This window comes from Xyrauchen texanus, chromosome 46 (genome assembly GCF_025860055.1).
Source record: "Xyrauchen texanus isolate HMW12.3.18 chromosome 46, RBS_HiC_50CHRs, whole genome shotgun sequence".
Lineage (NCBI taxonomy): Eukaryota > Metazoa > Chordata > Actinopteri > Cypriniformes > Catostomidae > Xyrauchen > Xyrauchen texanus.
In genome coordinates, this window is record NC_068321.1 from 8,683,234 (window position 1) to 8,739,770 (window position 56,537).

Genomic DNA, 56,537 nt, shown 5'->3' on the forward strand with positions numbered 1-56,537 from the left:
TTTTAGCGCATAGCAATACGGTTGCTAAAGTGTTTTGAGTGGTTTCAAGTCCTCCTAATAAGTTCGTACTTATGAGGTCGGAAATAGTGAATACGATGTGATGTGCATTCAAGTGATATTAGTTGGAAAGTACAGATCCATTTTGCAATTTCATATTTCTTTCTCTTTTTTATGTACTAGTGGAGACAGAAACTTTTTTTAACAACAATACAACAAAATTAATTAGGTGTGTAACTAATGCATTATCTATCTATTTTAGCATTCTTGTGTGGACACATATAATGATGGGAAATGTCATTTTTATGTAATTTTCGGGCAGGTTTTACTGTTATTATTCATTAACAGTACAAAACATGCATAAAAACTAAACTGCACATTCTAAATCTTCAAGTAAAATGAATTATTGTCATTACAAATTTGTTTCCGCCAAGATTCCAAATTCAGGTTTCCCACCTAGTAATTACAACTTTGTGGTGGCCTTCATGTGCTCTCAATTCATAAATACGATACTTCCCGACAAGACTTGAACACATCATAAGGTGTTTGGAGTGTTTTCAGCACGTGACTATGCCATTGCTTATGCACTCCGAGTATTTTTAGGGAGTAGCTATGTTGTTTCTAAGTTGTATTATTAGCTCATTGCTATACAGTTGCTATAGGTGTCCTGGTTGTTTTTTAGCACATCGCTATATGGTTGCTAAAGTGTTTGGGGGGGGTTAGTGCGTTAATATGCAGTTGCTAAGATGTTCTGAGTATTTTAGCACATTGCTATACGTTTGCTAAGGTGTTTTGAGTGGTTTTAGGGAGTTGCTATGCGGTTTATTTGATTATTCAGACTGTCAAATGCACAAAATATCTTATAAATAATCTTCGTCTCTTGATGTCTTGAACAAGGATGCAAATTATGTTTGTTTCTTACCTCACGCGAGTGGGTGCTCGAGCTTGGCCTGTGCATGAGCTGTAACGTCAACAGAATGTGATGGTGGAAAACAAGTCAATTTTGTGCTTTTAGCAGCCCTAAAAAAAAAGTTCAACGAAAAAAGATATAGTAAGATGTGATAAAATGTTTGTAATCGAAAAAATGTTATTTTGTCAGAATACATGGTTGATTTTGAATGGTTGTCAATAGGGAAGCATGCTCTTAAGCACCAGAGGGTGTAGTTCCGTCATCTACCAGCAGGGGCTAATAGGGACACGCTAACCAGCTAATTCCTGACCCCCAAACTTTACCTTACAAAAATCAAGAGTTTGTGGCAAATTTGTTGCACTGATTCACATGCATCACCGATTATCTTCACATGCAAATGAGCTTGCACAAACTTGTACCAAATTGTCCATTGTGGCCAAAGGTTTGCTGCCGGTTCACCACTACAAGTGAAGAGCTGCAAACTTCTGTCAAACATTTGTGGTGAATCACAAGCTCATTTTCATTTGAAAATAATAAGTGGGACATTTGCGTCCAATTTGTGGCAAGTTTGTGGCTAGTTTGGCAGAACTCTAGATAATTTGTAAGTGTAAGCATGTTGCTATACAGTTGCTAAGGTGTTGTTCCGAGTGGTTTTTAGCCAGTTTCAGTGCTGTTGCTAAGGATTCTTGAGTGTTTTTGGCACATTGCAGTACAGTTGCTAAATTGTTCAGAATGTTTTAGGGAGCTGGTATGCGGTTAGGTGTCTTGAGTGTTTTAGCACATTACTTTACAGTTGCAAACATTTGCGATGAATCACAAGCTCATTTGCGTGCAAAAATAATTAGTGGTAAATTTGCCATACATTTGTGTCTAATTTGCTGCTAGTTGCCAGGACTCTTGATTTTTTTGTAAGGGTTAGCATGTACAGTTGCTATGTAGTTGCTAAAGTGTTCCGAGTGTTTCTAGCCAGTTTATATCCAGTAAAGGTGTCCTGCATTCAAGAGCATGTTTCTTTACTGTTGTAAAACACTAATGTGTTCCGGGTGTTTATAGGGAGTTTCTATGTGGTTCCTAAGTTGTCCTGAGGGTTTTTTAGCACGTTGCTATACAGTTGCTTAAGTGTTCAGAGTAGTTTTTTAGCATGTTTCTATGCTGTTGCTAAAGAGTTCAGAGTTGCTACCAGAATATCATCCACCAGGTGGAAATTGTCTAATGAAAACGTATAACTGCTTTTGAAATTAATAGCAGACCCTCTCATGAATTAACCACACAATTTCATATATCATTCATGACCCTAGCACATCAGGTGTGGAGCGAGTAATGCGTAAAAGTATAAAACTTGAAAATTAGCAATATTATTAGTGATGATTTCCTTAGCGAGTACCATTATTTAAACAATACAGAAAAATACTACAGTTGACTACTTTATTAAAATTCAGAAAATATAAGATCCAAATGTATTGTTATTCTACTAAATGACAGGTAGACTAACCAAGGTATGCCCTTTCTTTGAGACTATACACTGGTTTGTGGAGTGATAAAGTATCTGTGTAGTGCGACACTGTTTTTAATTAAATTCGGCTTGTACCTGTCATAGTGTCATCATGGTCTGTTTCCTGCCAGTAAGTCTTGGCACTACAGACAGCAAAATGTGTCACACACAGCTCACCAATGCATTACACATTGGAGCTGTGCTTCTGCAGGGGGCCGAGAGCACAGCCAAAAACAAAGAGTAATTAAACTGAACGCCAATTTCAATGTTCTTCAGGCTCTCCTTGTTAAGTTCCCCTTCTCTCGCACTTTGACCTCTACGGGTTATCGCAAATAAATTGGAAATTGAAGAAAAACAGAATAAACAGGAATGTTTTCAGAGCACCAATGGCATCAATATAGTAAAAGCCTTTAAAAAGGCACTTGTTTTAAATAATTTTGTTCCTGCGAGGCTTGCTAAGGCAAGCAGCACTATGATTATTCCTCATAAAAATGTATCATCTTACAAGTCATGTCATGCACTATAATAAAAGAGTTTTGGTGTTGTAAGATAGCATTTTGTGAGGAACAGGGTGAAAAGTAAGTTTGGTAATCTGCCGTTTTACTCGTGATTTGTGTGAAAGTGAATACAAATCTTTGTTGTTGTATCACATCTAGTGTTCATTTTACCAGCAAACTGCAGCGGTATGTACAACAAGCCACAGTATAATAATTTTGCAAAAATTTAGGTATAGTAACGTGTTTCTACGAGACCAGGTATTTTGCAAATTAAGCTGTTATTCTTATTCAGACAGCAGCATCTGTACTCTGTTAGCTGTCAGACTCTGACAGTGTGAATATGACATGAGGAGCATTGCTGTAACATGTCTGAGTGAGTGGCAATTCTGTGTGCATGTGTCGCTGTGAATTCAGACTGCTGCTGTTTTAATAACCAGAAGAGTGATTTGTATATGTCAAAGAGAGGTTAGTTTATAGATCCTGATCTAGCTCAGGCTTCATTATACAGCAGTGCAATAAATCTGCACTCGCGCCCACCGTAACAATGCTAAATCACAGAACAAATCATGCCCACTGACTGAAATTGATTTTCCCTCTTTATGTCCAGTGAGCAGTTTGAAAATCTAATCAAGCTTGGATGTCAAGGCAGCTATATAATGTCTGATAGCCGACTATCTCTCTATTCTCTGCTAGAGTGAGTCAGTTTAAAGAAAAAAACAACCAAATTGATTTACAGTAACAACATACAGTATGTATCAATGTTAAGACATCAACATGAGCAATACATTAATATACTTCACTCACATCAAACATAATTGGCACAAATTTATATATATATATATATATATATATATATATATATATATATATATATATATATATATATATATATATATATAGGGGCCAAACAGGAAATAATTATATAACTATAAATATAAATAAATATAAAACTGAATATATAGTTGTAATTCCGAATACATTGTTGAAATTCTGAATATATAAATATAATCAGAATATATAGTTGTAAATCCTGAATATATAAATATTCACAGCTGTTATCATGATCAGCTTTAAATTTATGTTACTTTTTCAACAAAGATGCATTAAATATTTGATAGGGTAAAAGTCTCGCCTCCATTCAGTAAGCACAATTCAAAGATCTCCAGATCTACACACATTTCTAATGCATGACTTTCTGATGTGTGGTCCAAACCAGGAAAATTCCATTAGACATTTCATGGCTCAAACCATTGCTCTACTCAGCCACTGCTATAACAGCCACCAAGAGGAACATACTATGCTAAGAATTTGTTTTACATCCAAGCACTACAGTCAATATCATTACCATTGAAAGACAAAGAGATTTCCTGAGGTAAGAGTCAGCACACAAGTGTGGGTTATCTTTTGGACTATAGGTGGTGCTTTCTCGAAACTGCTTAAGTGTCATCAGGGCATGAGAGACATATCCAGCTGCAGACCCGCAGCACCACCAGTTTCAGAACCCCAGCGCCAGAACCTGAAGTGAGGGGCGGAGTTATTGACAATGAGACAAGCATGGCGGAGAGCATGGTGAGTTGTGTAACGTTTTTGACATCATGTTGTGAAAAATTATCGCATATATTAAGTTCAGCGTTTATCTGCTAAATATTTAATTTGTGCATAACTTTATCATCTTAATGAAGCTTGAATATGTTGTCATACTTTACTGTATTAAAAAAAAAAATTCTACAGATGGTTCGATACATTTTTGCGTGTTGTAAATGAGCCTTGCGGTGACGTTTTGAAGACATCTTGTGAAGGTGTTAAAGTGTTTGTTCAACGTTCCTCTGTTATATGCATTGTTTGTGAGTTAATGTTACCTTATAGTTGAGTTTTTTTTTTTACGTTGAGATTATTGTGTGGTGCTTTCATCTCTTGTAGAGACATTTCGAATGAATGAAGACCACAAGGAAAAGGACCGCAACAATCTCCTGGAACAGTCAGAAGCTTCCAGAGAGCCCTTTCTATTTCAGTTTGTGTTCAGGGATGACATGGAGTTATTTTAGCAAGAATGTAAGGACAAAATGGGCCTGAGAGTGAATTCCTCATTTGATACATTTTAAGTTTAATTTATACAGGATTGTCATGATAAAATGGGCCTAGGGGTGAATTGGTCATTTGTTGTATATATTTTTATTGTTTCTTTTAAAATTATGCTGAATTTTCTCTCTTTTTAGTTTTTTGACATGTTTTATTTTACATAAAGAAAAATGCATGCTGCACATGTTCTTGTGAGATAAAGTATATTTTATATAAAATGCCCATAAGTTTCAAGCATTTTTTTCACCATCATGATCAGGAAGTAACTCTCATAATACAATGAAACGGATAACTATATACAATTATATTACACAAGATCAATGTTTTAAAATGCTTATTGTACTGTACCTTAAAGAATCATTATAACATACGTATAAAGTATGATGTTTCGTTTGTAATAAAAGCAAAGTACTCTCCAAAACGTTAGGTGATGCTACTCGGTTTCGAACGTAAGCTCCGCCCCTCACTTCAGGTTCTGGCTGGGGTTCTGAAACTGGTGGTGTAGCCTACTCTCCAAAACGTTAGGTGGCGCTACTCGGTTTAGAACGTAAGCTCCGCCCCTCACTTCAGGTTCTGGCGCTGGGGTTCTGAAACTGGGGTTCTGAAACTGGTGGTGCTGCGGGTCTGCAGCTGGATACTATTGGGGCATGATGTCAATGATGCATGCTGATTTTCTTTGAAATCCGACAATGTTTTTAAAAGATACATCACTTTTTTATAAAATTAAATATGGCGGAGAGACAATAGAACTCATATGAGGAAACTTGGTATAGTTGAAATTCTCATGATTCACAGAATCCAATGATTTTAGGACATATGGTTCAATTTAAAAAAATTGTACCCATAGGTGACGATGTCTCCAGACTTTGCATGTACCCTCGGATCATGATCCTGATTATCCAGAAAATTGAAGGCTGGCCACAACATGGAGTTGTTAAGAGATCAAGCACATTTCCATTTACAGCTGGCAATCCATTAAGACTTCTCATGAAAGCCATAATTATATTGATATGGTCTTCAAGGTGTCTCGAGATTCTTTTTAAAATACACAGATCCTTGTGAAAAGCGATAAAGGAAAATTTGTAATGAGTGACGAAGGACACCTTGGGCTTCCAAACCCTGGCCACAAAATATTGATGAAGCAGAAAGAAAAAAAATACATAAACACTTGTTGAACGTGGAATGATGGCTGATTATGACAATCATATTGTAAAACAAATAATTATATTACGCATTTTAACTAAGTCAGATATGGAAAATTAGAGCTTTTCTATCAATTAGCCTGATCAAAAAGTGATTTTATAAAAATATGCTACAAATATTTGTGGAACAGAAATTTCACAGAAACACATCTCAGCTTAATGGAATACTCATTTTCTTTTCTTTTTCTTAAAAACAAACAAAAAGAAAACTGGAGTTTACGGTTAGGCACACTTACAATGGAAGTGAATGGGGCCAATTTTTGGAGGGTTAAAAGCAGAAATGTGAAGCTTATAATTTTATAAAAGCTCTTACATGAATTCTTCTGTTACAACTCATGTATTATTTGAGCTGTAATGTTGATTGTATCATAATTTTTACTGTCGTTTTAGGGTTTAAGGATTTACAGTGTTACGTCGTCATGGCAACAAAGTTGCCATGTCAAAATTGGATAGAATATTACACATAAAAGGATAATAAGCAATTTTCTCACAATAAATCATGTTAACAAACATATTATTTACATCTTGTGGCTATACTTCTGAAACAGTGAGTATTTTAATGTTTATTGATTGGCCCCGTTCACTTCCTTTTGCAAGTGCCTCACAGGAACTCAGATTTGTGCTTTTTTTTTTAAAGAAAAGGAGGGCAAGTCAAAATAAATTTTTGTGGTAATCAACATTGTGCCATGAAATGCTGTTGATTGACTTTACTTGTATTGAACCCAGAATATTTCTTTAAAATGTTTAATAATAATCAACTCTAATCAATTATTTCACCAAGTAGTCCTTTAGCCTAAGGTCACATCAACATTAACATGTTTTCATTTGAAAACACATTGATTTCAGTATGTTTACTGAACATCTCTCATGCATACTAGGACAACGTTTTCCTCCATCAATAAATTAAGTATTTAGAAAACACTCTGACAAACACAGCCTATCACACCAAAAATGTATTTATTGGTTAAATTTGTCAATCTGTCCGAGTTAAACTTATTATAAGGGCTTTTCTAAGGCACAAAGCTCTGTGAAATATGCTTGTCGACGGTAATAATCAGCACTGTCTCCTCAATTGAACACAGGACTGACAATTTCAGCAGGAACACACACAAATCCAATTAAGCCCTAATTGAGTGTTGCAAGCTTCATTGATTATGACTGCTGCAGAATAATGGAAAAAGCAAGCAATGAAATGACCTCAGAAATTAGGCATGTGACCCTGGAGGTTTCAGGGTGTCAGGCTGTAATGTTGGGGGCAATGAGGGTGAATCTGCTTTCGGCACCCTAATTGCTTCCTCCTGTCGAGACTGCACAATCATTTAATGTCACATACATAGATACAATGCATCAAAACATTTTCTTATTGTTGTTTGAAGCAAATAATGTGATGTAAACCATGTATGGGGGACTTTAGAGAAAAAGATTACTTACATGTGTGTGCAACAGCAGTTTTCGTCTAGGTGATGGCATGTCCTCTAGTGGAAAGATGGGCTGGCCATTGAGAAAGGGATCGGGAACGGTACTGTGTGGTTCCTTAAGCAACAGAATGTCACTTTGAGGAGAAGGAATACTTTTATTGGAAGTCTCTAATTTAGCCTCAAGATATGGATCTGGATTTACCAGGTTCACATTGTCCTTGAAGGCTTGATCTGGATCATCCTGGTCTACAATGTCCTACGAGACAAAACACTATGGCTGAGTATCGCTAACCACCACGCGATATGATGCATCTTGCAATGTATTTGCACGATTCAATCTATTGCAAAACATTTAAAGTGGATCATGATAGAAATCACGCAATATGAACAAAAGAGAACCAACTTGTCGGCAAGATAAAAAATTAATCTGCGGGTTCCGTTTCAATTGCTCTTAAGCCTCAATGAAGCAGTTCTGGCCGCATTGAGAAACGGCAGTCTTTTTTTTTCTCCCCAATATTGAATGCCCAATTCCCACTACTAAGTATGTCCTCGTGGTGGTGGTGTGGTTACTCACCTCAATCCGGGTGGCAGAAGACAAGTCTCAGTTGCCTCCACTTCTGAGACATCAATCCACATATCTTATCACGTGGCTCGTTGTGCATGATGCCGTAGAGACTCCCAGCATGTGGAGGCTCATGCTACTCTCTGCGAACCACGCACAACTTACCATGCGCCCGAATGAGAACCACTAATTGCGACCACAAGGAGGTTATCCTATGTGACTACCCTCCCTAACAACAGGGCCAATTTGGTTTATTAGGAGACACTCAGCACACTCTGAATTTGAACTAACGACACTAGTGGTGGAAGTCAGCGTCAATACTCCTTGAACTACCCAGGCCTCCGCAAGAAATCGGTCTTAGTTTGCGCTTGTTTAGACAACATGCTTCTTCATTACTGAAATTCTGGACATGATAGTAATACACAAATAGAAGAATAAAAATACTGATTCAGGATCTAAGGTATCAATACAATATCATGAGAAGTATTCCGAAATAGAGCATGTTTACATTCGCTCAGGAACATTTCTAGCTATAAGCTGCGGCTTAGGGACCCCAAGCCACCAGGGGATTGAATTTAGCTTAGGGCCCCCATATGCTTAGAAACGGTCCTCCATTCACTGATCATTTCTAAAAATCAATTTACTCAAAAATTCCGATAATGCAAGAAAAACATTAAAAAGAAACTTGAAATCATCTGATTATCTTTGACATCAAAACGTAAACTGGCATGCGCACAACACTTGCTTTTGGATAAAGTGTTTGCTTAATGCATAAAGATAAATTTAAGACATGCATTTTATGCATTCACTGGGAATCAAACCCATGACCTTGGCATTCAAGCCAAGAAAGCATACAGAATACGTTTACTGATAATTTTTGGAGCAACACAGCAAGTCAAATTCCTTGTAGGTGTGACTATAGTTCTGAATCCTGAATTCTTATTCTGATATAAAGGGCTATATTTGAATAAAATCAGCCTTACAATTTGATGCTGGACATATGTGGACGTTTCAATTCCAGGGTTAGTATCTTGTGGGCAAATTCTGACACACAATCTCTCCAATATCTTCTTTAGAAGACTCCTCAGCTACAGCGGCCACAGGAAGGTCATAGATCCTAGATGTGAGCAGTTCAGCAGGCTTTTCCTCTCCTTTCACCGAATAAACTTGGATTCAACACAACAGGCTTAGCTTGATGGAAAGCCACAGAGTAAATCAGACGTCCACAGTGCATGGCCAAATAATCTTTCTGGACCCGAAGCAGGGCCATAACGCCACTGTAGCAGTAGAGTTCCTCATCCGGCCCAGCAAAAAGGTTTATACGGGGAGCATTGGTACGTGGGTAAATGGCAAAGAATCCCTCTCCTGCTTTAACTTTGGAATCTGACAGGTACTTAAAGTCCTCAACTTCTTTCAGCACAGTCTTGTCTTGAATAGCATTTAGTTAGGGTTAGGACAAAGCCCAGCAAAACCGTGATGTGCTACATGTAATTGGTAGCTGTTTGGAGGTAGTATAAGGGGCAGGGACATTCTCATACCAGAGAAAATTTGATTGGAGAGAAGTTTGGTTACACTGCTGAAAAAAAGATGAGTCATCAATAATTTGACCTGTTTTCATGTAAAAGAAAGGCTGTAAATTGAACTGCCTACAGTAGATACGACACTAGTAGAACTAGACTGAGCATTATTATCTCCTAAAAGTTAGTTTTGTCGATTTTAAAGAGTACACTGGCATATCAATGGCCTCAAAGCTAATAGATATGGACCAAAAGCAGCAAAACTCCCATGTTGATTTAATGGGGTCTTTAAGATGTTGTTTACTTGACTCCTAGATCTCTAAAAACCAGCCTACCTTTGGGTAAAGTGAAGACAAACTTGTTGCGTGTCAAGGTATATACCTCATCCAAACTGGCCTGCTCGATGGTATCGGTGCAGATGGAACTTTCCTCAAAAATTTCTCCATCTTCAAGTCTCTAGAGCCAGACTCTGCTAGTAAAGGATTCTCCACTGTCAATACCAGCTGATACCGACCTACATGATTAAACTGCAAATTCACAACCTCAAAAACAAAATCTAGTTTCTTGTCTTCAATCTTGATCCATTCTCGCTGCATTATGACAAGGACAATCAAGGCTGTGCTATGACAAAAGCTTCAAAAATATTCACACACAGTCCAATAAAAGTAATGCAACTAGTTTGTGCTGCATATAGAGCATATATAAGTTCTGTTCTGTTGCTATAGCTACAGAAACAAGGCCTAACTTAAAGAGTAAACAAATGTTGCAAGGTTATTGGCTCCCAAGGACAATTAAAGGCACTGTAAAGCTTAATCTTTTGGTGTCCTATGTATGTGTGCATTGGTGTGTGCATTAAATAAAGCATATATCAAATGTTGATGTAGTTTGGATTGCTTCACAGAACACCTTGCTACACCTCTCCAACACTATGTGAATTCAGGGCAAAGTGTGTATCAATTTACCTTAGAGATGTTTTGTATCAGTGATCAAAGGCCACTGCTTTGAACTTCAGCCAAGAGGTGTCCTATCTTACAACAGCACTTTCCCTGTGTCAATTTTCTCTCTGAAGTTCATTACCAAGATATTGTGGTCACTGCAAGAGAGGGTCAAAGTCTGCCGAGACTGAATGCAGTGCTCTGATAAACCTGGTTCCTTTTCAAAACATCATGTTATAGTGAAGCTGTAAAATAGGTAACCTAAGTCTGTTATATCTAGAAACATATTTCATACCTTTGCTGAAGAATCTTGTAAAATATAAAAGGTACTTCTGCATGGCAAAGGGTCTCAAGGTGGGACAGAACTTTGGGATCAATTGGAATCAAGGTAAGGAGTCATTCACTGTAGTTCATGTTTGATGGTCTGATAGTTTTAGCTCTTTTTTTTTTTTCTTTTTCTTATTTAAATAATAATAAAAAAAATTACTTTTATTTGCATTTACTATACAAGCATAAAGCCAAGTCAAATAAAAAAAGTGCTAGGGGAATACAATACTTTGACTGTAATAGTTGTCACACTGCAGGACATAGTGAACTAGTCAACACAAAGTACGATTAAAAGAAGAAAAAATAATGACCAGTCACATATACAATTTCCCTAATACATATATTTATATTTTTAACCAAATATCTTGATGAAGTTAGAAAGTTCATGGTTATACGTCAACTACCTACATATATACAATGCAATGGAATATAAATTCAAGCAATGTGCAAATAAATCATTATAAACATCCATTGTGCATAATCATTGATTCGTTCGTGTATGCATGTGGTGACACTATCAAATACGCACAGCGTGATGGATCAGCTCAGAGCCATTATCGTTTGAAAAGATCAGGTAGGTGTGTGTGTGTGGCCCACGTCTCCTCCTGATGTTTTGAGAGGGTGAGTTGCTTATGAATTGCATTTCATACGCGTTTTTTTTAAGATATTGCTAGTAATAATAATGCGCAAAATAGTGCTCGGTTACTTACCTTTACAAATTCATTAATCAACAGTGCTACTAAACATTAGCTAGCACATCACACGTGACCAAACTTGATCTCCTCACACACAGGCGTGTAATAAAACAATCCTTCCTAGCATCTCATGCAGATGAAGCATGCACATTTATTATTGCTCTTATTTTTATTCAGGGTTTCTTTTTTTTTTTCCCTCAAACACTGTAGGCCTATCACTCGCGCTGGGAACTCCGATTCGTTTTAGCGCATCGGTTCGTTTCATTATACTGGTTCAAAAAACGATTCGCAAACGAGGAATCATTTAAAGGTGCATTCAGTAATTTTTTCCTCCTTTAAAAAGTTCAACACCTAAAGACATGAATTGTAATTTGGCAGTATGTTGGAAATCATGACCACTTTCATTAAAATGAAGACTCCAGTCATATCAGTACCCTGTCTTATTCTACATGGAGAGGGTCCACACATGGGGGCTGCCATGTTAGAGTCACATGACCAGACAAATACTACTGGCTTAATCTCCGTAACCTGTTATTTGACACTTTCACTCATTCATTAAAGTAATCATGGCTGACTGTAATACTACATTTCTACAATGGCATATAAAAATGTTTTTTTTAAATGATGCTGCTGCATCCAAGCCGCTAGGTGTCAGTGTCTTTTGTCTGACACAAAGACAAAAGTTACTGAGTGCACTTTTAAAACAGTAGTGTAATCTAGGGCATACACAGGCATACAACTTATGCCCACCTATCTTTCTTAGGATTTTGCATATGCCCACCTGAAATAAGTGAAGATGCATATGGCTGCCTGAACAATGAGTTGGCTTTTGACCCAGAAATATTTCAATCTACTAACGTAATGCCGCATTACAGTTGAGTGAATTGTGATTTTATTTACATTTTAAAAAGTGTACAGAGATTTTCTCGAAATGTGCGTGGCGTAGTGGGAGTGCAACTGAAGGCATTAGCAAGACCGACTGTCCGACTAAGCTGATCCACCAATCAGAAATGTAATTTCAGATGTGATTGGATATTTGACATTTCCTGCATCCAATACTGATGCACAAGGATCCCTGGAGTAACCATAATTTGTGCTGTAAATGTAGTGTGTGTGTGTGTGTGTGTGTGTGTGTGTGTGTGTGTGTGTGTGTGTGTGAAAACCGATAATACTTTAGAATTACTTTTAATAAGTTAAATTAATAATCTTTTACATACATAATATGCAATAAACTGGTAAGCATTGGATGGCTAATATGGGGCGGTTGGGCTTCATGAATTCTCAGTATGCCCACCTCTGCTACACCACTGCTTTAATAGTGTTATCAGTAACCACTTAACTTTGTTGTAAAATTGCTGTTTATCATAGTATTTCTTTCCACTATTACAGATATAAATGTCCAAATGTTGTTCACATTTTTTACATTACACTGTTAACAGCATTAAGAAAATCACTAACAAAAGTGTTCCCAATTAATAATGATGTTATTTATATTAAACATATTATAATTTTTTTTAATTTGTTTTATTTTTTTTTTTGTTGCATACATTGTCCCATTTCACAAATTTACTTCATAACAAAGTCATCCCGTACAGTTGGTCTCCCAGAGCTTTGTGAATTTGTTCGGTCGAGTCCTTAAGAATCTGTTCAAAAAACAATTTGTTTGCGAATCTGACATCACAATGATTAAGTTTGGAATTGTATACTTGCCATATCTGTCAATAGCAGAAAAGAGTAGGAGTAATATACAGTGGTATGCAATTCCAAACTCTAGGAATGTTCCACTAGCGATGGAAATTATGATTCACCCCAAAGACTCGAGTCTTTTATATTAGTTTACCTAAAAGATTTATTCAATGACCATATCTGCAGACAGATTCTGATTCGGCTGATTACTTAAACAGCACAGAGTCGTCCCAAGACCTAACAAGTCTTATAATGATGATAATTTATTACAATTTTCATCACTCCAAATCTACTTCTGATTTCACTCATCCTTTTTGAGGATGATTTGATAATTAAAAGGATTCGTTCACAAATGAAACACCACTTTCTCCCACTCGTCCTGGACCGGTTGTGCTACAGACATTATATGATACCTCATGTGTTTTTACTTTTTAAAGATTTCACCTGTCTGATGATTAAATGGATAAAAAACTTCCCGTTGACTGCAGGAGTGAGCCATATGTGTTCACCAGCATATATATGTAGATATATTTGGATGGCTTATTTGGTTTTTGCCTGTAAGCATCCACCTAGCAATGTCCAAGAAACCACCCAAAACCCTATAGTTACTGCATAGCAACATGCTAAACACTTCTCAAAACACCTTAGCAACCACATAGAACTATCAACCACTCACAAAACCTTAGTGTTGTTCAAAACTCCAAAATTAATTTTAGCCTATTTTTGTAAAAAAAAAACTTTTGTGATCATTTATGTTAAAAAAGGTTATTACACTTTAGAATAAATATTATTATTCAAGCGCTTCCTGGCCAAGATAGGCAACAGCAAGTAATTTCACCGTTACAAACATAAAAAGTCAGAATACAATCGAAAACCTAACTACACTAGTTAAAAACACTGATAGGACAAAGAATCAATCTCAAAAGCCTTCATCTTGCTTCATTTTGCCATAGTCCAGCATAGGCAAAAAGGTGGCTAACACCAGCCTCCTTTTAGCCTCAAAAGAATTATTTCTGAAATCAAATCCAAGTTTCAGATTCAGTTCTTTTGTAAATTGCTGAATATGGGGCTGAAAAGAAAGACTACCATCAACTAAAATCCCAAGATATTTATGTTAAGTAATAGAATCAATTGCATCACTTTGAAAAGTAGTAATTGGTGGAAGCTTCTGGGGCCTTTTCTTTGCTGTAGAAAATACCATTTGATACCGTTTGGTTTTGTCAGGGTTAAGTACAAGCTTCAACTGAGACCGAGAAGTCTGAACAGAATTACAAGCAGTTTGCAATTCCTCAAATGCTTTTACCAGAGATGAAGCACAGCAGTAAATTTGAGCGATTTGCGTGTCCCTGTGGCACATGGACGGTTCATTTCACCAAGCGAAGGGTGAGCGCTTCGCTAGTGAGTTGCAGAGCAACAGTGTAAAACTGGATTTTATATAGCTCCCAAAGACAGACATGAATAGCCTAGATGCCTTTATATCGGAAAATATGTCAGATGCCCCCTTTACAAGCTCTGGAGCGGTGTCGCGGTTGAGTTCAGAGGTTGGATTCAAGCACAACCTAAATCTTGCGATTTGTGAAACAGGATCAGTTTTAACTTTAAAACTGCAAATCAGTGAAGGATTTGGTGGGACAATGATGCCAAACCAAAAGGATTGTTGGGTGGCTATTTACATATTCGTAGTGTTATGGCAAAGTGTGATGAAATTAAATTAAACATATTGTCACAAATTCAAATATGGATGTTTTAAATATGCTTGTCTGAAACATGTTTGAGTATCACCTCACCATCAGCAATGTTACATGTCCCTGGTTATAATATTTTCAGAAGATGTAGGGGGTGGGGTAATGTTTTATGTTAAGGACAGTATCAGGTGTATGGAGATGCATTTAGCTTATAATTTTGATATTATAGCTTTAGATATTTTCATCGCCACAAATGTCTTTTTATAATAATTGCTATCTATCGACCACCTTCATCAGATAATGAGTTTTATGATAAATTACATATGTTTCTTAAAGTATTGTATTTACTAAAGAAGTTAGTTTGGTTGGTGATCTAAATATAAATTGGTCTGCTAAAATTCATAGGAAATAAAAAATAAATAAAATGGTAGTTTTGATCTGAAACAACTTGTAAAAGGACCTACAAGAATAACTAGATCCTCTGAAACTCAAATTGACTAGATTTTTAGCTATAAACCTGATCATATATTGAAGTCTTTTAATATGATCACAGGGATGTCTGATAATAATTTAACACTTATAGTAAGAAAATTGACTAAGAAAAGGTTTGGTTATCAGGCTATAAATGGAACATGTCATTTTGTAGTACCAAAATGTGAATTCAGTCATCTAAGAAAGGCAATTGAAGATATAAACTGGATAGAACATCTCTCTTATAATTGTACTGAAATGGATGCAAATGTTTTAATGGATATTTTTCAAAATGCTACAAATAGTTTTATGAGACATATTAAAAGTAGACCTAGAAAGCAAAATTGTTTACCTTGGTTAAATTTAAATATTTGGTCACTTATGAAGCAAAGAGACAATACATTGAAATCTAGAATAGAATACGAGAAAGGAAATTTCAGTAAGTTTAATAAGTGAAATTAGAAAAGGAAAAAGCGAAATTGAATATTTCTATAATAGAGGGAAAAGGAAATACAAAATTGATATGGGAAAATCTGAGAACTTTAACAGGAAATTATAAAAAGCCAGCGAGAAATATAGAACTTGAGTTGGAAGGAAAACGTATCTATGATCGTGGCACGATAGCAAACACTTAATAATTACTTTGTGGATAAAATAAGTGTTCTTACTTAGTCTATTTGTGTAGAGACTCAATGTATCAAACTAGCGAATACTGCTTTATCCATATTTACTCTTTAAGCAGATGTCTGTTATAAAAATGGATAAAATAATTAGTTCTCTCAAATTCTAGAGCTAAATCTGGATTAAATTATATTTTTTTAAACATATAGGGAATCAACCATAGGTCCTTTAACTCGGGTTATTAATTTATCTATAACACAAGTAATTTCATGGGTAATTGAGTAATTACACCAATTTATTAATCTGGAAATTATGTAGAAATTGGCAATTATAGACCAACAATATTCTTCCAGTAATGTCTAAAGTTGCTGAGATATAGGTGGCAGAACAATTAATTACATATCTTAATAATGGTGTATTTCCTCTACATCCTATGCAGTAAAATACTCTACAGAAACTGTTATATGCTGGAAAATATAAAATCAAAGATGGATAGAGGAGTTATGGTTGGTGCTGTATTTTTGGATTTTAAGAAAGCTTTTGATACTGTATATCATTATATTTGCTTTCGAGGTTATTGGATTTAAATTTATCAGCTGATGCCATTTATGTGGTTCAAATCTTATTTGGAAAATGGGAAACAATGTGTAAGAGTTATAAATGCAACATCAAAATATTTAGATTCTAATACTGGAGTTCCACAAGGATCTGTATTAGGTCCGTTGTTGTTCAGTATGTATGTAAATGATTTACCTAATGTCTGTCCCTCAGATGTTTGTCAAATGTATGCTGATGATGTTGTTTTGTATGTGCATGTCAGTCAGCAACAGGCTGCACAGAAATTTACTTCTGTGATGGATCAGGTTTCACAATGGCTTACTAAATCATGCTTGCATCTTAATGTCAAGAAAACAGTTTGTATTGTTTTTTGTTTTTACCAAAAGGGCATATCATGATTTAAAAGCTGAAGTGTTTGTCCAAGGACAGAAGCTTGAGGTAGTAAATTAATTGAAATACTTAGGAATAATAATAGATTCTTAACTGTCTTTTAAAAAAAAACTGTAAAGTTGTTTAGACAGTGAAAATTAATTGAGCCAATTTTAGGTTTATCAGAAACAGTTTGAGCATTTGATTAAATTCGCTGACTTGGTACTTGCTTTTAAGATTTAAATGGTTATGCTCCACCAGTTTAATTATTTTATATATATATATATCAAATAACATGACTGTACACAAGAGCGGGTATAAGGGTTGATTGTAATATACCATTGAGAAAGAGGTACCTTATCATTTGTTTTTAGAGGAACCCATGAATGGAATAGACTTCCAACAGAACTTAAAGAAGTTGTGGTTTCTCTAGAAATTTGAAAATGTGGTTTATGTCAAATAAAAATTGTGTGAGCATTTGTAGAGATTCTGGTATGATAGATTTGCATTTGTGTAATGACAATTTTGTTTGTTTTCTATTTGGTTATTATAGCATCAACCTGCCTAGGGACTACAGATGACAATTTGTCTAAATCTGGCACATTTTAAATTTCTTTTGTATTATTAATGTGTATTGTCCCTGATTAAATTAATAAAAAAATGGTGTCACCAGCAAAAAAATAAAAATAAAGAATATTTGCATTTTGAATATTTTTATCAAGATTGTTTATATAAATTGTAAATAAAAGGGAAATAGAATAAAATAGACAATCATCTGAAATAAATAGTTTGGAATATGGGAGTAATGATTGCGTTTAGGTGTGTCAGTTATTTGTCATCACTAACAGCTCATCAACTATTTTCATTGACTCAATCTGCATCTCTCCTCCATGAAAAATCAGAAGTGCATTGTCAGTAAAGCAAAAGTAATCAGAGTTGTCACCAAACCCTATTTATCCCCCTTTAAAAGATGTCAGTGGCACAGTTCTATTAGAAGTATAGGGACTGTTTTCACTTTAAATTGTGACTGGAAGTCCTCCCCAAGGCACTTGAGTGATAATGGTTGATATGAAGTCATTACGAGTAGCATCCATCTTTGTCTGTGTTCTCCGTGGTATTGCCTCTTTAATCAGATTCTTCCTTAAAATGAGCTTCAATCCTGCCAGAATGGATCATGTAAGCACACAACATTGCTTCAAAGGCCACCCACAATGGAAGTCCTTGATATATAGATGAAGCTTTGCAGTGTAATTCTCTATGGTCATTTTGTTTCTCTAGCATCGGTCCAGTATGGTGTGAATGTAGCTGTTGAAGGTAATTGCCTAGAGCATGTTCCAATTATGCAAGCCTGATATGGGATTTTTATTTATGGGATGACCGGATGAAGACTTTTGTATTGCAAAAAAATGTTTTATAGATTAAAGGTAGTGTATATTGTTTTCAACATGAAAGCACTTTCTCCTATCCCAACTTTAAAAAAAAAAGTAACTAAAGTAAGCCATTCTTAGGTTGATTTTCCTGAAAAGTTTAAACACTGGGTCTGTGGCACTATGAACTCAATCTCTTACTCGTACTTCTTTGGGTTTACAGTGAGCCCCGCTCATCGCAGCAACCTCAGAATGACCCCCAGATGCTGCATGTGCCACTGCCAATCATTACTGTAAATAATGATGTCATCTAAATAGGCAGTGGCATACGCAGAGTGCGGTCTGAGGACCCTATCCATAAAATGCTGAAACGTTGCCGGTGCCCCAAACAAACCGAAAGGAAGGGTCACAAATTGGCGTAAATCAAACGGTGTGGAGAAGGCAGTTTTTTCACGTGACATCAGCATTCAGGGGATCTGCCAATAACCCTTTGTTAAATCCAGTGTCGAATAAAAGTGAGCCGAGCTCCCTCCTCCCAATTTTCCTTCATGACGTCCAGCACACCGCAGGCTTACACCCATATAACAATTCAAATGAGGAAAACCCCGTGGAGGTTTTTGTGGGACTTCTTACACTGCAAATAATGGGTTTGAGCCACTTTTCCCAATTCCGAGCATCTTCGTGCATGTAATCTGATTAAATTGTTCGACCAAGCCATCTGTTTGTGGGTGTTACACACATGTCCGAATCGATTTAACCCCCTGTAATTCATACAGTTCATGTAGTGTACGTGACATAAAAGCAGTGGCCTGATGAGTGAGGATTTCTTTCGGAATCCCAACTCGGGAGATAATTCTGAAGAGTTCCTCCGCAACACTAATTGCTGAGATGTTGCGCAGAGGCACTGCTTCCGGATATCGCATTGCATAATCCACCAGGACTAATGCAAAGCGATGCCCACTTGTTGTCTGTTCTAGTGTCCCAATGAGGTCCATGCCAATTTGTTTGAAGGGGACCTCAATCAAATGGAGGGGGTACAGTGGCACTTTTGGAATGGATGGCAGATTCACCAGCTGACATTCACAGCATGCTGCACACCACCGGTGAACATCCCCTTGAATGCCTGGCCAACAAAAATGGGCCATTAGACTGTTGGTTTTTCCCCTGTCCCAAGTGACCTGCCATCGGATTATGATGAGCCACCTGGAATAACATTTCCCGACAGCTCTTTGTGCCAACAACTGTGTTGTATTGTCCTTTTGGCTGTATAGAGTGAGACAGGATGCTCAAACAATCTTTTATAATTGAAAAATATGGATATGTGAGTGCGATGACCGGCTGAATACGTTGACCATCAATCACTATCACTTCAAACGTGTGCTTCAGGGTTTCATCTCACGACTGCTCTTGAGGAAAATCCTCTACCGGGAACTCCCTAAGGGTGAGGGAGTATCACCCCTTCCCCGACGTCAGCCTGATGCAGAGCAGGCATAGACGACCCAGGCCACGCCTCCCCAGCCAGCGCTTTGCACATTCCACACTGACTCCCTTTCTCACAGGACCCATTCACACACAACCCCTTCAATAATAAACGAAAAAAACAGCCAATTAGTCCCCTAAATTAGTGGATGGGTGAGGTGAGGACTAACCATCACCTTAACATTTATGTTTTTGTCCCTGGAACATTATCGTGACAGTCACTACAGCATAATCATGAATATTCCAGTGTACACACCTCACCTACACCTGATTATTTGTATCCAATGCCCCGGTTTGAACCAAGCATTGATGAATGTAGGTTTGATTACAACTTTAATCCACCAAGGCTTGTTATGTACTCCCCTTTACACTCTCCGGTGTCTGGTGCATCCCTGCCTGATCGGGGCAGTCGGGGGCAGTCTGTGAAGTGTCGGGGACCCGGATCAAGACCAACACCTCCATTACTGGGCACTGATCTCAGACCTGATCCCGCTCCCCTCCACTCCAGCAGAGCAGCACAAGCTTCACTCCCACACCTGAGGCAGCAGGTTCCCTTACCTGCGATGAAGACAGGGTTTGGCACAGGAAACCCCCAAGACCAGGGAATGTTCGGTAAAGGGTGGGGGGGTGAGACAACAATGTCGTGGGGCGTGCCGACCCCTGGATACACCGACAGATGGTCTTCCGCCAGCTGGACCCCTTTGCCTCCGGCCGGTGTCATTGGACAATGGACCCACTCGGCCTTCCCCTCCGGCAGCTGGAAGACAAATTGCTCCAACACTACCAAGTTGATGTCATTAGCATTGCTGAGATCTTGAGAAAATGTAAACGGGCGGCCAATCTCTCTCCGCATTAAGGAGTGGAAGCTCTGGCGGTGGTGTTCTAGGCTGAGGCTGACCCATTGCTGGATGGACATCTTCAACATCGTGTAGTCCAGGAGGTTGGCAACCGGAAGTTATTGCACCACAATCTGGGCTTCCCTGGTCAGCAGCGGCAGAAGATGTAACACCCATTGTTCCTGCAGCCATCTCAGGGCTTTGTCCGTGTGCTCTGAGAGCTTGAGGTAGGCTTCTGGATCGTCTTGGGACCTCATTTTCATGAGCAAAACGTGAGGGTTCACTGTTGCGGGGGTCACGGTGGCCACCCCCTCATGGGGTACTAAGCTCTGCAGCACCTGCTGGTCATCCTCCTGGGCCAAAAGGAGTGCCTTAAAACACTGCTGCTGCTCCACACGTAGGTCCACAAGGGAATGGTGTTGTATGGCAGCGTATCCTTCTTCATCTTTGTTCTGGTTTTCGGCACCACTGTAACAGGTTGAATGAAGCAAGGAAGCGAGAGATGGCGATTCCAACTCAAGTGTGTTACTTTAATTGATACACAAAATAAAACCCGTTCGCTCAAACGTAACGGTGGAGCTTCAATTCAATGGCAGCGTTCAACACACAAACAGCTTCTCAGCTGGGCTCTCTCTCACACTCTGGGGACTGACCCTTTTTATTTCCCCTGTCTCTCACTGTGAACACAGAAACGAGCAATTAACAGCAATTCATTTCAGGTGAGAACCCTTACCGCATACTCTTTCCAGACAAATGCTTGACCATACCCTCGCCTCCACAAATGTTATTTGGAACTTAAGGTGGTGCAAAGAAACCTTCTTGGAACTAATTATTGCTCTTCTCTCAAGCAGGTATACAGTCTGTTGGGTGTATTTCCATGATGTAATCAAACCTCTTCAAAGCATTCTTTGTTCAGCAACCTTTATTTGTCAATCTTCTTTTCTGTTTCTCTAAAAGGATGAATGAGGTTTGAGAAGTTCTTTGCCTCTTTCCTAAGTTCTCTGCAATGTTAGGAATGGATTTAGAACCTTTTTTTTATCCTCCTTTGACTGTAATCCCTGTATAATGAGAGAAACAATGCTCTCCTAATGCTTTGACGGCGGTTGCAAAACCCAAAGTTACAACATGCCTATAAAGGGGCGTGGCCAGATTGTAGGTGGAGCAGGGGGTGTGGAAATGCCCCTTACATCATATTCATAGCAGAGCTTAATTGTCTACAGTAATAGAGAATATTTTTGAAAACACACAGGTTTTCTGACATAATTCAGATATGCAGAATGAGACCTTTTTGTTTGCAAGTGCTTTTCATGTGGAGTTTACTACTTGACTTTGTCGACTGCTTAACACTGCTTCATGATTACTTTAACAAAGCAGATAGCCGCACACTGCCGGCTGATTAATATTGTGGGGGAGGAGAGTTTAAGGGATTTAATGCCCATTACGGTGAAAATGCAACCTATGGGAGACTAGTTCTTTTAATTAGTCAAATTCCCACATAGACTTTGGGAAACGTTTATTGTTACTTCAATTGATGCTATTTTAGTGCATTTCTGTCTTTTATACTGTGAAAGGCTTTGTTTGGAAAATGTTAATAAAGCATTATATTGTTACATATAATTTTGTATTCTTTCTTTAGAAGGAAATTAATGCATTTTGACAGGAGATGTAGTATATTTAGAGTCAAATTTCAGCACTTTCTAAATGTATCATTATTGTGATTAACGACAAAAAATTATATGATTAATTGAAATAAAATAAAAATATCGACTGACTGGACTATTTTATGTATGTGTGTATATGTGTGTAAAATATAATTTTACGATTTTTATTTTGATTAATCACAATTTTTTTGTAGTTAATCATAGATTTTGTGTGTGTGTGTGTGTGTCTCTATCTATCTATCTATCTATCTATCTATCTATCTATTATTTATTTTCAGGGTTAGGTTTTGGTTTACTCTAATAATTACAATTAGTTTGATATAAAAACAATATTTAATAAAGACTATGGTATGTCACGAGCTTGATAGCTAGGTAAGTTTGTGGTCTTTTGACCTACATGATGGGGACAAAATTGGCTTTGCAATGTGTGAGGAAACCTTAATTATCTCCATAATTCAAACCGCTTAATAAACAAATAAGTGTTTTAATAAAATTGTAAAAATCAGAAAGGTTGTGTGAGGTTTAGGGTTAGGGGATAGAAAATATAATTTATTCAGTATACAGATGATTATGCCCATGAAAAGTCCATGTCATTATAGGAGTACCAACTTTGTGTTTGTGTGAGAGATACCCATGAAAAATTGTCAAAAAAAATGTCCTGGTTCTATTTTACTCCAAATTTATTTTATTTTTTTATTGTGAAATTATTTATTATATTCTCATTACCACAATGAGAGGTGTGTGTGTGTGTGTGTGTGTGTGTGTGTGTATGTGTATGTGTATGTGTGTATTTTTCTTCATTTATTTTGAAATGTATTTATTCATCATAGTAGTACTCCCTTTTTGCTGATTTAAAAAAAAAAAAAAGAAAAAAAATCATTGTGCAACACCATATTTTTTATTGTAATACAGGAATTGTACAAGTAAAACATGTTACAGTAATAAGAATTGGTGGATGGATTCTGCTAAAGTGTCCAGATAAAAATGTCACAATTCTAACTTAATGGTCCTATAATTCTTTAAAAAGATTTGGATTTAAAATATCTGCTATTATTGTGTTAGAAAGTTGGTCTGAACACCTTATCTTAATTGTTTTATCTGTTATAGATAGTGCAACAGCCATGAAACCACCCTTTCATGACTTTTTGTTGATAAAGTATAACGTGTTTCTATAATCTGTACTGCATCTGGCTTTCCACATCATATGCTCGTGTGTATGTGTGAGTATGTGCGTGGTTCATGGAAATGACTGCGTAATATCTCGTACTTTGAATCACCATTTGAGATTCTCCACATCCTTATAACTGGAACGGGAGCTCGCTCATATGAATTTCCCTGTTATCACTTTGGAATGCGTAAGCTGCGGCCTTGATTCCACCTCTGTTATCCCAACCCTCGCAATTCCAATCTCCAACCCGTTTTATAAGTTCCCTGCTCTCAATACCAGCCACAGTACTACCAGCCATTAGAAGCCCACCTAATCCCTCTTAACTACAGGTGGTGGGAGAGACCGGCTGCCCCTCTCTGAAACTCTGGTTTGCTTTCACACCCCCGCTCTCTTTCTCTCTCTCCTGGTTTCCAGTGTGGTGGTAATCCCCCTTCTGAAAAGGAGATCCAAGCTGAAGTTTTGGGTTGGCATGCTACAGAAAGGGACCTGTCACATTGCTCCTCACAGTAGTAACGGAGCACCTGAAGAGGGGGACTAAAGGAAAGGAGACACTTTAGGGGCAGAGGAGCACAAACCAACAGTATTGCGACCAAACTTTTGGAGAGAACTTTTTTTTTTTTATGCTACTAGAATTGCACGTTTTGGGTCTTTCAGGAGTGCAGAAGACTGCTTTCGTGTGTTTTCTGAGTTATTGGAGCTCACTGATACTTTTGTTTCATCTTTAGGCTTGCACCATGAGCGCTGAAACTCTGCAAGACTACGACTATTCTGATTGGTATGAAAATGCAGTGCCAACCAAAACTCCAGTGGAGTAAGTACTCTTTAATTTCATGGAAGTTTCTTTGGGATAACACTTTTTAATTCAATCAAAACTTTGTGATTTCATTATATTATTATAATTTTTATTTTTTTACAATTTTATTATAATGTGTCCCAGAAAAGTGTTTGTACACTTAAGCCACTCTTAAAATGTATGCATTTCATTGCATTGGCAAATATCAAAGTGGCATCTGCAAACAAAAAGCTATTTTTGCAATTACTTTTAACCAACTGGTGTCAATGTGATTTTTTTTTTATTTATTTTTTTTTAAGTGGATGTATGAAATTAGTCCTCCAATTTCACACAAGTGTTTAGCAGATTAACATAGGTGCAGTAACTTATTCAGTGTTCAACTAAGTTTGACAACCACAAAGTGTCAAAATGCTTTTTTGTCTTCATTTTGAATATTATATCAACCTTATTTTCTTATTTTTTTTTTATATGAATATACATTTTGATAATGAAATATAAATTATTATATAGGTATTAAATGGGTGAATTCATTGGTCTGCTTAGTTTACATATTTAACTAAGGCAGTTATGTGATTTCAGCTAGATAAGATAAAATCATCTCGTCTTATCTTTATTGCCGCTCATCATGTAGCCTGTTGCCGTCCCATAGTGCATTGCTCATGGGTATTATATGGTTCCAGGTCTACAGGTGTGCAAACATATTTGAATGTATTTTTCTCCAAAGTGATATGGACATCCATCACGGTGATTCATGCAGAGATTTTTTTTTTCTCTTTGATCTCAACTTTGATTCCTTTCACATATGCAAGAGACTGGATTTTAGGTAACAAGACACCAAACTGTGAAAGAGCTATTTCAATGTGTCACACATTCACTTCAGCCAAGTCAGACCAAACCAAATCAAACCATGTCCTTTACATATCATATAAGAGTTTCATGCACTTCAGTAGCCATTCCACATACTGCAAAAAACAAAGTTTTTTGATGTCTTTGTAAATATAAAAAAGAAATGGCCTAAAATATATATTAGGATTACATATTTATATACATGTATTTTTAATAATTGTTGTATGACTATTTTTCTAAATATGTTTTTGGCCATTTTTTTATATTTTACGTTTATAAAAACCATTTAAAAATACATTTCATGAAATACTGAAAATATTCAGTTTATACCCTTGTATTGATTGTTTTTCTAGCACCTATAGTACATTTTGTAATATATTGTAAAGATACTGTATGAATGTTTACAGAAAATATATTATCTGGACAATGTTTCTTTCATCCAACCAAATTATTTACAATGCATGTATTTACAATATTTTTCAAATATATTTAAACCAGAACTAAATCTCTTTTTGCCATATGGGTCGTGTGCTGGTATTTTACATTAGTCACATTACCTATCTTCACTTGAGGTGTTTCAATGGCAAAAGGGGTCTTGGTTAATAATGGTGTGTTGCCTCAGAAAGGAGGGGAGGAGGGAATGTGTGCAGGCTGAGTAATCAGCCTGGATCTAACCAGCTTATGATAAATACTCAATTTGTGAAATTTTCAGAGTTGTCCCACCATGTGACCCCACGGCTGATGAAGGCCTCTTCCACATATGCATTGCTGCCATTTCTGTGAGTTCACTCTTAAGTAGTGGTTAAGTAGTATTCTGCCTTCTGTTTCTTATCTGTTGCTCTCTCAGCACCTACAAAATGTACCAAACTGTGCAAAACCATGGCAATGCGCTATATATATATATATATGTCTTGGTAATACCATTGTATGCTCTGAAGCACCTTGGACTACCAAGTAAATACCATGTTACATGAATTAATAATTAGTCTGTACCATGGTATATTTCAAAGTATTGATAGACCAGGCCTATTAATCTGCCGATATTTTGCCATTTATGAGACTATGGGTGATACAGTACCATGGTATCAATGTAGTGATAGACCGATATATCTGCAATGTCGATATTCTGCCATTATTTTCGGTGATACTGTTCCATGGTATATTTCAAACCTGTGATAGACAGATATATCTGCGAGGCTGATTAATTGGCAAAAATTTGGTCAATATGAGATTATTGGTGAAACTGTAACATTTCAAAAGTATTGGTAGACCGATATATTGGCCAGGCGGATTAATGGGCCGATATTTTGTCATTTTGAGAATATCTTGATACTGTAGCACATCAAAGTAGTGACAGAATGATATAGCGACCAGGCTGATTAATTGGCCGATATTTGGTCATTTTGAGATTATCTGTGATATTGTATCACATCAAAGTAGTGGTAAATCGATATATCATCCAGGCCTATTAATTGGCTGATATTTGGTCATTATGAGATTATCAGTGACGGGTGATAACTGTTTCTGATTGGCTGATTAGTTTCCCCTTAGTTCAAAAATCTACCAACAGTCTTTAAAGTGAATAACAAACTATTTACTAACTATCTAATTTTTGTATTGTATATTCAATGTGCCTCATGATTTGAGTGATCAGACTTTGATTTTTTGTCAGACAGACAAAATATGTTTGAAAAAGTCCTATAGACTTACATTGAAGGAGGGACCTGAGGCATATCTCAGTTCCAGAATATCCTAGAGATTCAGGGTGTGGGCTCTTTTGATTTTGCCCGGTATTTAACCACCCAGAACATTCAAGCAATCACATATTGGCATTCTCTACATATTAGCATCCGTACCATTGGAAAAACTCCACTACGAAGGACCATAGTATCACCATCTGATACCATCCTGTTGCCATGGTGCTACCAGGACCTTTGTGTAAACAAACCATTTTCTTGCTCTCACAAACACACTAATAGCATTTGTTGTCACTCCTCTTGTAACTGCCTGACTTCCCACTGAGTTCCTTGTTTCTTGTTCCTTTCCTTTCTTTGATATTTATAAAAACAACATGTGGTAATTGACTGTGATGGACCCATGTGGAGATGGACTCAAATGTTACTTTAGGCCAAGACATTTCCAGAAAGTGTTACAGGTCAGTGCAGGTCACCGATCCTTGGCCTTTGGCCTCTGAATGTGACCCATAGGGCAATCGTACTAGAAAAAGGGGCAGCATCCCTGGAATTGATGTCTGTCCTAGTTAGATGTGGGTCTCTGGGTTTATTTCAACAAAGAAGATGTGATGAAAAGGAGGTTAATAAGTCAGTATTGGGTGTCACAGCTGCACCAGGCCAGTGTTGGGCCATTAGAGGAAGTCAGGGTGGTTGCATTATGAAGACTGACAGAATGTCTTGGTTATATGTCCGAAGCTGGTGATCATGCTGGTGCTTGCTGTCCTGGCCAGACGACAGAAGTTGGGGGACAGTCACAGGGGACTTACAGGCTTACTCAGGTGAGTCTTATGTACTGCATATCCGTTCACACACAATACTGTACATTTATGCATTTGGCATATTCTTCAAAGCAACTTTCAGTTCATTTTATGTATCAGCATGTGGGTTCCTCGGGAATCAAACCTATGACTTTATTTTTGCTTGCGTCATGTGCTACCAGTTGAGCTACAGGAACTTTTTTTGTGCCTGTGACCAGGAATTGCCAGTCTTCTTTAGTGATGTGCTTAACCAAAGTCACTTTCAAGGCTAGTCAGTCCACTCAGTGGCTATCTTTGGAACGCTCCTGGGCAGGCTGTGCATCTGGGCTTCTATGAAGACAATCGGCATAAAAGTACAGCTCCTATCTACTTGAATGGGGAAAGACAGAAATTTTAAAGTGGTTGGTCAAGATTACGATTAAAGAACATATTTCAAATAACCAGTAAAATCTGACAACGATGGTGTCATAAATTGTGCTTCTTTAGCTCAGATCATGCTAAAAAATATGCTATATTTCAGGCTGGTTCAGCAAATGCAATTGCGCATTCTCGAGTTGATTGACAGGTGATGTCTTTATCTAAAATTTGATTGACTCTTTTATTTGTAAGGTGGGACTTCCTTTACTGGGATTTTCTGGGATTTACCAGGACAATGTAGATTTACACAAATTTTAACAACCCAAAGCTTCTTTCCCAATCCACCCAGACCATATAACCATTGACTAACTAAACTAAATAAACGCTTATTCAGAAATTACCACAATATTGATGTCACAAGTATGAACTATGAATACATTAACGTATGACCACCTAAGTTAACATTTCAACACCTCATTATTTAACAATTTCACCCCCTGATGAATGAGTTTGAACTACACAATTACATGAAGGATAGCTAATCATTAAATAAGTGATTAACATATACAAGTCTTAAAGGTACGGTAGCAAAAATGGTCATAAAACATTGAGTGAAAAAAAAATATATAATGCTACAAAAGTGTAGAATATGTCTCTGTAAAGGGATTAAAGGGAAAGGAGGAGGAGAGAACTGGCTTCACAATATAAATAATATTTTAATATAAAACTGAAACAAAAAGACAAACACACTAAGGTTCCACACCATCTGCCGGCAGGTCATCCCCATCTACCTGGATGAAGGAGGGGACAAGGGGAGGAAAACAAACAAAAAAAGTGTGGCAACTACACGCCGCAACAGCGATCATGCCAAATTAACAAAACATTTTAAAAAGAGAGGGAAAGGCCAAAGCGGAGCGGCAGTGGAAGAGAGAGAGAGAGAGCAAAAAAGAGAGCCAAAAAAAAACATACTCTCCAGTTCTCCTATACGCCGTAGCTTCACCGCCACGCCTCCCCGGACGGATCGGAGACAGACCACTGGCCCCTGGTGGACGGAACGTCCCGTGTGTTTTTGGTGGACGGTAGGGTTCTCCCCCACCTTTGGCAGTGGTAACCGCCTCTGGCAGCGGGAACCGCTCCTGGCGGTTGGTTGGGAGTTCCTCCGCTTTCAGGGGTGGATGGTAGTGGCGAGGACTCTACTCTGGCGCATCCCTCCTCCTTCCCGAATTTCGGCACCAGTGTAAAGGGATTAATGGAGAGAGGCGAGAACCAGCTTGACAATATAAATGATATTTAATTAAGAACTTAACCAAAAAGGACACACACACACTCAGTTGTTGGAAAGCTGTCCGTAAATCTCTCTGTCGCACTGCAGCTTCCAGTCAGCCTTTATCCCTCTCTGAGGCTTGATTAGCCTGATTAGGGGCCGGGTGTGCGGAATCACGACCCGGCCCGCACTCCGCTCTGTCACAGTCTCCTTGAAGTAATCCCACAAATGCAGTTTAGCATATTTGTGCAGTATTGGGTTTTTGTACTAATCTTTGTACTTGTACTAATAATTTTAATACTTTTCTGTTTATTTTCTCCTCAGCCCAGTAAACTTTTTAGACCACACACAACACAAGGGCCTTGCCGTAGCTGTCTATGGAGTTCTCTTCTGCAAGCTGGTCGGAATGGTCCTCAGTCACCACCCGCTCCCCTTCACTAAAGACATTGTGAACAAAGGTATGAGTACTACATTTCTTGACTGATATTCAGTGGTGTAGTGGTTAAGGCTCATGGCTGGTGACAGAAGGTTGTTTATTTGTATCCAGCAAGGAGCATGCCACAAGCTATTACTAATTTTCCTTGTAAAATGGCACTTAAACCCAGGTTTCTCCAAGGGCATTGTCCCTTTAATAAGTTCATAGGGCAGTTTTATATCTACATTGCATGGAAACAAATTCCACTGGCTCTTGTCATGTGGCAAATAATAAAGAATCTGTTTCTAAGATGCTGTTCCATCATAATGTAATTCGATGTCAAAAATGTATTTTGTGTTTTTTTTGGATTTATCTCCCCAATTTGGAATGCCCAATTACACCAAGTCCTCATGGTAGCATAGTGACTCGCCTCAATCTGGATGGCGGAGGACGAATCTCAGTTGCCTCCATGTCTGAGACCGTCAGTCCTCACATTTTATCATGTGTCTTGTTGAGCTTGTTACCGTGGAGACATAACACGTGTGGAGGCTTCACACTATTCTCTACGGCATCCACACACAACTCCTCACACACCCCACCAAGAACCACATTATAGCGACCACAAGGAAGTTACCCTCCCATGCGCCTCTACCCTCCCTAGCAACCGGGCCAATTTGGTTGCTTAGGAGACCTGGCTGGAGTCACTCAGCATGCCCTGGATTTGAACTTGCGACTCCAGGTGTGGTAGTCAGCGTCTTTACTTCCTGAGCTACTCAGGCCCCCCAAAAAAACACTTATTAAGACTTCAGGCCACCAAAGTTTTTGGGGAAATTCACTGGTTTGAATATTTATCTCACAGTGGTATAGTGGCTCTCTGCATTGCTGCTATCAAATGAATACTCTCGCTATTCACAAGATGGCACCACTCCAAAGCAGGCTCAGTTCACACAAGAGAATGAAAAATAGCACCCTAACTGATCTTTTTTTCCTCTGAACAGTTAGTCCTCTTTAGATGTGTTGTGTAATTGGATTATCCTCTGCATTGTTTGTTTCTTTGGAAAACAGGGCCTCAAGAGGGTAGATAAGGCTGTATTTGCATAATGTAATTATTTGGAGTCTGTTTTAACTCGTACTGTAAGTCTATTAGTGTGGTCAGAATTATATGGTGCAACCTGAAGTTAAAGGAATAGAGATGCAATTTCTGTCATTAAATACTAACCCTCACGTTGTTTCAAACCTGTATGACTTTCTTTCTTCCGTGGAAAATAAATGAGTTCACTGCTATTTTGATACTTTGAAAGCATGTGGTGACCAAGTGAAGTTAAGTGCCAAAATAAGAAAAAGTACCAAAGAATACATTTCCAGAAAATTGTCCATACAATTGAGTATGTGCTATAATCCAAGTGTTCTAAAGACATATGATAACTTTGTGTGATAAACAGACTAATATGTAAGTCATTATTCACTGAAAATCTCTCAAATCTCAAATGCACTTATTCAAATTTGTCATGCCAGATTTGACGTAAATGACGGCAAACGCTTTTGGTCTTTATTTGTCTTGTAACCGAACACAACTCTGTTTAGAACAACATGTGGGTGTGTGAACGATAACGACATTTTAATTTTTCCGGAGAACTATTAATTTAGTGTCTAGCCCAAGACAACAATCATGATTCATGGACTGGCACTTGTAGGGTTTGAACCTACAACCTTATGGTTCCTATGCACTCCTATGATTTGTTGTCACTAATCAAAACATTTATGTTCAAGGTCACAATGTATTTACCTATTCAATAAGCCAAATTGATAGCATGGAGTTAAAATGTTTCATTGAAATTCTTTTATTTATTGCTCCAGAGTTATGGCTAATCTTGGCTCTGTTGTACTACCCTGCTTTGTACTACCCTCTCCTGGCCTGTGGAACGCTACATAACAAGGTTGGTTACGTCCTGGGCAGCTTGCTCTCATGGACGCACTTTGGAGTTCTGGTCTGGCAGAAGGCGGACTGTCCCAAAACACCCCAAGTAAGAGTTATCATGGCTGCATAGATAAGAAAATCTCCCCTGTAATAATGAAGGGTGGGTTTTGACGTAGTGCAGTCAACATGGGTAACGTGATAGCAGCGGGTTCTTCCATTAATTTAGCACTGTCTTTTGAATACGACGGCTAATTGTGTTGGAGCTTAACTTTGTTTACATCGTCCTGTCATTCCTCCGTTTTGTTCCCACTGTCTACTTAATGAATGGTCAAGCCTCAAAACAATTTGTTCTGCTTCTTTCAGATTTTACCATGCAGCTTTGCCCGGGTTAATCACTTTAGTCTCTGTCAGTTTAAAAAGAAAATCAATAGAAGTTTATAGCTGAAGTGTGTTATTTCGGTGCCAAACGGAACTGTTTTCAAACAGGTTTATACCACTCCGCAAATCTTTCATTGGTTAACAAACAGAAAATCCCACCTCAAACTCACGCCACTGGCAAATGTTGATGTGTTCAGTTTGCGAATATCCAAAATGTAGGATGGCTGGTGTAGAGTCATTTATACTCATGAGGAAAGCGATACCTGATTGGAAGATTCATTAATATTCATCCAGTAAAATGCTATCTGATTGGTCTGTAAAACTACAACCCTAACCCTAAATGTTTCACTGGCCATTCAAGTAACGCTTTGTTTATAAAAGTACTCAAAAGTTTTGGCGTACTCAGCCTACAAACAGTGTACTTCTAGTTGTCTCTGCATATTCCCAGCAGGGCAAAAATATTGTAACATCGTGAAAACTTCAACACGCCATCTTTTACCATCATTATCGTTTAAAGTTTTCTTTTTTTTTTTTTTTTTTTTTATCTGAAAAGAAATGTCTGGATTAGTTTGCAGTATTGGGTGGAATCGGTTTACAAAGTAATTAGTTACTGTTATCTAATTACTTTTAGACACAAAGTAGTGTAAAGCATTACATTTTTAATTCTTGTAATTAGATTACATTTAAGTAATTACTTCTAAGTACATTTATTTGGGTTGCAAATATTTCTAAATAAATATTATTTATGTGTAATAAAATTAAAATGTGATTATGTTCATATGTACATCAGCTTGCGTTTCTGTGACAGCTGAGGGGTGTACAGCAATGAACAAATAGAAAATAGACATTATTTTGAATTTGTTGAGCAGAAAAGAGAATTTGAGAAGTGTTTTTAAAAAGTCATTTAAAATGAATGTGATTTTATTTTTTCAATTAAGTAATCAGATTATGATTTTAGAAAAGTAGTTTTTTTGTATCTTACCCAACACTGTTAGTTTGAATTTGTCACTTAAAATGAACAAATGACAGAAACTGGCTGGCTAGTTTGGTTTTGTTGGGTCTTGATGGGTTTGTAATATTATTTTCAATGAAAATTCATGACTGCTTTGCAGACAATATGGAGTTTAGGAAAGAAATTGTGTGAAATTTAGGAATAGTCAGACAAATGATTACAGCCATTTCATGCTATTTTACTATGATTTTTCCTGCTCTTTCTCTCTGTCTGCAGATCTATAAGTACTACGCCCTGTTCAGCAGTCTACCTCAGATTGCCTGCCTGGCCTTTCTCAGTTTCCAGTACCCACTACTTTTGTTCAAGGGCTTACAGAATACAGAGAAAATCAATGCCACTGAGGTGAGCTGACATGCCGGTATGGTGTGTCTGGGACGTGGGTGTCACTTTATCATTATATTTTGCTGCTTTCATAAATAATCTATGCTATTTATTGATGAGAAGGTGAGGTCTGTACTCTGTAGTAGAGTATTGGCATTTTTCACAGATTTGTGACACATTCCCACCTTATTTAGCTGTGGAAATCTAACTATTTAAAAATGTTTAATGGTTTACTCTAAATTTTTATAGCATATGCTTTGTGTTTTATATTACCCTGGAATAGTTAAAAAATAAAATAAAAACTATTTACCAACTTCAGCTGCTTGGGGAGTTACTGTAAATTTAGCACCTTCTCTCTTCTTAATGCTGTAATCCACCGCTTTCTATTTTTTAATTTTTTTCCTATTGGGGAAAGGATTTTTTTATTTTGCTGGTGGAGGAAAAATAATGTTTGCAGAGGTCCGCAATCATTTATTCTGCGTTCCAAATCCGGAAATGTGAAAAGGGTCCAGTTGATTTTTTTCCATTTAAAACTTGACACATAAAGAATGCAATTATGATTAAAAGTGATGAACAAAATGTTATATGTAGGTGAACTATTCCTTTAAATATAAATTTCAGTAGCACATTGATTTGTTATTTTCCAACATTAAATTATACTCGCTGGGTTTTCATCTATGTATTTCTGGGCTATCGCATAAATATAAATATAAAATGAAATCTCCAAAATGTGCATGAGCTTATATGCTTGCTTGAGGTCGATAAATGCTTTATTCAATAAGAAGAAATTAGCATAAACTACGATGGAAACACATTTAAATGTAATAATTGGTCGGAACTAACCAGCAGACCAATTATCGCATCTGAAATGTTGCTCCGGTCATCCGGAAATACAAAATTGAGCTGTGCCGAAGAGCAGGTTTATTGACCATTTTGAACAGTATCCGCACGGCAAAGACATAAGAAAGGAGGAAAACACACATACGTAGTGCTTCCAGAACCGTGACACGCTGTCGCTCCCAAACATGAGACAAAGTTCTTCTGGAGTTTTTTGTCTATAGGTTTTAGCCTCTATTGTTTTTTCATAATCAGAGCTCAGACTGCATGGTCTTGGTGTTTCACAAGAGCATACAAATTAGAAGCGTTTTTATTTCCCCCTCTGCCTGTGCACAGGTGAAAAAAGTGCATTAAATCATAATGAAAGGACTTGGCAGCACAGAAAGGCTAGAGGGGAGATTGTAAACTCGGCACCTGCATTCCAGAGGTCTAATCATTGTAAGCAGCTCACTGGGATTGGGTTATGTTTGACTCGCCAAGCACATTACACAAACAGCGTGTTGTTTTCCCACAGCAAACGCACAATGCCAGTGTTATTTAACTATAATCACTATGACGAATGTGCTCGGATGAAATAAGATGAACAAATCCCTTGATAACGTGTTTAAACTGCAAGTGACGTGACCAATCTAGAACACTCCCGTTATAATCAACAAAACATTCTGCTCTATATTCAAGGATTGCTTTGTCACGTTGCATTGTATTCCTAACCTGCAATTGTATACAAGAGATATATATATATATATATTAAAAATGTATATAGTTTTATTGCATTTCCAGTAGAGTTCTCTTATTATGTTTTTGCAGGACCTCAGTAGCAGTTATTACAGAGATTATGTGAAGAAGATCCTCAAGATGAAAAAGCCTACCAAAGTCATGTGAGACTTCATGATGTGGACATTGTTATATTTATTAACCTGATCCCAAAGCTTTGAGAAGCTGCAAACAGATGAGAATACTAGTAACCCATCACCCATGATTATCTGTCAATTGAACTCCATTCACCACAGCTATACTGCAAACCGCATGTCATTTAATCTTGTGAAACTCTATTGTAATGGAAGAACAATTCATTCATACAATTCATCACAAAGGTGGTTACTGTACAATAACCAGTTTGTAGTCTACTTCCTTCCTCAGTTCCATTGACGGAAAACTAATCACAGCTATTGTAGACCCACTTATGCAAAGAGCTTTAGATAGTGATCACCAACCACCTCTTTACAATTCTGCCCATGAGGTAACCAGAATGCCTGTCTTGAAAATCACTCTCAGCAAAGATGCTGATCTACTTTATGCAAAATGACAGTAAGTGTCAGTAACGTCATTGGAATTGGTCTCATTAGCCAAGTGACGAGATATCTCCTGTTCCGTGGAAACTCCTTTGTGTTTTTGTCATATAGTCTACATAGATTCTGCACTTAATAAAAGGGGAATATCCAATTAGGAAAGCAGGATTATGTGTTGAACGTATAATTGCCAAAGACCTTAGATAAGCCTTTATATCAAGTAGTGGTGGTATTTTGATTCAGTCCAGTGACTCAAATCTTTTCAATCTGTTCATCAAAAATATTCATTCAGATTTGTTTACCGGTTCAGTTACAATTTATGCAAGTTACAACTTTGCATCAATAGGAGGCGACAAATTAGTGTCTTTTAATGTGTTTTTAGCAAGTCGTTCACAAACTAAACATTACTAATTTCAAAATTAGGGTTTGAAATGTGTGATTATGCAGATTTAAAGGTGAAGTGTGTAATTTTTGTACCACTAGCATCACCAAATGGAATGGCTATATATATATATATATATATATATATATATATATATATATATATACACACACAGTATACACCGATGAACCAAAACGTAATATTTTTGAAGGTGTCCTGTGTTATCTGGCACCAAGACATGAGCAGCAGATCCTTCAAGTCCTGCAAGTAGCGAGGTGGAGCCGCCATGGATCGGACATCCCACAGATCCAGGGAATTTGGAGGCCGGGGCAACACCTTGAATTCTTCATGTTCCTCAAAACATTCTCAAACAATGTGTGCAGTGTTGCAGGGTGCATTATCCTGCTGAAAGAGGCTACTGTCATCAGGAAATACCATTGCCAGGAAGGGGTGTACCTGCTCTGCAATGATGTTTAGGTAGGTGGCACGTGTCAAATTGACATCCACATGAATGGCCGGACCCAGGGTTTCCCAGCAGAACATTGCCCTGAGCATCACATTCCCTCCACCGGCTTGTCGTCTACCCACAGTGCATCTTGATGCCATCACTTCTCCAGGTGAACGACGAACATGGCCATCCACGTGATGTAAAAGAAAACGAGACTCATCAGACCAGACAACCTTCTACCACTGCTCCAAGGTCCAGTTCCGGCGCTCGCATGCCCTTGTAGGCACTTTCAGCAGTGGGCAGGGGTCATCATGGGCACTCTGAACGCTCTGCAACTACGCAGTCACAGCCCCATATGCACCAGGGTGCAATTCACTTTGTGATGACCCATTCCTCCCGTAACCATCATTAAAATTTTCTGTGACTTGTGCCACAGTAGACCTATTGGTTCGGACCAGACGGGATAGCCTTCATGCCCTCGTACACCAATGAGCCTTGGGTGCCTAATACCCTGTCACAAGCTTGTGGTTTGTCCCTACTCCGACCACTGTCGCTAGATACTCGCCACTGCTAACCGGGAGCATCCCACAAGCTTTGCCGTTTCAGAGATACTCTGACCCAGTTGTCTGGCCATAACAATTTGGCCCTTGTGAAAGTCGCTCAGGTCTTTAATCCTGCCCATTTCTCCTGCATTCAACACGTTGAATTGATTGTTTGCTTACCATCTAATCTACACAGACCTTGACATGTGGCCTTGTTAGGAGATGGTCAATGTTATTCGCTTCAACAGTGAGGTCATAATGTTTTGGCTCATCAGTGTGTATATTCAGTATATTTCAAAGAGATTGCCTGGAGATTCCCGCCATTTTCAATTAGTTGGACAAACCGATAGTCCCGCCCCAACTCACTTCATTGGTTGAGCCAATGTTGTTGTGTTGGAATGGTTTGAGTAATATTTTTGATAGTGCCACAGTGTTATACTTTTAGGTGAAGTCAACCTAAAAAATAGTGTCCTTATAGCTGTACCTGCACATTAAACTAGGATAGTTGAAAATGTTTTTACAAATAAGTCCATGCATCACTTATATTGTATATCTCTTGCTTTGCAGTTCCAGCACATCAAAGCCCAAACTAATTGAAAGACTCAAAGATGCTGCCAAGTCTTACATCTACACACCAGAAGATGGTAACAATCTAATAATATAATATATTATAATATTATATAATATAATATAATAAATATATTGTGATCATTTTCCTTTACCAGTTTTTAGATTCCCTTTAAAACTGGCAATCTCTGTGGTTGTGGCGTTCATTGCTCTTTATCAGGTAAACACTTAAAAAATGAGCTTGCATGTTTTTTAATTCAAAAAGCGTTCATTAAAGGGATAATTCTCCCTAAAATGAAACCTCATGCCATCCCAGATATGTATGATTTTCTTTCTTCTGCAGAACACAAACTAAGATTTTAGATGAATATTTCAGCTCTGTAGGTCCTTACAATGTAAGTGAATGGTGGCCAGAACTTTCAAGCTCCAAAAAGCACATAAAGGCAGCATAAAAGTAATGCTTAGTCCTGTTTTATTAAATCTCTTAATACTTTTATGCTGCCTTTGTTACTTTTGGAACTTATCAGTTGTGGTCACCATTCACTTGCATTGTATGGACTTGCAGAGGTGAAATATTCTTCAGAAAACGTTATTTGTGTCTGCTGAAGTAAGTCATACACCTCTGGGATGGCATGAGGGTGAGTAAATGATGAGAACATTTTCATTTTTGGGTGAACTATCCCTTTTAATGTGGCTTTAATTGGTTTAACAGGGCAAAAGTAGCACCTTAGTATTCCATTCTCTCACATCTCTATATATATCTCATAGATGGCTCTCTTACTGATCTCAGGAGTGCTGCCCACGCTGCACATCGTCCGTAGAGGAGTGGATGAAAACATTGCCTTTCTGTTGGCTGGTTTCAATATTATTTTGTCAGAAGACCGTCAAGAAGTGGTCAGGATTGTAGTGTACTATTTGTGGTGTGTGGAGGGTGAGTCATTTGGTTTCATGAGATATGGTTAGGCCAAAATGGGAGAACTATCACTTAAAAGTCATTTTTGGTGCCAGAATTTGGTCAGACCAACTGAACTGAACTAGTCGTTTAAGCATGATGTCTGATTAGCAAATCTATGCTAACACAGCCATTTGTTGTCTTGTTGATAACACGCTTCCATTGATCCAGACTGTTAGATATGAGTCTGAACTTTGTGCTTCAGAAAGTTTACTGCACACAGTTTAATTACTTGAAGTAACAGACCCTGGACTGCCTGCATCCACCTTTACTTGGCTTTAAATATCCATGTAAATCAACGACACACACTCTCAGATGAATAATGATGAAGTCAGCAAAACAGCTGAACTGTAGCAAGACTCATTTTCCGATCAGTCACTGGTAAAAAAGTGCTGAGGTTGTGTCAGAAGACTTTAGGCACACATGTTCGTGTGTGTCTGACATTGACCTCTCCTGCTCATGTGATTTTGGTATTTCAGTATGCTATGTCTCCGCGGTGACCCTGTCCTGCCTGGTCAACCTGCTCATGCTTATGAGGTCCATGGTCCTGCACAGGTAATACTCAATCTATCATGTCTCCTCATATACACTTTCACACAACATTCACACACATATGTTAAAGCATTACTAACAATTTTCTCTTGATCATACAGTAAATGACTGCTACTGTTATATTTTAGAGATAGCTCCAGGTATAATAATCATTTCCTAACCTAATAAGCACGAGGTAATTACAGTCAGGAACACCAGATTAAAAATAATGACTTTTCAAATTGAGTTTTTAAATGTCATTAATGGCAGTTGACTCTGTGACATGCAATTTCATGTCAGTTTCTTCTTAATAAGACGACCCCCATTACCTGCATTTCCACTGGTGATGTGTGTCTAATAACGTGGTGAATGGTGTATCGGTGTGCACTTAGGTCTAATCTGAAGGGACTGTACAGAGGAGACATCTTTAATGTGTATAACTGTCAAAGGAGCATGAGGCCATCTCGACCTGCCCTGGTCTGCTGGATGGGCTTCACCAGCTACCAAGCTGCTTTTATCTGTCTAGGTGTGGCCAGATTTGTTCTCTTTATTATTTGTGAGACTCAATTCTTACTACTTCAGCCCTTTTTTTTACTTCTGAGAAATTTTGCCCCCTCATTCTCATGATATGAAATGTCTCATGAAAGATTACAAAGACAAACATGTTTGTCAGTGGAGTAATGTGCATTTATGAATCATGCACTATAAGACCAGGAATATTTATTAAGAAAGTAAAAGGGGTCAGTTGTTGTGTTGCGTGTCTGATTGTGTCTGTCTCGATGGGAATACATCCAGGTATGGCGATCCAGACTCTAGTGTTCTTCATCTGCATCCTGTTTGCTGTCTTCCTGATCATCATTCCCATTCTGTATGGAACTAACCTCATGCTATTCCACATTATTGGCCGAATGTGGTGAGTGGCCTTCACTCTTCTCACTTTGGATGATGATGATTGTGACCCACATCATCGTAATAATGTCGTCTCATCAAATGTAGCCTTGATAAAACCTACATCCCCTCTGACTTCAGGGTTGTGACCTTGTAAGCCATGGATTTGAGTGCAAAACTAAATCCATGTATTCTTATCAGTCTTCTCTCATTATAAGCCATAAATCCATGCAATAACTTAAATGCCTCTTTAAGATGGGTTCTCACTTACATATTCTCTTTGCTAAAGGCCTTTCTGGTTGATGCTGTTTCTGGCTGTGCTGATCCAACACGTGATCTCCAGATTTTTGTTTATCAAGAAGGACGCAGGAACACGAGATCTGAACAACAGGTGTGAGAAATTATATGTAGTGTTCTGACACAGGCAAAGTCTCTTTTAGACTGTTGCTGGCCATTGCATTTTTGCTGCCCTGCTTGTAAGACTTTTGTGAATGCCTAGTTTTCATGAGCAGCTCCATTCTTCAATAACAGCCTTTTTGCTAAACCTGAATAATGTTGTAATGGGTTCTGCGCTAAAATCTCGCGAAACAGAGTAATAGTATCTTCTTTTGGTTTTAAGAAATAAAAGCGTGTCCTACCTTCTCCCTCCCTCCATTCTGCTTTCTTACTCCAAGTTGGTAAACACAGAATAGGCATTGTGGATGTGTAAATGTAGGCCCTCCATGTGACATCATATAGCCAATGATTTCGCAATGCACAAGTTTTGCAGCTTAGTTTCATTTAATGGTTTTTTTGGACCGGAAGGAAGATTTGATTTCTGAAAGTTACAGTATGATTGCATTGTACAGACAGGTACAACTCTTATTTCAAAAGATCAAGGGAAATGCTGTTTTTCACTACAGTATATGATCCTTTAAAAATTGTTTACCATTCAACTGTAATGACATCTGGTATTCCATGAATCGGTGTTCAACAGCCTATTAACCCTTTTGAGGAAGTTTCTAAAGATGTCCTGTATCAGTGGCATGCCCAAAATTAAAGGCTTATAACTTGAAGATAAAAAAAAGGGGTCAAGTACTCTGTATAATTTTACAGAGTACTTTTCAAATTGGTTAATGATATAGTTTATCAGTTCTGAGACTCTCAGCTTAAGAAAAAAAAAACTTAACATTTCTTTTCTGATTTTACAATCTCAGGGTGCATATAAGGTAGCTCCGAAACCCTTTTTTTTTGTTCCCAATCACATAACACCCCTAACTGTGATATGATTAGAAAATGTGTTGATGCATCAAAGCAATCAAAAGTTATAGCACTATATAAATAACTGATTCTAGTGTCCAAAACGTCTCCAAACAAATAAAACATAAGAATTGTACATAAGAACTAATTACACATGCAAATAAAATGATTAAATGTATGCTCTCTTTTCAAAGCATGCAGGTATGAGTAACTAGATCTCATTCAGTTCCATTCTGTGTCATTTAAACCATAATTGAGTCCGTGTCATTGCTATTGGTGCCATCTGTTTGTGACCATATGTAATTACAGTGAACAATCCTCTCTGCCCATATTTGGATGACTTCCACCACTGGTTTCAGCAATCTGAATCCTAATAGGATTGAACAACGTACTACATTTCCAATGAAGTCATCTGATCTAGGAAACCTAACATGTTTTTAGCCAGATAGCACATTATGTGCTGTGCTTTGTGTGGAAAATACAATGATCCATGCATCCAATTAAGTTCTGTGTCATTTTAAAGTTTATTGCCTTTTGTTGTGTTATGGTATGTATTATTTTATGTTCCGTTTATTTTTTGTCAAGTTATAAGCGTAAACGCGGCATATAAACAACACCTGTTTACAAGTAACGTACTTTATGTCAAAGATATTTACTTGGCTATTATTCGCTATATTTTTTTTCTGTGAGTTAAACAAATAGTCTGGTTGTATTCTACTCTTTGAGAGCTTTCCAACAGCATATGACAGGTGGCTATTTGATCAGTGTGAAAAAAAGAAAACTGTGCAGAATTTATAAATTATCAAAACTGAACACTTCTGATTTGTCTGCATATTTCAAAGCACTTGTTCAGTTTTGGTCATAATGCCTACATGCATTGTAAAGTACAGCTTCTAAGCTTTAAAACTATACTTATTTTTTGTTTTAGTTTTTTGACTGTAGTTATTAATATTTTGAAAAACAAAAATCTCAGCGGGCCCATTCAAGCTTGAAGGGTTAAACTACAGCAATACATTCCAGTTACTATTTCCTTACAGTCTTGAATATGAAACTTTGTAGTCAGAGATTATGCAACAGATCATTAAATATTTTGTATGCAATGCATTTCTGTGGTTTTCCGAGAATGAATGTACATTTGGTTTTTCTCCACAGAGGTAGTCTTTTCTTGCTCACCTATATGCTCTTCATGGTTAATGTCATGGCTGGGGTGCTACTGGGCATTTGGAGGATGGTTATCACTGCCCTTTTCAACATAGTCCATTTAGGACGCTTGGATATAAGTCTCCTAAATCGCAATGTTGAGGCATTTGACCCAGGTATGACTGAAGAAATAATACTCTATAGGCTAGATTTAGATTTCTCACTGAGAATGAGTCGCACTCATTTATATTGAAGTGTTTGTAAGTAATAAATAGTAATAGTGCTAGTTCAAGTTCTATGTGTTGAATGAATGTAAATATATGTAAATCTTGAATGAATGTAAATATATGTAAATCTCAAATGTCACTCTCTGTATTTTGTAGTATGCAGATCTTTCCGTTAAAAGCACCACACCACTGGAAACTAGATTTCTACCACACATAACAGACACCACTGTTGTATCAGACAGCCTGTGATTGTTGAATGTGATTGTTATTTGGATGCAGATGCCTCTTCCCTGTTCTGCTCACCCTCCCCATGGTGCTCTCTGCAGGTTACCGCTGCTACGCTCATTACCTGAAGATTGAAGTCAGTCAGTCCCATCCTGTGATGAAGGCCTTCTGCGGACTGCTACTGCAAACCACAGGCCAGGACAATCTCTCTGCACAGAGGACACGAGATGCTGAAGAAGGTCTGTATATGTCATGCCTTATCAGTTCAAAGACCAGTTTGATTCATGACTGCAAAATGATTCAATTTAGTTAACTTAAGAGCAACCTGTTTTAGGGTTTCGAAGCTTTTAGTCTTTTAGAACTAATTCAGAGCAGCCTTGATCAAACGGAGGATGTGCCTGTTATTTTTCCTTTTAACCTATTATTCACAGGTAAGGAGCCTATACAGTTGTTTAAAACTCAGTTTGTTCAGTGACAGCTTTCAGCCAAGGTGTGGAAACTACATACCATCCGTCCATTTTTTTTAATTCTTTTTAAATCAGTAACCAATGCCAAATGATGTTAGCCCATTGGTGTCAAACCTCTGAACTGATTTGCATTGACCTTTGTTTGATTTCTCTTGGGTGATTCGTGTCTATACAGTCGGTTGTCCTTCTTTTTAGAATAATTGATTCATCATGTTGCCTTGCACGCAGCAGACAATAATTACATTTGCCAAATAAATTGGGTCCTGATGTGCAATAACTCACCTCCACCTTGGTGCTTGTGAACATGTCATAGAGTACACGTATTAATCCATAAGAAGAACATCCTTTTTGTAAATGTACAGTCCATACTGCGTGGTATGATTGAACAATCCATACCACATTGCTCATTTCTATTTCACATAGCTTAGAGGAGATAAAACTACTACTATCTTTTCATATCAGAGCTGGTAGAGTACAGATCTATCAGTATTTGGTGGAGTTTTCAGGATGATATAGGCAACAGATGGTGTATATTCAACATTAAATAGCCATAATATTTTTTACTTTTGGTCATTTTGTTTTATTTTTCCATGCTTTTCTGCATTCAAAGACTGTAGGATTCTGATTTGCATACAGTTCCAACGATAAAGCTCCTTTGTGCAGGAGAGATTAGTGACAAATTGGTGGATTATGCAGATGGTAAGTCTCTAATTGGATGTGTCCCATAGGTCTTACATTCTGCATATGGTAATGGCAATGTGTGCATGTTCCAACTGTGCTCCGAAGATGATGATATGGTTTTCTGTTACTACAGTGCTATATGATAATGAAGTAGCTCTGTTTGCTTAGCCTCTGTAATTGTATTACAATGGCAGACACTTGTATGCCTTTTTAGATGTTTTGTTTTTAGTTACATTTTGATTAATCTGCTCAATTTCTTTTTTGATAACATTTAATAAAGAAAGAATAATATTATAATGTACTACCCAGTAAGCACACATACCTCCAGTCCTCTCATTCACACTGAAATGTTGTCCTCCACCAAAAACGGAGCATTTCGAAAACGCTCTACATTACAGCATACATTGGAAATGGTGACATTAGGAAACTAAAAACTGATTTTTCAAATGTAAGCATATTTTTATGGGTGTGGCCTAAGGCCTACAATAGTAAGTTTTTGTTTAAAAAACATTCATTTTGCTACATTTACGCTTCTCATCCACACTTAATTGGACTTTTCCTCCACCGAATATGGAGCATTTCGAAAATGCTCTGCGTTACTGCATACTTTGGAAAACAATGACGTTAGGCAACTGCGAACTGTTTCCTAAGCTAAGTTTACGCTTCTCATCCACAATTGGTTGGCCTTTTCCTCCAATAAAAAGAAAGCGTTTCAAAATGGTCTCCGTTACTGTATTGTTTTGACATGGTGACATTAGGTTACAGAAAACAGATATTTCCTTTTTTATATTCTCCCCTTTTTCTCTCCAATTTGGAGTGCCCAATTCCCAATGTGCTCGTAGTGACTCACCTCAATCCGGGTGGCAGAGGACGAATCTCAGTTGCCTCAGCGTTTGAGACCGTCAATCTGCACATCTTATCATGTGGCTTGTTGAGCACATTACCGCAGAGACATTGCGCGTGTGGAGGCTTCGCTCTATTCTCCGTGGCATCCCCGAGAGCAAACCACATTATAGCAACCGTGTGGAGGTTACCCCATGTGATTCAACCCTCCCTAGCAACCGGGCCAATTTGATTGCTTGGGAGACCTGGCTCCAGGGGTGGTAGTCGGCATCTTTACCCGCTGAGCTACCCAAGCCCCCCAGAAAACAGATATTTTAAATGAAAACGGATTGGTATGGATGTGACCTTAAGCCACGCCCACAATGTTTTAATTAAAAAATGCATTGATTTCACCACATTTATGCCTCTCATCCACACAAAAACAACATTTTCCACCACTGAAAACTGAGTTTAAAAAATGCTCACCACTGCCACATACTTTGGCAAATTATAACATTTAGGAAAGTGAAAACGGAGGTTACAAATGGATTAGTGTGAATGTGGCCAGAAACGTGCACATTAAATAATGTTCATTTTATTATATTAACCATTTTTAGGAATCCAACTGGTCCAGCAAGAGAAGAAACAGACTAAGGTGTCCAATGCCAAGCGGGCACGAGCCCACTGGCAGCTCCTTTTCACGCTGGTCAACAACCCGTCCTTGGTGGGTTCCAGGAAGCACTTCCAGCGGCAGAGTTCGGAAAGTTTCATCAACGGAGCCCTAAACAGGACCTCCAAGGAGGGCAGCAAAAAGGATGGAAGCATCAAGGAGCCTAACAAAGAGGCAGAAACGGCTGCCACCAACTGAGGACTGAAAATTACAATTCGGAAAAGGAGATCACCCCTCCCTGCCCCCTCCAGCCTCTTTAATATATAAAGGCTGCTGGCCAGATATCAATGATAGTATTATTTGCTTTGGTGTAGCATAGAAGCACATGTGTTTTAGCAAAATGCACTTACATCTCAGTGCCTCAGGAAGAACTTCAAGCAGTTGTAGTGAACCGATCCTTTCCATGTATCCGTAAATGTTTGGAAGGATGGGTGGATGTATCGTGTGTTTTGTTGAATGTGTGAGTGACCAGGTTAAACTTAGCACATCAGGAAATTTAGTTTGGCACTGAACTCCCATCTAACCACTTGATGCCAGGTTGGCATGTGTGACTATTTATGAATGTACAGGTTATGCTCTTTTGCAAATTTACGAATTACTCATTTGCAGAATTAATATTCACCAGAGGTGAGACACTTTTTTTTTTTTTTTTTCTCATAGAAATCTAACCGATGAAATCAGTTATGTCCATGATGGTTTATTGGTGTCTGTTCTCATAAAAATATCTACAGCAAGTAGTTTTTCATCTCTGACAAAGAATATAAACACAATCTGTCTCACTGTTACATTTGACATGTAATTTTGATATGTTCCTGTTAATTGTCTTGTTCTGCTACCTATGGCATATTTGTGATTTTAAATGAAATAAATATTCAAACTCAAATCTAACAAACGGGAGTTCACTGTGTTTAATAAAAGGGAGCGCGTGTCCTCTTCCGCATCGCGAGAAGGAAACGTCAATCAAAAATCAGTGTTGTAGGCTATTAACGCATGATTACAGGAATGGAAATTAATAGAAAATTAGAAACGCTGAAATTCGAAATATCGCCTTGTTTAAGAATAGTTTCCTTGCTGTTTGATTTTGCCTTCTGTCACGAAATATTATAAAATAGCATTTTCCGTACAGGACGAAACGATGTAATCTTTTTTTTGTTATTGTTATAATTATTATTGGTGAGTGTGTGTGTGTATATATTTATATATATTGTGTGTGTGTGTTATAAATAAATTGTACTAGTCGTGTTGGGAATGTCGCTTTTATATCATTCCTTTTGTTCTGCTCAGCCAGTTCAACATTCATTACTCACAATATTCATAACAACAAATTAAAAAGCTGTATTAAAACATTTTAGTTTCATAAATACACAGCAGATGTAGGCTATACATCTTTTAAATATAGTTCCTTTTTCATATAACTAAATATCATGCATTATTCGGGTATTTTCTTAATTGACTTATGACTTCAAAAGAAAGAAATTACCTGATCTCTCTTGCAGGGCAGCATTTCAGTTGTCATTTCCTTGCCAACGTCCAATTTTATGTCCAGTGAATGGACCTATTTCAAATGATCTATAATGGATATAATACTGAGAAGTTGCTTAATTGTGTTTTTAATGCTGGAGACATTGTCTATCACGTTTTTAAAACAGTTTCATTTCTTTTCATGAACAAAACCCAATACATTCGTTCGTTCAATATTTTATTAAGGTCACGTACATAAAATCATATCAAAATCTTTCAGAGGTTTAAGAATTTTTACAACATCATTGGACAGTTGGACACAACACAAGTCACAATGCGTCAATGTACTGGGCACTCGATGTCCTATTGGCTGATGGTGGAAACTGACCATTTATATGTGTATATATATATATAAAAAAGAACATCTTTTCAGATTATTACTTGGCTTACATCACAAACATTAAATATCTACAGTCTATTCTCTAATAAAACACACTTGAAAATACTTTTGTGTGACATGCCACAAACAAGTAGGCTATCTCAAAGAGAAGGACACGTTCAGTCGATTCGTAAAGGCGTGGGATTTTTTTTAAGCACCCGTTGGCAAAGAGATTAAAAATCACAGATTTTTGGGGATCCCCGCATTACAAATACTTTTGTTTTTCTAAGGTGACCTGGTTTATTTTAAAGACACACACACATGCTGTGAGAAGTACACTGTGATATTTCCCTCAGAAATTAACGCAACGCATTGAATAGGCCTACATTTTAAACTCGATGTCCAGGGGCTGTTCACACCGAACACGTCTTTGCGCCAAACAAAAAAAAGAAAGAAACGGAAGTAGCTAGACGCAGGGCAAAAAAAATAACTGAATGGGTAGTATTCTCGATACATGTTTTAACAGTTTGTTATTTTTAACTTGACCGTATCTAAAAGCGGCGCTCCTGCAAGAGACGCAGAAGAAAAAGATAAGGAAGAAAAAAAAGACGCCGCGCAATGGTTAAAGGTGTCCGTCCAGCGCTGGCTTAGGCCTACGTGTAAAAACAATGAAAAACAGAGCGCACAGTAACAAAAACCAGTTTGATGTGAAAAGCCACTTAGCCTGTATAATAAACTAGACGCAGCGTCATGAATAGAGCAGAACGCTGGTGTCTCATGATGCCGTTTTGACGGATGAAGTTTTTTTTTAATGACGCGGCGCTCCTGCGCGAGACGTTAAAATAAAAACACAGCGAGACACGACGCAACCGTCTAAGGTTAAAAAAAAAAAAAGCGCTAGAGCATGCTTACAAAAAAAGCAGTTGAAAAACAGTTCGGGATGAACGGCCCCTTACGAAAGCCCTGTATGAATTCAAATGTACGCTACTTTGACATTAACGCTTACGATACAAGAGTGATCCCAGATAGCGCAAGTGCATCTCCGAGATGTCTGTTTTATATATTTTCATCTGGAAAGCATCACACTTCGAATTAACATCTGCTAAACATCTTTAAAAGATCAGATTTACATACATTCTAAATCATAAACATCTCAAAAATATCTGCTGAATCTCTTACATCCGAGACATATTAATTGACATACGTCTTATAGATGTATTGCAGATGAACAAACGACGTAAAAATACATCTTCAAGATGTAAACACAAACATCAACTTTTGGGCCAGTTTCCCGGGCCGATTTCTCATCCCTGTCCAGCCCTGTCGATACATCACCCAAACGTCTATTAGGTGTGTGTGTGTTTACATCTGGAAAACATTTTTTTTTAATTATTATTATTATTTTTTTTTTTTTTTATGTTGTTTTGCTGCTCTGCAATATGTCAATAAGTGTGTCTCGGATGTAAGAGATTCATCAGATATTTTTTAGATGTTTATGATTTAGAATGTATGTAAATCTGATCTTTTAAAGATGTTTAGCAGATGTTAATTCGATTGTGATGCTTTCCAGATGAAAAGAGATAAAACCGACATCTCTGAGATGCACTTGTGCTATCTGGGATCACCTTTTGGTTTAAGAGGTTTGTTTAAAGATAGGTTTGTTTGTCCAAGTCTGCTCTATTCGACCAATCTCAAAAACGCTTTTTGTAAATGAGCACTTATTGTATACACTTACTGCTAACTTAATGAGGTAAAAATGAGCAACAAACGCACCTTTGTCAGCACACGTTTATGTAACGTGAGATGATCAGTAGTCACCTGCTTTGTAATGTGTTTTCGAGTCAATTTTTACACACGCCACTACTAACATCTCAACGGGGCTCTTTGTAATTACCATTGATCTCCGGAGATATGTTTACCGCTTCCGCCCCAAGCGGTAACCTATCGCTGTACTCTGATCCCACCTCAAACTCTTCCTGCGTTTTGGATTGTGACTCGGGAATGGACTCGGTCACCACACTACCCTCAACATCCTCACCTTCCACATCTCCCTCCTCACCCTCAACCTCGCCTTCTCCCTCCCCCAACTCGCTCAGGTTAAAGTTTTTGTCTGACCCGACAAAAGACGCCCTGGGATCGAAATCCACTGCTATTTGCTTTTCCATCTGATCCGGGTTCTGTGTCTTCATAATCAACTTGTAGGTCTTGCCTTGATACTTGTAAAGCAAGTGACAGCAGGTGGCACCCAGCAGGGGCACTGTTGCAAAAGCTAGCAAGAAGATGCTAACAACCACTATGATTAGCAAAGATGGGATTTTCTTTCTAGTTGTGAAGACCACTTGTACTTGGCAGTCCTGGCCTCCATAGGTGAGGCATAGGGTGTAATTAGTGCCTGGCCTGAGGCCCTGGAAGCGATAGGCATTGACGCCCTCCTCTATCTTGGACCACTGCACCACTGAATGTCCATTACCTGTACTGACGCAAAGGTACAACATGTTCAGGGGGGATTTTTTGTTGGATGTCTGGAATAGACTAAAAGGCTCCTTATTCACAGTTTGCAGGTCTTGTTGTTGACTGAGATGAACATTTGATTTGGCGTTAGCCATCTGGAAAGGGTTCAGCTGAACTTTGGCTTCAGTCTCTGAAACTTCCAGTGCAATAACCCCAAAATCAAACGTGTACTGTTTAAGTTCGTCCAAGCTAAGGTTAAAAGCATGATTGGAGATGTACTGGGTACCATCATTTATGCCGCATTTGCCAACGAATGGCAGCGTATCCGTCCCTTCCTCCACTTGTTCTTTATCCACTGTAATGAGGGATGTTCCAGTTGGAAAGCTCTTTGTTTTCTCCTCAGATTTGGGCCACACATTGATCACACTGTTTTTGGAGCTCTTTGAACCAAGCTTGTCTCCAGGTAAATGGCTGGCTGCTTTTGTGTCAAGCATTGAATTGATGGCATGCTTTTTGGTACCTGCGACAACAAGTTTCACAGAGCGATATGCTCTGCCCACTTCATTGGCAGCAGAGCAAGTGTAGTTTCCATCTTCCTTTTTGGTCATGCGAGGGATGATCAAGGTGCCATTTTGAAACACAAGGTACCTGGTGTTCGTTGGTGGCCCATTAATGGGGATCTCACTTCTTTCAACTATGGCGGGCAAAGGGAACGTAATTAGTTGGTTTCCTGCAAATATCTCCCATGTGACCTCAGGTTTTGGGTTTCCTTTTGTTTCACAGTTCAGGATGACCATGTATCCCTCATAGAGTTCTGTGTTTTCAATATTCGGCTGGTATATGATGGACACAGATGGGGCTGTGCAATCAAGTTTGGGCATACTAGTGACCATAGTGCCGCTGAGGTGGCCCGGAGCTTCACAAATAATGTTGTTTTGTTCAGGAATGGAGATTGTGGATTTGCCAATCCAGTCCCTAAGCCACTCAAGGTTGCAAGAGCAGGTAAAGGGGTTATGGAAGATTTGGAGGTGAGACATGGCAGTCAGAGCATCAAACGTTCCCTGCACAATAGTGGTGAACTTGTTATTGTTAATACGGACCGACCGCAGGTCTTTAAGGTTGGCGAAAGCATTCTTGGGTATACTGATCATCTCATTGTTGTTCATCTTCAGCAACTGCAGGGCAGTGAGATTGATTAAGTCCTCCCATGGAAAATGAACAATTTGGTTGTGGCTTATATCCAAATTTCTCAGCTGAATCACTGGAACCAAAGAGCCCCTCTCGACTGTCACAATTTCATTGTGGGCCAACCAAAGAGAGGTCACCTGGGTCACATTTATAAAGGTTTTCGATTTTAGCACTTTAATTTTATTTGCTGTAAGACTCAGGGTGGTCACGTTAGATGGCAAGCCCACAGGGACTTCCAGAAGGTTTTTGTAGGCACAGTCTGCAAACTGATGGTTCAATTTATCAGAGCAAATACACTGCTCAGGGCAATAGTGCACACTGCCAATCACTGCAGTCCCCAAGGCAAGAAGCATCAGGTATTTGGTTGCCATTGTCAGCACCTGCCAAGGCACACATTAATGAAGGCACAGATTAGTACAAACATGTTTTATATATTCCTTCCACTTAAAGAACAAAAGCGAATAGAAGAACAGTTATTAACGTAAATTAAAGGAATATTCTGGGTTCAACACAAGTTAAACTCAATCGACAGCATTTGTGGTATAATGTTGATTTACTATAAAAAAAATTGTTTCAACTCGACCCTCCTGTTCTTAATGTTTATTTTTTTTTTAAAGGTTACAGTCAAGGTTACAATAAGGCACTTACAATGGAAGTGAATGGGGCCACATTTTTTGGAGGGTGTAAGGCAGAAATGTGAAGCTTATAATTTTATAAAAACACTTACATTTATTCTTCTGTTAAAACTTGAGTATTATTTGACCTGTTACGTTGTTTCGGTTGTCATTTCAGGGTTTTAGTGTTATGTGTTCATGGTTGTAAAATTGGAAATAACTTTACACCAAAATGGTTAATAAGTGATTTTATAACACTAAAATCATGCTAACACGCATAATGTTTACGTCTAGTACTTTGGAATCATCGAGTATTTTAACATTTATTGATTGGCCCCATTCACTTCCATAATAAGTGCCTCACTGTAAGAAAAGGGGGGACATGTCGAAATAAATGTTTGTGGAAATTAACATTATGAGTCTGCTGTCGATTGAGCTTAACTTGTATTGAACCCAGAAAATTCCTTTAAAAAATGTGCACATGATCCTGAAAATAAAAAAACACTTTGTGCAACATAAAAGGGGTGTTTTTTTCTTCTTCTTTTTCTCTCTTTTTTATATCAGAACATATTTAAAAAAATACACTTGGACAAACGTGTTTCTGAAAGTTACCACAAATCAAAAGCAGCTAGTTCAAGAATTCTCATATTTTTAAAGGTGATAAAGAAGTCGTTTTATATAATTTTTGTCTTGTTTTTTAAGTCTTTGTCGACTTATTAAAAAAAAAAAAAGAAAAGAAAAAGACGGTCCTACTGTGTTTCCGGATGGATGCGCAAAGATTTGAGAACGATGCCGAAACGATCTTGTTCGCTGTCCAGAGTGCTGGAAAACTCGTCACTTTATAATACGATTATGTTCAAACCGATAAACGAAACCTTTGGCTTTTCAAGAAGTTTCAAGGGACACAAATGTATCTCTCTCTCTCTCTCTCTCTCTCTCTCTCTCTCTCTCTCTCTCTCTCTCTCTCTCTCTCTCGATAATTTACAATCTAGTAAATTGTTTCTCAATTGGAAAACAAACAAACAAACAAACTTTTAACTACCTGATATTGCCTTACCTGTAAGCGATATTCCCAAGGCTAGCACGGATTTCGGTCAACACGGCACTTTGAATGAAATTTAATGAGAATATTTAGTGCTCAGATGCCAAATTATCCCAAAACATGATGTAGCCTTTTACATCCCGCTGGAAAACACTGTTCTTTTTGTTATCAGACGGCAGATGATACATTTTAGAGTCCGCGCGATCCTGAGCAGTCCAGACGCTGTTTTCTCCTCGCGTTTGAGTTAGGAGAGAATTCATTGCGCGCTCCCGTCTTCACAGTGCAAGGGGATGGATTGTGAACGCGCGCAGCCTCTCCCTTCAATTCCGCATTGAAGCCACAGGGACTTTACCGTCCAGATGAAGGTTATTCATAATTTAGATACAGTTGATAATTTATATACATCGTGATCTATGCCCCTTGTTGTTTGTCTTTTAATGACTATTAAAGATGGACACGCTTAGATGCCTTTTCATGCACAAAGTAGGTTTAAAAAGTATTTTTGTATTTCATAATATTACAACACATACACATTTATAGGCTTTGCTAATTGACTTTCAAATCATATTTAATTGGTGATGATAAAGTTCAACGTACCATATCTATACCAAATCATGTAGGCTTCATATTATACAACAAAACTTATGATAAAAGAGCTGGATTTAATATTTATCGGATCTTTCTGGCAAAGTGGAACTGAAAATGTAGTGTTGATTCCCTGATTAATACTCCCACCCCCCACCCCCATTTTTTTTCTAGTAATTATACAATTTATAGCTTTTTTTACAATTTAAAATGCAACAAAAGTGGACTTATTATGGCATTAAGTTGCCAATGCCAATGAAAAAGAAAAAATGAGAACATTTTGTCAGTGTCTGAAGCCAACTCGTATACAAGTGCATTGAAATTTCCTGCAAAGTGCAATTGCAACCATCTTATGTGCAAACCAATGGTCAGGACATTAGCTTCTCTCAATCACTTTGGCTCAATTCTCGAATGAGAATAATGTTTTTCAAAACAGTATGGTAAAATCTCTGAACTCTTGTTCACACCAGATTTGAATTTCTGGCACATGTGTGCAAAAGAGTGAGCAAAATGATCTACAATTTGCACATGGCTTGCTGATCAAAACTGATGAGATGATTCTCAGTGAAACTGTCATACTCTTCACAACTTCTAAACATTCTTTCATCTTGTGAGCCCATAACATGCAAAATGATCCATTCAGTTATCAAAATATGTCAGACATAAATGTATATTCCATAAATATCTATGATATGGAAGGTTTGTGATGTCTGCTAAATCTCTGGCCAGACCAACAAGACTGACAGGATGTCCACCTAGAAGATGGGAACTTGCAGAGTTATGAACTATGAGGAGGTACAATTTATTTTCTTTTTTTCTTTCTTTTTTTTTTTTTTTTTTTTTTTTGGCAGAATTAGGCCTACTGCAGGTTTCTTTTTTTTTTTTTTTTTTTTTTGTTATTTATATTTATATATGACTTTACATGTAAGAAATTTGTAAAAATGGACATACAAATGTGAATTTTCTGTTCTGTATACATACAAATGTGCATATCCTTTTTCTGTGTACTGCAGTATTGTACAGCATTGACTTTTCCCTGTAAAATCTTACCTACTGTTGAAATCGGTAAAAAAAAAAAAAAAAAAAAAAGAAGCTCAGTGTGATACACAAAAGCATTGCTTGACACGGGGCCATAGATTCCCAGATTCCAGTGGGGATCAGGCCTAAATTATTTGACAGTGAAACCTCGTTTTTACGATCGAAACGCCTCCAAATACAATTACAAAATCACCGCTCTTGATAAAACCAAATGATCGCTTGTTTATGTTTGTTCATAAATTGTCTTTGCGTTATATTGAGGACTTGCATTTTGTTTTTATGTGGTGCTTTCCAGTGGCCATTTTGATGTATTTTTATTATTATTATTATTATTTCCCCCTGGGCAATAAAGATGGAAATATTTTTAGTTTCTGTACATAAAAGTACATAAAAAAAAAATAAAAATAAATAAAAACTACCCCCAAAAAATATATACTGGAGTAAAAAAGTCCAGTGACCGCTGCACGCCTAAACCAGAATACAAATGTAAAAGTAGAATGAGAGCACCCCCTATTGATCACGATCATCACCTGCAGTCCAGCACTATCCTAATTTTGCCTACACTCTAACAAGCAATATTTCAGTTAGCGGTCTGAACAACATCAAAACTATCGAATGCTTTTTTCTTAAGACCTTTATATATGAATGTTTGTGTCTATAAAACACAATGCACTTTAAAGCACTGATTCTTGAGATAAGGGAAAAAACATGTCTTACATGCAAAAGTCCTCTATGTTAAAAATCAAGAAATTCTTTGTAATACAAATTCTGTAAATAAGTGAAATCTAAAGGAAATGTTTTAATTACATTAATAAATACATTAATTGTAACTTTTATGCATGCTGTATACTTGGAAGTACATGGAACTTAACCTATCCTCAGCAAGTGGTCACAATGTTAAATGGCCAAACAAAGTGTTTAAAATTGCAACAAATTCATAAAAATCAAACTGTAAGATATAAAACAAAACAATGTAAAATGTAGATTTTATTTTTCATTAAAAATACTGCCTATCAAAGATATGTCCTCACTTTAAGGCAGCTCCATCAGATTTTTTAATAATCCTGAATAAATCAGACAATGTCATTGGTCAGCTATAACTCTGAGAACCCCTTTTCCACTTTCTGCTCATGATGGATGCAACAATATGGTCTGATAAATTATTTTTTTATAGAATTTATTTTATTAATTCACTTCTTTATTGAACACCATTATCAGATAATGAAAGACTTAACACTCTTGTTGGGTCGATCAAATTAAAATAGCATGCTTTTAGAAATTACAGCAAGATGTAAGTTATGAAGTGAATAAATGTCTTTTTTTTTTTTTTTTTTTTTTTTTAGAAAAAGGCATTTTTATAAAAACCTGTTCCCTTACATAGTTAATTAGCTAAGACATTGTCTATAAATATATCCATTTCAAATTAATTTAGAATACATTTTTTTTTTTAATTAAAACAAAAATGTTTTGTTCCTTCAGTGAAAGATAATTTCAAATCTCTTATACTTAACTGAAAATTATTAGCATCCAACCTCCAAAACATTTTAAATTGCCTCTTTGTCATCATCATCAACTGGTACAAACTGAACACTGATATAACACTTGCATCCACTTCAAAGCTTTTTGTATTATAGGCCTACATTATATTAATATACAATTGTAAATTGATTCTCTAAGTGTTTTTGTGAATGTAGCTCTCAGTGGAGTTGTGCTAGCATCAGCAGTGATAACAAATGATTTACACATGTAATACAAAAAGCTTTTGAAAGTGGATGCAAGCGTTATATCAGTGTTCAGTTTGTAGCAGATGATGATGATGACTGCCACCAAATAAATGGCAATGTGTCTTTACAAACATATAAATTCAATAATAATTCAAAATAAATCTCCTGTTGATCAGTGTAAAAAAATTCAATAAAAAATTATTTGTGGCTCAAAGTTGTCAAACAAAAAAGCAGGAAGACATCCTTTGTAATTATCAATATAGTATTGTTGATATGCCAGCATATACATTTCAATAGAGTGCATAGTAAACATGAGCACCTCATTGTAATTTTGTGTTTGTATTTTTTGCTTAAAGTTAACTTAAAGGATAGGTCACCCAAAAAGGATAATTCTCTCATCATTTACTCAGCTTCATACCATCCCATATGTTTATGACTTTCTTCTGCAGAAACAAATGAAGATTTGTAAGCACTTTTAAATAAAATAATATTTAGCTCTTATAATGCAAGTGAATGGTGATCAGGCCTTTGAAGCTCCTAAAAAGAGTTAAAATCAGCATAAAAGTAATCCATTACTCCAGTGGTTTAATCCATGTCTTCTGAAGCGATCCAGTTGGTTTGGGGTGAGAACAAACCAAAATATAACTCTTTTTCACTGTACATCTTGACAGCAGTCTCCTTGGAAATCATGATTTCAAGCTCATTTGCACTTCCTATAGCGCCATCTAGCGCTCTGCCAAAGTCTTTCTAGTGAGTCAGTCCACTATCAGCCATCTTTGGAACACACTCTGGAGGTGATTTCCAGTCATGAAAGTCCAGCT

General features: G+C 37.5%; 2 protein-coding genes across 2 annotated transcripts; one reads left to right on the forward strand and one right to left on the reverse strand.

Annotated features, from left to right (window-relative positions):
* Positions 1–23,836: 23,836 nt before the first annotated feature.
* LOC127637942 (receptor for retinol uptake stra6) lies at positions 23,837–46,136 on the forward strand. Its single transcript, XM_052119209.1, has 17 exons — positions 23,837–24,343; positions 25,884–25,950; positions 27,601–27,683; positions 29,608–29,741; positions 31,556–31,722; positions 33,223–33,348; positions 34,972–35,042; positions 37,393–37,469; positions 37,551–37,612; positions 38,161–38,323; positions 38,824–38,899; positions 39,268–39,401; positions 39,671–39,788; positions 40,053–40,154; positions 42,155–42,318; positions 42,696–42,833; positions 45,182–46,136. The coding sequence occupies exons 1-17, from the start codon at positions 24,267–24,269 to the stop codon at positions 45,430–45,432; spliced, it is 2,010 nt and encodes a 669-aa protein (XP_051975169.1). The 5' UTR covers positions 23,837–24,266; the 3' UTR covers positions 45,433–46,136.
* A 788-nt stretch (positions 46,137–46,924) lies between these two features.
* Positions 46,925–52,601, reverse strand: LOC127638418 (immunoglobulin superfamily containing leucine-rich repeat protein 2-like). Its single transcript, XM_052119938.1, has 2 exons — positions 52,385–52,601; positions 46,925–51,093 (listed from the first exon to the last, which is right to left on the reverse strand). The coding sequence occupies exon 2, from the start codon at positions 51,082–51,084 to the stop codon at positions 48,946–48,948; it is 2,139 nt and encodes a 712-aa protein (XP_051975898.1). The 5' UTR covers positions 51,085–51,093; positions 52,385–52,601; the 3' UTR covers positions 46,925–48,945.
* Between the last annotated feature and the right edge of the window lie 3,936 nt (positions 52,602–56,537).

Coding starts and splice junctions, on each gene's coding strand:
- LOC127638418 (XM_052119938.1), bottom strand. CDS start 51,084: ATGGCAACCAAATACCTGATGCTTCTTGCCTTGGGGACTGCAGTGATT.
- LOC127637942 (XM_052119209.1), top strand. CDS start 24,267: ATGAGCGCTGAAACTCTGCAAGACTACGACTATTCTGATTGGTATGAA. Junction 33,349..34,971: donor AGAAAATCAATGCCACTGAG/GTGAGCTGACAT, acceptor ATGTTTTTGCAG/GACCTCAGTAGCAGTTATTA. Junction 37,470..37,550: donor CATCTACACACCAGAAGATG/GTAACAATCTAA, acceptor TTCCTTTACCAG/TTTTTAGATTCCCTTTAAAA.